General features: G+C 36.1%; 1 long non-coding RNA gene and 1 pseudogene across 1 annotated transcript; both read left to right on the forward strand.

The window, feature by feature from the left end:
* The first annotated feature begins 16585 nt into the window (after window positions 1–16585).
* LOC122910017 lies at window positions 16586–20421 on the forward strand (annotated as a pseudogene).
* An 8327-nt stretch (window positions 20422–28748) lies between these two features.
* On the forward strand, window positions 28749–53071 carry LOC122908374. The gene is made up of 4 exons (XR_006384959.1): window positions 28749–28778; window positions 30620–30714; window positions 43258–43477; window positions 53055–53071. It is a non-coding gene; the product is annotated as an uncharacterized LOC122908374 (long non-coding RNA).
* Window positions 53072–72089: the final 19018 nt, after the last annotated feature.

Here is a 72089-nt window from a genome sequence, read left to right on the forward strand (position 1 = left end):
GTTTCTCAACCTGGCTGTATATTAGATAATCTAGAGAGTTCTAAAAGACCATCTCTGGCCAGGCCCCACCCCAGACAAATTAAATTAGATACCCACAGGATGAGATCTAGACATCAGTATTTAATATCAAAGAGATTCTCATGTAACGGGAGTTGAGAACTCAAGAACCCCTTCCTGGAGCAACATGTGTCTAGGGCCCCTGCTCTCCCATGAAAATCCCAGCCATTTTGAGCCATGATTACTAACTGAAGAAAGTTCAAGCAGAAGAAAATCAGAACCATCACTCTCTCTGTTTCATTAAGGATGGAGCAAGAGCCTAACTTAGGGCCAAAACAATGATGACCAGGAAATGGAATTAAAAATATAATTTGCCTAGTTATCACTATTATTGCAAAACAACATTAATGAATAAGTATTTCTCTCACATTTGTCAGAAATAAGAGAAGTATTTGCCATTTTATTTTAATAGCTATATTTATTTTTGTGAGAAAGTAGTATCTTTATAAGTGAAAATTTTAGTTTCTTGAGGTCATCATCACTATTGACATTAAGTAATACAAGTGAAACATTGCAATGAATTTAAAGGAACAGGGAACCTAGGCTATTTTTAAATTTATACAAAATGGGAGATCCACACAGTTCAAAATTATAGTTGCATATAAAAATAAGATTATTTAAAATTTACCTCTTTATATTATGTTAAAGCACCTCATAATGGAGAGAAACTGCTTTACATAAGGAAGCAAATGTACAAACTGATGCTAATAACTGTTGATGTAGATTGCTTAGATAAGGTTCATCCCTATAAATATTTTCTTTTTTTTAAATGTTTGCTCTTTATTTATTTATTTATTTGACACACAGGGAGATATCACAAGTAGGCAGAGAGGCAAGCAGAGAGAGAGAGGGAAGCAGGCTCCCTGCTGAGCAGAGAGCCCAATGCAGGGCTCGATCCCAGGACCCTGAGATCATGACCTGAGCTGAACCACCCAGGTGCCCCATCCCTATAAATATTTTCTAAAAACATTAAATTTAAAAATATATTTCTAAAATTTAAAATAGAAAATAATCAAATAAAAATTCTGTATTCTGGATGTTACTTTATGCTTCTATTTTTTACAGCAGGATTTGGCATTCTCTCTCTTCTATAATCCCTTCTATACCAGAGATTCAAAACCGGGGACAATTTTGTGCTCTCCCCAGCAGACATTTGGCAATACCTAGGGACAGTTTTTATTGTCACACCTGAGGGAACATGGAGCTGCTGGCATTTTGTAGGTAGAAGCCACACAGGCTGCTAAATATCCCCCAGTGTGGGCAGCTTTCCAAAGAGACAGTGATCTGGCCAAAGTGATCACTGAGGCTTCGTTGTCTTTTTTTTTTTTTTTTTTAAGATTCCATTTATCTATTTGACAGAGAGAGAGAGATTACAAGTAGGCAGAGAGTCAGGCAGAGAGAGAGGGGTGACAGGCTCCCTGATGAGCAGAGAGCCCCATGCTGGGCTCCATCCCAGGACCCTGAGATCATGACCCGAGCCGAAGGCAGCGGCTTAATCCACTGAGCCACCCAGGCACCCCCTGAGGTTTCGTTGTCTTAAACTGACTTGCTGGGGACACCTGCATGGCCTAGTCGTTAAGCAGCGGCCTTCAGCTCAGGTCATGATCTCAGGGTCCTGGAATCAAGTCCTGCATTGAGTCCAGCATCGGGCTCCCTGCTCCGTGGGGACCCTGCTCATCCCTCTCCCTCTGCTGCTCCCCCTGCTTGTTCTTTCTCTCTCTCTCTGTCAAATAAATAATTGAAATCTTGCAAAAAAATAAATCAACTCATTAAAAGCTTCATATTTTCTTTAAAAGGCCAATAAATTATTGCTATTTCAATCAATAATGTAATTTAATGGCTGTTTATAAATATCAAAGTATCAAGTTGAATCTCTAAAATAAGGCCTATACTTTGTGGGAAGTAAAACAGAAATATATCAAATATCTCCTACAATGTCCATATCTTATTTGTTCTTGTCACCTATGTAATCCCTCTTCATTGGTAGGCAAGAGCAGGTGCATATACTGTATGATGACCGCTGTGAATGAGTTTGCTCAACAGGCATTCCAAACCCACCCCTTTTAGCATATGAAACAAACAAAAATAAACAACAAGCTACAGACCTAGACAGGATTTATGGTCTTGTAGTTTCAGATGTGATTTCATATGTAGATATATATATGCGCATGTGTGTGTATGTGTATATATATACACATACATATATGTATGTGTGTGTATGTGTGTGTGTATTGTATATATATTTAAAGACGTAATTTATATATGTATAGTTATATATATGCATGTATATTTCTTTATGTGATGTATAGTCCTTTGATTAGATGAACTAGCATGAAAGTTTTATTTCATAAGTCAATCAGAGAAAGACAATCATATGATCTCCCTGATATGAGGAATTTGAGAGGCAGAGTGAGGGGTTTGGGGGGTAGAGAAGGAAAAAATGAAACAAGAAGGGATTGGGAGAAAGATAAGCCCTATGAGACTCTTAATCTTACAAAACAGACTGAGGGCTACTGGGGGGAGGGGGTGATGGAGAGGGTGGTTGGGTTACGGACATTGGGGAGGGTATGTGAAATGGTGAGTGCTGTGAAGTGTGTAAGCCTGATGATTCACAGACTTGTAACCCTGCGGCAAATAATACATTACGTGTTAATAAAAATAATTAATAAAAAAGTTTTATTTCAAACTAAGTCATGTTGCTAGGGAGTCAGGGTGCCAGAAGTCCATTTTACTGGTGCAGATATTGGCAGATGCTGTGTGGTCCTGGAGCTGGCAGATACTGTAGCAACATCCTCCTGATTTCATGTGCAGTTTCCTGCTCTTACCACCTCTGGATGGTGGCAGGGACAGCAGCTCCCTTAATAACCTGATGTCACAATGTAGCTTTCTGAATGATTCCTGAAGACTCCATCCAGAGTTGGGGTCTTCAGCCCTTCTAATGAACCTGTGTGGCAGTTAATGTTCTCAAGTAAATCCCTTCTGGTTACACTGGCTAGAGTAGATTCTTTTCTCTGCAACTAAACACTGATACGGACATAACAAAAAGACAGCGTGAGGAAGAAAAACTCTCTTGATGTGCCTACAGAGAACCAATATTTGACTCTTCAACCTTGGAACCTCATTCGCAGCCTTGAAATGATGCCTGTGGGAAGAACATAGCACATTAACATTATTTATATTATCTCATGGAAATTACAAACACAAGTTGCTACTTTGCTTTCTGTTTTTACTCTCTAGGGGTTTTTTGTTTTGTTTTAATTTAATTTTATTTTTTCAGTGTTCCTGGGTTCATTGATTATGCACCACACCCAGTGCTCCATGCAATACATGCTCTCCTTAGTACCCACCACCAGGCTCACCCATCCTCCAAGACTCTCCCCTCTAAAACCCTCAGTTTGTTTCTCAGGGTCCATAGTCTCTCATGGATCATCTCCCCCTCCAATTTCCTCCAATTCACTTTTCTTTTCCTTCTCCTAATGTCCTCTATCTTATTCCTTATGTTTCACAAGTAAGTGAAACCATATGATAATTGAATTTCTCTGCTTGACTTATTTCACTCAGCATAATCTCCTCTAGTCCTGTCCATGTTGATACAAAAGTTGGGTATTCTTCCTTTCTGATGGCTGAGTAATATTCCATTATGTGTATGGACCATATCTTCTTTATCCATTCATCTGTTGAAGGGTATCTTGACTCTTTGAACAGTTTGGCAATTATGGCCATTGCTGCTATGAACATTGGCGTACAGATGGCCCTTCTTTTCACTACATCTGTGTCTTTGGGGTAAATACCCAGTAGTGCAATTACAGGGTCATAGGGTAGTTCTAATTTAATTTTTTGAGGAATGACCACACTGTTTTCCAAAGTGACTGCACAACTTGCATTCTCACCAATAGTATAAGAGGGTTCCCCTTTCTCCACATCCTCTCCAACCTTGTTGTTTACTGTCTTGTTGATTTTGGCCATTCTAACTGGTGTAAGGTGGTATCTCAATGTGGTTTTGATTTGAATATCCCTGATGCTCATGATGATGAACATTTTTTCATGTGTCTGTGAGCCATTTGTATGTCTTCTTTGGAGAATTGTCTGTTCCTGTCCTCTGTCCATTTTTTGACATGATAATGTGTTTTTTCGGTGTTGAGTTTGAGGAGTTCTTTATGGATCTTGGACAACAGCCCTTTGTCTGGAGTGTCATTTGCGAATATCTTCTCCCATTCCGTGAGTTGCCTCTTTGTTCTGTTAACTGTTTCCTTTGCTGAGCAGAAGATTTTGATCTTGATGAAGTCTCAAAAGTTTATTTTCACTTTTATTTTTGTTGTCATTGTTGTTTTTTTAAAATCTTTCTAGAAACCACTGGCCTCACCTCACATCCAAGAGAAGTGAAATTCTTTCAGTGGTTCAAGAAAGGTTTGTGGAGAATAGAAAATCCCATTTGTTATATTGTGAGAGAGTATAATGCAAATAAGGCAACCCATGTTTTTTAATTTGAATATTAATTGCATTAATATATGATATAGTAGTGACAATTATATGCTTAGTTAAAGATTCTAAAATGCTAATCTGTTCTCATAATTCTGTAAAAAGGTAATTATGGAATGATGACCTGGCATGTGTACCTACAAAATATTTTCCTTGATTTAAAAAAAATTGACAAGTATAATTTTTCCAAATGTCCCTTTATTACTTTTATTTTTTAAAATTCAACACAATTTCTCCTTCTTTCCTTCTTTCTTTATTCTTTCCTTCCTTCATAGTCATTTTTTGCTTTGGGGTCCTCTCTTATTTTCCATCCTTATTTTATTCAGTATCTAATTAGTCAATACATGTTTACTGAACACCTACTTCCTGGTGAGTACTGTGCTAAGTTCTGGAAATAAAAAAGTAACTCTCTATATCTCTATAGCTCTCAGGAGAGTGGGTACAGGTGTTAAAAGAAAAGTAAGCACCAAAACAAATGTGCAAATATATATTGTGCTATTTATGATGAAAAATGTGTGGGACAAGAACTGGATTTAAATGGAAGGATAGCAGGCTAATTTAGACGGAGTCAGTGGAGAGCAGTCTGAGGAAGTGACATTTGAGTTAAGGACTCAAGCATGAAACGGAATTATCCTGGTTAAAATTCAAGAAACTGGATTTCAGAGCAATACAAAAAAGTCAGTAGAGGAAAAGAATGGGTTAAAGATATGTGAAAGAGGCAGCTGGAGGCCAGGAGATGCAAAGAGTTGTAGATCCAGTAAAGAGTTTGGATTTTAGCTTCAGTGTAAAAGAAAACCAATGAAGGGGTTTTGGGGGATGATGGTGATGGTGGTGAGACATCATATTGACATGTTGAAAGATGATGGGTTAATATATCAGAATGGACTGGATGGCGGAATAGTGGAAGGAGGCAGCCCTGGTCAGGGGTTATTCCAGTGGCTTAAGTGGACCAGGAGAATGCAGTAGAGTTGAAGTCGGGAAGAAGGGTCAAAGAACTCTTCAAAGCCAAAATCAATAGGGTTAGGATAAAGATTAAATATAAAGGGGTGAGTATTGTGGGTTGAATTGTGTCCCGCCAAAAAAATATGTTAAAGCCCTAACTCCCACTACCTCATATTATGACCTTATTTGGAAATGCGGTGTTTGCAGATGTGACCTCATTAAAATGAATTCATTAGGGTGGACCCTGAATCCAATACAGCTGGTGTCCTTACAAGAAGAGGGAAATTTGGACAGAGCTACAAACACAGAGGAGAAGACCACATGAAGATGGAAGCAGAGATGGGTACAAGGCAAGGAACATCAAGGATGAATGGCAAACACCAGAAGCTAGAAGAAACAAGGAAGGATTCTCTCCTACAGGTTTTAAAAAGAACCAACCCTGCTGGCATCTTGATTTTAGATTTTGACCCCAGCACTGCCAAAGAATAAACTTATGTTGTTTAAGCAGCACCCCCCAACCCTACCACCAGCATGTGATTCTTTGTTATAGAAGTTTTAGGAAACTAATGCAGCAAAGAAGAAAGAAGCGTTATGAATTCTCAAAATACAACTAACTTCTGGTAGTGAATAGTTCCTGTAGGTTTCCCGTTTGTGTATAGCCTTCACAAAACATTTAAGATTATTTTAACTTTTCCCTTTCTGAATTCCACTAGTCCCTAGGATTTGTCCTGCACTTTCTGGCACTCCTTTGAATTGATGAAAAATTATTATCATCCCATCTTATGATAGAGATTGGGGAGAAAACAAAGACTAGCATTTTGTCTTCAAGTTCTTTTAATCATAAAATTTGAAGTATCAGTGTGTGTATACCATTGAAGGTAGGGCTATTAACTCTCAAAATTCATAAGTACACTCAGGACTGGGAACATACCATGTAACAAATTACTTTAAAGACAGTAATGCTGTATAGTGTTGTATAAACATTCACAAAACTAGGAGGTATCCAAATGTAATTAAAAATAAGCTTTGGATAAAAAAACCCTGAATGATTCATATCTCTATTGCTTACTAGCCATATGATTTCAGGATATTAATTTCTACCTTTATTTTTTATGAGAATTAAATGAGCATTTGAACTATTTATTACAGTGTCAAGTATATGCAAAAAAATAAAATAGATGGTGCTTTTTATTAATATTATTAATATTTTCTATTTGTTGAATGGAATTGAAATAATTAGTAGTGTAATAGTGAAGGGCTGTGATAGCACTAATAAATATGTAAAATGTCTCTAGTGTTAGTTTAAGTTAGGATGACATCTTTAATATAATCCTCCAGCTTTACAGTTGGTCCATTGTGGATTCTTCCAATTACATGTTTGTCAAGAATGTCTGGGTGGTGACTGTACCTGAATGAATTTCTGTGTACCTCAGTGAGTTGGTCTCATTTCACAACGATTCCTTTAAAAATTTTTATATCTTTTCTTTATTATATATTATATCTTACAATTTATTTATTATTTATTATTTACTACACTGTCCATTTCCTCACATTATAAGTTGCCCACAAATTTAAAATTACATTTTCCTATCCTTTGTTGCAATCCATGGTTTTTGTTATTATATTATTAGAATTACATATTTCTTGTTTATGTTTTTATTTTTCCCTTTCAAAACAACATAAAATCTTCTCTGCTGCTTACATATGAATTGATTTCTTTCTTTACTCTGTGAAACATTACAGCATTCGCTCATGAATTTATCTTATCTATTTTATCATTTCTCTACATTGTCATTTTTTTTTCTCTCCCATAGCACTTGGTCAATACATGTTAATGATTTAAAATAACATATTTCATGACAATCAGTTTTAAAGATAGCTATGGAATGTTATGTAAAGGAATCCTCCAAAGAACACAGGGAGTTAAAATATCAATAGATAGGATGGACATGTTAATTAGCTTGATTGTGATGATTATTTCAGAACATATACATATATGATAACATCTTGTTTTACACCATAAACATATACAACTTTTACTTTTCAATTGTACCTCAATGAAGTTAAAAATAAAAGAAAAAAAGAAATCCTGGGTTAGTCGCTTTGTAAGTTTACTAATTTGGCAATTGTCATTCTGAGATGGAACTGTGTTCTTACTTTTAAACAATAATAAATTGCTTATGTAAGAATTACCATCCTACCTGTGAAATCATTCTACAAGTATGATAGAGTGAATGAGTACTTAGTTTGCCAGAAACCATAAAATGGATTTTGTGCACTTTTCAATATGCCCATTTAAAATATTTGGTGGAATTACTTGCTTATCAATTTATCATTTAGGTAGAAATTTGTAGCTGAGGTATGCTCTACGATCAGGTGCTCATGTCCATTTTTAAGAGACAGACAAGCCATCAGCAAGTATCAGAATAAGGTCAAGAGTTAGAAATTCCAGTTTGCTACCTCTCTGAAGAACCTTCCTTGACCTGAGGAGGAACAGTGAACAGTATGAACAAAGTATTTAAAATATTTGTCAGTGTCCCTTTTGAATAACCACGGGTTTTCATACCTGGAAAGCTTGTTAAAAGGTACAGTTACCTAGCCATACAAATACTGCACAAGAATATTCTTCTTTTAAATAGAAAAACATTATTATAAAAATGAATTGCCCCTTGATCATTACCATCTCAAGCTTGATTTTTTCCCCTCAGTTCACATCTCCACCTGACATCACTACCTTCATGAGTTTGAAATGTATGCCACTAGTATTTTTTCTAAGTATTTATACCTACTATTTACTATAGAATAGGAGGTTTTGTTTTTATTCTCAAAGATAAAAGTGTCAATGTAATCTAACAAGTTTTACTCCATTTTCCATTAATTAGTATTTAATACATAATTAAATATTACATATTCAATATGTAACCTGTTATACATATTAAATATGTATAAATATTTCATAGTCCCCTATTAAGAACTTTTGTGGTTTTTTCCCCTTCAATTTATTGCTTTTATAAACAATCACAAAACAGGCATCTTTGTATGTCTCCTGGAGGAAATATGGAAGTTTTCCATCAAACTATAATATAAATTAATATTAAGTGTATTACTGTGATTTGGCTTGGTACTATCTGGTTAATTTTAAGAGATAGTGTCAAATAGTTCCTGATTTCAACACTTGATATTATCAAAACTTTAAAAGGTCTTATTGATTTAATTTTCAAGGTCCTGATTACAGAACTATTTGCATATTTTTATGTATACTTATGTTTTCTGTGACTTCCATGTTAATACTCTTGAATCATTTTTGAGTTGGTCTTTTTCCATTTTCATTCTAATCAGTAGGACATCACAAGGTCTGCTCAGTTTAGAGTGCCATCTCTGGACCTGTGCTATTCCACTAGTGATTTATTTCTGGTCTACGAACTGGTAGGTGGAGACATTGGGCTGAGTAATTTTATGACTACTCAATATCATTTAAGAAAAAGACTTACACTTTCTATATTTTTAAAATTTTATTTTCCTGATAATTCATTTCTATTGTACTCGATATTGTATTGTCTTTTAAAGATTAAAAATAGGAAAAAAGGCTCTTTGTTACAGATAGTTTGAGGGCTACTGTTTTTGAAATTTTAGCATGGTAAATATTACAAATATTCTTCCTTCGTCTTTACTTATTATTTAACTTTATTAATGCTATATTGATGGAATTCATGCTATTAATTCTGGTTTACTCTATGTGTCAGTATTTTTATTTATAACTTTTCCTTTTTTGTCTTATATACCCTAGCCAACACTCAAGAAAGCATTATCTTATATTTTATAATAACTTGTTTTATGTTTTCCTTGAATCCACCTAAAATTTAAATTTGTGATGCATCTGAGTTGAGAGCTAACTTATTTGCCCAAATATTCAGCTAATTTTCAAGAACATTTATGGAACAATGTTTCTTCACTGATATGAAATACCATCTTTTTAAAATATTTCATTGTGAGTCTCACTGAATGTTTTATTTAGTTTTAAGATTTTACTATCCGTGCATAAATACCACAGTTATTTTAAAAGTATATTTGACTATGGTAGGATAGATTATCCTTTTTATTCATCTTCAGGTTTCTAAAAATTAATTTTTTATATGAAATTTAGAATGAGCCTGCAAAATTCTATTAAATCATGTGGATATTAATTTTATTGATTTATATTTTGAAGACTTTTTATATTAGTAAAAAAAAAACTATGTTGAGGTTTGCCATCAATGAAGATGTTATAGCTCTTTATTTTTTCAGGAGTAATTATTCCATTCTGTATACTTTCATAATTTTCTCTTTAGAAGTCAAAATATCTTCCTTCAATTTTTCAATCTCTCTTCTATCTCTAAATATACTTCTTTTTCATTTTTTATATTTTACCTAAGCCTTTTCTTATTTTCCCTGAGTCGGTTCTTATCTAATATTTTTGTTGTTAAGTTAAATCTTTTAATTTAATCCAGTTTTACTTTTGTTGGTCATGTTTGAATTTTTAACTTCATAAATTTTAATATTTTTTAAATTTTGTTTTCTGAAAATTTGCTCTGAAATTTTTCTGCTGTCATAAGTTGAATACTAATCTTTTTAAAGAAGTATGCTCTTAAGCACTTTATACTGTTTATTATTACTGTGAACATGATTATTTTTATATCATATTGGCAGGATTTAGAAAAGCTATTGTTATTTATATGTTATATTCTAATCCTCCTTTATTACTAAACTCACTTATTGGTTCTATTATAAGGATATTAGTTTTCCCCTCTCATATATATTAATAATATATAAAACATCTTTTCAATTTCATTTCTTTTCTTATTTTATTGCATTGGCTAAGACCTTTAATATAATGGTAGATAGTAGTAGTGGTTGAAGTTATAATCCCGTTTCTGATTTTAGTAGGAAGGTGTAAAATGATTTCCATTAGCTGTTTCTGGCATGATGTGCATCTTGGACTTCCAGTAAATAATCACTATCAGAAAGAAAAAATTCTATTATCTTCCTAGTTTGCCAGAAGATTTTTGGTTTTTGGTTTCTTTTATTGAAAGCTTGTTGAATTTCAACTATTTTTTTGCTTTAGTAGTGAATATAACTTGTATGCATGAAATAATTTTCTTAATTTTTACTTTTGGAGCCTTCTTTCATGATTTTATATGTGGTCATTTTTTGGTAAATATTGTATGTGCATTTCAACTGAACATGTATTGCCTTTTGAATGAAGTAGTGTTTACTTTTTATGTTACTTAAATTCTCCCTTGTCTTATAAATTTTGGCTTATTTTATATGCTGGTTTCTGGAAAAGTGTGCTATAGTTCCCATGATGATTGTCAAAATGTTAATTTCCTCTTTTGTTAGGTTCAGGAAGTTTCACAATTCTTAAATCTTTTTCGTGGGTGGATCATTTCTCTTTTAACATGAAATATCCCACTTTGTATTTCCTAATGATCTCAACCTTAAATTTCAACTTTCCAGCATTAATGATGCTACATTATTCTTATGTAGGCTTAAAAAGCAAATCTTAATAAATCAATTCCAAGAGAAACATTACCAGTGTAGTACTCAGATCTCAGAAAATGTAGTTGGTGACTGCTTATACATGAAAGGATGTAAGAAAGAGATAAAAATGTGATAAGGAGTTGCATTAGTAAAACATAAAATGCAATTTTCAGGAACAGTTGAAGAGGGGCTAATGAGTTCAGTTTTGTACATATTGAGATTGTGGCAAAGATATTTCTATTAGGTCCTTGCAAATGGAGTTTTAGAGCCCAAGTTCAGCCAGATAAAATACACATGATAATTTCTTGAGTTCTTTTCAAGAATTCAATTATCATCTAAGAATTAAACAAACATTTCCCCCCTCACCTTTAGTTCTCTAGCATTTAAATAAAGCATCTGGGATGTGGAAAGACTTCAGTGAAGTCATGCTAACTTGGATTGGGAGGGGGACAGCTTTCCAGTTCAAACCTAGCTTTATTAGTACTACGTTTTTTCTAATATATCCCAGCTCCGCTTGGTTTAAGCAACTCAGGAAGAAGGGAAATTTACTCAAAGATTTTCATGGTCTTCAGTCAGGCTTTTCTTGTCTTTAATGCAGCAAAGAGGTCTAAGAGAGAATGTAGAGGGAGATAAAGCAGGAATAGAAACCAGATGGCGGTATGTAAAAAACTACAGAAAGAAAACATATGCTTTGGATGTAAAATTTTTCAAATAATTTTGTCAGCAAATAATTCTTGTCTTTCCAATAAATTTGTCAGCAAATAATTCTATCAGCAGGAGGAAGGTAGCTATTGGGAACCATAGGTCAAGTGACATTTGTTTTCCAGGAAAATAGAGAGGGGGAGGAAGTGTGCTGAGCATACACTACAGTGTTAGAATTGAAAACATAGGGACAGAATTTGAAAATGTATACACGGAGGGTGATTTAAATAGAGCTCAGAGAAAAGAGCAGAAAGCCAAGGATTAAATCCCAGGAAGGGGAGAAAGTTGATAGACGAAATGCAGGGAGGTGTGTGGGGAACCAAGATAACTCAGACATCCCCGAGGTCAGAAACCTCCAGTTCACGTCATCAGAGAAACCAAAATGATTTGATGTGTGTCATGAGCTGATGTAATTCCCAGGGTCAGACAAAATTCTAACAGTCTCTCACTTCCCTTTTTTTAATTCCTTTTCAACTTTGAATCACCCCCACACAACCCTTCCTCATACTCTGTGCCCTGATAGTGATTTGCTCATACAGAGTTCTGTGTTTCATCTCCTCATGCATCTGAGTCAACTTTCAGACAAGGAGGAGCCCCTCAGCACAGAGTAAGTTGTAGTGCAGTGTTTTTGGAGTCTAGGCCAAGATCAGGGAAGAGGCCAGACTATAGAGATTGAAGCCAATCAAATGAGAGGAAACTTACAGGGGAGTAATTTACAGCCAAGTCACAGACTGGCCAACTCAGTCACTGTTCAGAAGAAGCCATACAAAGAGAATTAAAAGCCAGGAGAAGAGAGGGAGAGTCTTTAAACAGGGGACTAAAGAAAGACTCTGAGTGAAAAAAGGACTAGTTGCTTTTTATAGGGCACTTCAGGCCTACAGCATGGGCATGCAAGGAGTTGCTAAAAGCTTAGACTCTGACCTGTTTCCCTACTGTGTTTTTTTGCGGCAAAATTGTCTGTTTAACCCTGTTCGTCGCCAGTTAGCTCAGCTTTGTATTAGAAAAAACAAAAACAAAAAACAACTGTACATAACAACAAAAAAGAATGTCCAATTAAAATCTATAATAGACTTAACTTCCATAAGTAATAATTCATAAATTTAAAAGGAGTTCTTTTTTTTTTTTTCCCCCAAACCTAGATGAATCTCTAATCAGTAGAATGTGTTGGAGGAAGTGAACAAAACCCTGCTCTGAATGTTGGTAAATTGGACCAGTTAACTTGTGGCTTCAATTTAACTATGTTTGAATCAGAAATCTGTATTTTATTAGACTGAGCCTTTTCTAATTTTGCACTTTCTTTAGTTTCCTTTACTTTCTCCTTAGTTCTTGGTAAGGTTATTTAAAATTTTAGCTTTTCTTTGTTAACCAAAGAGCAAAACAGAAAAGGAGTTTTTGTACATTTCTGGGTCTTGCAGCAAGGAGACAATATGGTGTCCCTGGAGGCTGACATAGAGACAAACGAGAACCAAGAGGGAGGTGTAAATCCTGGGAGGAGAAAAATCCACACAGCCATGGTTTTTGTCTGTGATGATCCCTCTCTTAATCTACTCACGCTGCTGTAACAGAACAGAAACTTATTTCTCCCAGTTCCAGAGGCTGGGAAGTCCAAGATCAAGGCACCGGCAGATTTCGCTGGTGAGGTTCTGCTTCATGGTTCATGTATGACTGTCTTTTCAATATCTGTGTCCCTGTGTGGTGGGAAGGGGGAAAGGGATCTTACTATGGTCTCTTTTATAAGGATTAATTGTGTTCACCAGGACTCTACCCTAAAGACCTAACCACCTTCCAGAAGCCTCACCTCCAAATAACTTCCACATTTGGTGTTAGCTTTAAACATACGAAGTTTGCAGGGACACAATCTGTAACAATCTTCCAAATAGTCCTTTTTTTTTTTTTTCCCACATTTTTTTTTTCTGTATTTATGTCTAACACCTAGTTTTTTTGTAATCCTATTTTAAGAACCTGGTGGCATAGTCATACTAAAGGAGTTTTCAAGATAGGGACTCAAAATCTACATATTTATCAAGCTCTTCCCACGATGCTTAAACTTCCAGCAAGGCATACTCACCGTGATTGCGAAGTGAAACTCTACCCTCGACGACTCTTATTTTGTTTTTTGTGCTTTCATTAAACTCTTTGAGAATTGAAGAAGATTCAATTTGAAGAATATGACTTCAGTTATTTCATGAGGGGCTAGGAATTTCCCAAACAAAAAACATCTCCCCAGCTGTTTGTTGTATCACTGATGGAACTATGTTCAACAGTTGATTTTTTTCTTCCATGTTAATTTTCATAATGTTCTTACAAATGATAAAGAAAATGAAGCATATTAAGTTCAAGCCATATGTAACTTAATTAACTAGCTATCTGCGAGGAGCTATCAGACATAGGAAACCTGAGAGTATGGTGTTTTGTATATAGTGGATGCTCACCAGTTATCTACTGGCTGACAAGAAGAAATGAAACATTTTATAAGGAGGAAAAGAAGACCACACTGAGTTATAGGTCATTAAAAACAACCCATTTATAATTTGGCTTTGACCTTCCCAGAAATATTCCAATGAGTTGCCTCTTAGTGGCTTCCTGACATTTAATTCTATCTCCTATTAAATTTTTATGAGGTATAATTTTTATACAAGGAAATAAACTCATCTTAAGTGTAGAGTATGTGACAAATGCATGTGCCTGTGCTACCTATGCCCCTATGAAGATAGAATATTTTCAACACTCCAGGAAGTTTCTTCCTTTCCTTCCTGAGTCAATTAAACCCTCAGAGGCAAGTATTGTCTAATTGCTATCATGACATCAGTTTTGTCTGTTACAAAAATTCACATAAATGGAGAATATTTTTTGGAATCATCCAACTTCTTAGGTGGAATCATTCAAGTTCTTCAATTGTTCTTTTTATTACTGAATAGTATTCCATTGTACAAATACACCATTTGGTTATCTATTTTACTTTTGATGAATATCTGTATTGTTTCTAGCTTTGAGCCATTATGAATAAAGGTCCCAGGAATATTTTTAAAGAAATCTTTTGTTTGACATATATTTATTTGAGCAAATACCAAGGAATGGGATTGCTAAATTAAAGGCTAGATCTATGTTTAACTTTTTAAGACATAGCCAGTTTTCCACCAGCAATGTATGAGAATGTTGGTTCTTCCAAAACACCAGTATTTCAGATTGTCAAACATTTTAATTATAACCATTCTAGTTAGTGAGGTGATAACTCACTGTGTTTTGAAATTGCATTTTTTTGATGGCTAATGATACAGAGAACTTTATAAATGCTTATTTGCCTTTTGTATATCTTCTCTATTTTCCTTTGTATGGTGTTTATTCAAGTCTTATATTCATTTAAAAATTTGTGGTTCTTTTATTGGTGTTAATTAATTGTAAGAGATCTTTATATATTCTGGATATAATTCTTTTGCCAGATACAAGTGTTCTGAATATCTTCCCTAAGCTGTGGCTCACCTTTTAGCTTTTTTTTTTTTTTTTAAACAGGTGTTTTTGGATGAGCAACTGTTTTAATTTTGATGGAATTCAATTTATCTTTTTTTTTTCTTCTTTTGTTGGTTAATACATTTTGTGTTCTAAGGAAGTTAAAGGGGTTGGGGAATTCTCCAACAATTTGTTCCTTAAGCTTTATGATTTGGGTGAGTATTTTTAGATCTACAATCCATCTCAAGTGATCTTTTTAAAAGTAGTGGTTAGGGGTCAATGTTCTCTTTTTTCCTTATGAGTATTGCCTATTTTAGCATCTTTTGGCAAGAAGATTTTTATTATCCACTGTATTGCATTTAATGTCTTTGTTGAAAATTTATTGAGTGTATGTAATAGGTCTAAGTATCTATAGTTTCATTTAATTTATTTGTTCATCCTTATACAAATCTAAATTGTCTTGATTGATGCACCTTATTCTAAGTCCTGAAGTCATATAATATAAATCTTCCAAACTCGTCTTTGTCATGATTATTTTAGACCATCTAGATACTTATTATTTACATATGTAATTTAGAATCTCTTTACCAAGTTCTATAGAAAAACTGCAAGAAAAATTTAATGGAATCACTTGATCCAAAGGATACTATGGAACACCTTAGCAATATAGACCCTCACAATCTGTCAATTTAATATATATTTTCACTTACTTATATATTCTTTATTTTCTTTTCTTCAAAACTTTTGTATTTTTCTGTATGTAGGAGTTACAGATCCAAACTCTGAGACAGATTAACTTGCAGAATGTTTATTGCAGAGCATTTTCTTGGGATAAATACCTACCTATGGTAAAAGCAGTGGAATAGGGATTAGTTAGAAGGAGCAGTTGAGTTAAAATGCAGTTACCACAAAGGTACCTGTTCATCTGATGGGAATGTCAAAGTCTGGGATAGACCTTCAAAGTTGTTCTGAACTGGAGCAAAGTGACTGAACTTTTAAGGCCCTTATCAATCAGTTGGTTTGAGGTTGTACTAGGAGGACATGTAGCCTTGAATAAGTTTGCTCTCTCTAGTTGATAGCAATTTGCTGAGATGGATCACATCTGACAGCTATCTCCTAACAATGCTAGAAGAGCAATTCCTTCAGTACCAAAGGCTGGTCTTCTGGGTTGTACAGGACTGCATCCACGTAGTTCATCCTTTGAATCCACTTAACTTCATAAAGTTTCTGGAAACAGATCCATTAGGACTCTGTTGGACCTTATTTCCCAGAGCAAATGTGTCATAGGAAGTTTATTGAGATAAGCTATTGTCTCTCCCACTGAAGCCAGTCTCTTGGCCAGAACTGATACTCATCATCTCCATCCTCTTCTAGCCATTCAAGATTCCCCTCACCTTTGGCTAGAAATTAAACTCATTTAGAAAGTTTACTTAGTGGCACGATGAAGAACCTAATATCTGAGGGTACTGAGAGCCTGATCACGATGCCATTTCTTTGGATGTGGCTGCTATGCTTATTTATTTGCACAAATGGGGCACCAAAAAATGCTGAGGTGTGCCATCTGAGTGCTAAATTTGTTCCTCCATTATGTAACAGTAGTTCTAGCTTCTTGCGATAATCAGGAACACTATCCCTCAGGTCTGTGACTCCTCCATGTTTCTGCTTCTCTTTGGGTGCTTGAGTTCAAAGTTCTCAGGCAACAGCCAGAGAATACAATCTATTGAGACTTGTTAGGGTGACAGGGATGGTAAAGAATTGCACCAAGACTCAAGCAACAAGCAGGATGGAGTTTATTCATTCTCTGAAAGAGGAGAGGGACTGGACATCAAGAGAGATGTTGGCTCTGAGTTTCTGTTATGCTGGGCCTTTTAAGGGGTTTTAAAGATATGAGAGGGTTATAGCTACACCCGTGGGGTAGGGTGTCAACTCTTGGCCAGGTAGAGAAGGAGGTGACCAGTTTTTCGAGGGGCTCTGTCAAGGGCTTGTCCTCAATGTGGTTTGTGGTCCAGCTGGAGGAAAGTACGTTCTGTAGCCGTGGTCTATTTTCTGAGAACGTGGGCACCATGACCTAGAAGAACAGAGTTAGGGTCAAGTACAAACACCTATAAGTTTTATCTATAAGTTTGGCTGGAGAGGGGGCTTTGAATAGAACCCTTTCAAGACCCTTGCTGGTACCAATTAGAAGAGTTAACTACTTGGAAAACCAGGATTTCCAAAGATCTTTACTGAGGTTAGTATTGCAAGGACTAGAAGCATGGGTTAAGAAAAGTGATGGTAAACAGGTAGACACTCTTACTTTTGCATCTTGATTTCTAGACCCATATTTTCTATTAACTGAAGACATAGCACATACATTCGTTGCCAATTAAGAGTGTATATTAGGGGCGTCTGGGTGGCTCAGTGGATTAAAGCCTCTGCCTTCAGCTCGGGTCATGATCCCAAAGTCCTGGGATGGAGTCCCACATCCGGCTCTCTGCTCAGCAGAGCCTGCTTCTCCCCTCTCACTCTGCCTGCCTCTCTGCCTACTTGTGATTGCTCTCTGTCAAATAAATAAATAAAATCGTTAAAAAAAAAAAAAGGAGTGAATATTACATCCTTGAGGGTGGTACTCATCTGCACATAGTGACATAGCTGAACTTGTGCCTCAGTTGCAACCTCAATAAGCCACTCTATTGAAAGATCAGTTTGGCAGGTTCTGGGGGTTGTGTATGCATTAAGACCAGTCGATTCCATTGTTGTGTACCCATACCATGCTATAAATTTAGTCCTTTGGTTTTGGGCATTGTTTATGTTTGAAAATGTAATGCTCTCTAAATACTTGGATATTAGAGCTGGTTAAAGTCCTATCAAGCAGAAAATAATCTAAATATATGTCAACACTAGTCATGATGAATCACTGTCAGGGTGAAAGGGGGGCAATCTAATGTGAAATTGACAGTAAGTGGCTGCTTGGTCTCTTCTTTCAATGGTGCCATTTTAGGGATTGAACATTTTTCTGTGTTCCTGGTAGATTGGATATATCTATCTATTAATTGGAATGTCTAGTCCACTAGCATTTAATATAATTATGAGGGCTAGTTTGAGTCATCCATTTTGAAGACATGAGAGAATAGGGTATGGGGGTGGGTTGTGAGGGGGCTAATCTGATTAAGGGGCCCTGAAATAAGAAGATGTGGGTTTTGAGAAGCCAGCAGGTCAAGATTCAGCAGCAACCCCACGGGCCAAAGTTGAGGAGAGTACACTGAGTGTATGGAGGTTAGAGGGTGGTGGTTTCTGGTCTTTGGTTTCTTGATTCAATCCTGTTTCAACAGTGACCGTGTCTCAGCCTGTCAGAAATAAAAAGGTCATTGACTGTTTGGAGTCAGGAATTTAATGATGCCAAGAAAATTATTGCAGATATTGAGGCCTTCCAGCTAAGAAAATTCAATCATCTCCCAGAGAAGCTAAAAATAAGAGATGATCTGGAAAAGAGTTCACAGGAAGATGGTGAGGACTCAGAATAAAAATATATAAAAACCAAGGGTGATTCTCACTCAGTAGAAGAGAGCAAAGATGAGAAAGAAGCCCACAAAAATGTGCTCCAGCAAGGCATGCAGCCTCAAAAGCAGCTTTTGAGAGATGCTCATGGAAGATGTGGGCAGTGGAGAAGAACAAGAAGAGGAGGATGAGACATCATTCCAGGGGGAAGATTCTGGCAGCAAGGATGATTTCTTAGTGGAAGATGATGATGGAAATGACTGTGGCAGCTCAAAAAAGAAAAAAAACAAAAGATGGTTAAGAAGCCCAAACCTGTGCAGAAGCTTTTTATCTTGATGAAGTTCCAAAAGTTCATTTTTGCTTTTGTTTCCTTTTCCTTTGGAGATGTGTCTTGAAAGAAGTCTTGCTGCAGCTGATGTCAAAGAGGTTACTGCCTATTTTCTCCTCTAGGATTTTAATGGATTCCTTTCTCACATTGAAGTCTTTCATCCATTTTGATATCCAAGATCTATAAAGAACTTCTCAAACTCAACACCCCAGAAATAAATAATCAAGTCAAAAAATGGGCAGAAGACATGAACAAACACTTCTTCAGTGAAGATGTACCAATGGCCAAAAGACACATGAAAAAAATGTTCATCACCATTAGCCTTCAGGGAGAATCAAATCAAAACCACATTGAGATACCAACTTATGCCATTTAAAATGGCAAAAATTAACAAGACAAGAAACAGCAAGTGTTGGAGAGGATGTGGAGAAAGGGGAATCCTCTTACAATAGTGGTAGAAATGCAAATGGTGCAACCACTTTGGAAAACTGTGTGAATGTTCCTCAAAAAATTAAAAATAGAGCTTCCCTATGATCCAGTAATTGTATTACTGGGTATTTAGCCAAAGAGACAGATGCAGTGAAAAGAAGGGCCACATGCAGCCCATTGTTCATATTAGCAATGTCCACAATCACCAAACTGTGGAAAAAACAGAGATGCCCTTCAACAGATGAATGGATAAAGAAGATGTGGTCCATATATACAATAGAACATTATTCAGCCATCAGAAAGAATGAATACCCAACTTTTGCATCAACATGGACGGGACTGGAGGAGATTATACTGAGTGAAATAAGTCAAGCAGAGAATGTCAATTGTCATATGGCTTCACTTACTTGTGGAACATAAGGAATAAGATGGATGACATTAGGAGAAGGAAGAGAAAAATGAAGGCAGGGGAGTTGGAGGGGGAGATGAACCATGAGAGGCTCTGAGAACCAAACTGCGGGTTTTAGAGGGGAGTGGATGGGGGGGATGAATTGGCCTGGTGATGGGTATTAAGGAGGGCACGTATTGCATGGAGCACTGGGTATTACACATAAACAATAAATCTTGGAACACTACATCAAAAACTAATGACGTACTGGTATGGTGACTAACATAACACACACAAAAATTTAAAAATAAAAGCAAAATAACCTATAAATGAAATAAGAAAGTCCAAACCTGAGAGAAAAGAAAATGCCCCAGAGCAGGCTAAAGGCTGCAGTGATGCCAAGCCCTATGAAAGTCAAAGAGAAAAGTAGGTCACCCCACAAATTCAGAGACATCAAAGGAAAAGACTCATCTCAAAGAAGAGGAGGAATCAGCTAGCCCCCCAGAAAAGAAAATCTCTGCAAGCCATCCACTTCAGAAATCAGAGGATGTAGTGTCTGAAGATAAAGCCCAGTCTGGGGAGGATTAAAAAAGTGATGTTGGTTTGGAAAGAAATTTTATTTTATTTATTTTTAAAGATTTGTTTATTTATTTTAGAGGGGGAGAGAGAGAGAGATCAGGGGTATCAGAATTTTGCTTCATTAAGTATTTCTCCCTGTTTATTTATTTTAGTGGGAGAAGCAGAGGGAGAGGGAGAGAAATTCTCAAGCAGCCTCGTGGGTAGAGTGTGGAGCCCACTCCAACTCATGACCCTGAGATCATTGCCTGAGCTGAAACCAAGATTGGGACATTCAAATGATTAGAGAGAGATTTTATTTAAAAAAAAAAGAAGAAAAAAAAAAAAGTGGGGGGAGAAAATCTACTTGTTAAGATATAACATGATTTTGGCTATGGCTTGACTCATGGGTTTTCGATGCTTTTTTTCTTTTCTTGGAAATAACATCTCCCTCTCTCTCTCTCTCTCTCTTTTTTAAGAAAAACTGCATGTTTAATTATCTTTTTGTCTGTGGTCTTCTCTTTGCCACTCACCCCCCCCCAATGAAAGCCATGTCAAAATAATCACTCGATTGACTGCTTCATCTTTTTAATGGAAGGTATACCACAGTCATAGAACAGTAAGATTTGAGTTGAACAGTATGGAAATTTTGCTTTTTGCTAAGTGGTAACAAGTTGAACAGCAATAAAAAAAAATAGAAGGATTTTAGTTAAAAATGATTGCTTCTTTCTCTACATGGACTAAAAAAAAATCGGTTGTCATCTAATCCAAGTTCATATATCTACTTACACAAGTGTAGATGTGTAAAAAAAAAATCATGATATTAAACTTTCACTGATGGGGTGGAGAAGAAGGTAGGAGAGATAGGTAGGAGATAAAGTAGGAGATAAAGATGAATTCCAAATTATTACTAAGAGTATTCATATTTTTTACCTTGGGGGCAGGGTAGGGGATGGTGTTATCTGACCTTGTTTTAGTGTATGTGTGTGTGTGTGTGTGTGTGTGTGTGTGTGTTTTATCTCAAAGAGTCATATCCTTTTATCCTGCTACGGACTTTAAGGAACTTTTTTTTTTTTTTATGATGTTGAATGCTTTATTTTTTATGGTAGCAAAATACACATACGATAAATTCACCATTTTAACCATTTTGAAATGCACAGTTCAATGGCATTAAGTACATTCACATTATTGTGCAGCCATCACCACTGTCTATCTTCTGAACTTGCTCATCATCCCATCTGGAAACTCTTCCCCTTGAACAGTTCCCTTCTCCCCAATCTCCCCATTCCCTTCTCCTCCAACCCTTGACCACCACCCTTGTAGTTCCTATCTCTGTGATTTTGTGAAGGTCATTGCAAGGAACTTTTAAAAAAAGAAAAAAAAAAAAAGGCCACCAAAACTTAAGTCGCTCTCTTTTTTAAAAGGATTTACTTGTTTGAGAGAGAGAGAGAGAGCACATGCATGCACATGTGACTGGGGGGGAGCAGAGGGAGAGAGAGAGAATTTCAAGTAGATCCCCCTCCCCCACAATGAGTAAGGAGCCAAAATCAGGGCTGGACCTCATAATCCTGAGATCATGACCCAGCTAAAACCACCTGTCAGAAGCTCAATTCACTAAGCCACCCAGGAGCCCCCGAAAGAATATCACTCTTGATTTCCTATTTCATTCTCTAATGGTTCATGTTTTTGACTATATATGTATCTATTCTGTTTCTTGGATTAAATTTTATCAAGGATCAAAAAACCCCCCAAACATAGAATTTAAATGGCAAGATCTATACACCAGAGTAAATCTCTTCTTAGCCAATAATGCTTAAGTTTTAAACAAATAAAGTACCAGTTAATGTGAAACTCAATCACAAAGACTTTTTCCTTTGTGAAAACAGAACATTGAAATTCTTTTATGGCATAAATATGTATTCAGATCTCACCCAATAATATAATTATGATTATGATTGGCTGTAAGTTTTCATCTTGTTGTTGATTTACTTGATACAATTTGTTCTTTCTTTTTCCCCCATTGTGTGGTATCAGGGGTATCAGAATTTTGCTTCATTAAGTAAATTAAGTAAAAAGTAAATTGCCTTCTGTAGGATTATTTAACTACCTTTAGAAATACACTTTATCTCCTATATTACATAACTATGTACACTTCCCTCATTCATCTTTATTTTAAAAATAAGGTAAATCTTTTTAATTTATCACCCTCTACCTCAAAGTACTATTCTATCCCCTCTTATTTAATGTAAAATATATTGACAATATACTTCTCCTTACCTGCTTCTATTTTTATCCTATTGTTTTATACCATTTACTTCTAAATATATTACCAACTTCAAAATACATTGTTATTACTATTTAAACAGTCAATGGTCCTTTAAAAATTAAGAAGGTATAAAAGCATATTTCATATTAACGTATATTAATCATTCCTAATCTTTATTCCTTCACATAAATTTGAGTTTCTATATGATATCTGTTCTTTCAAAAGAACTTTCTCTAACATTGATTGAATGTTAAGTCTGTTGGTGACTAATTCTCCCAGCATTTGTTTAACAAAAATGTCTCTATTTTCTCTTTATTTTCAATTTTTTTTTGCATTATATTGAATTCTAGACTGATTTTTTTTTAAATTTTAGCATTTTAAAATGTTGTTTCACTGTGTTCTGAAATGTATACTTTCTTATTTAAAAAGTCAGTGATTTCTCTTGTTAGTTTTCCTGTCATATAATGTGTCTTTTTTATTTGGCAGCTTTTAAGATTTTTTTTAAGACAAAAAATCTTTTTTTAAGATTTAAAAATCTTAAAATGTACACAATAGTGTACATAAGTGTGCTTTCTTTGTGTTTATATGAATTGTGCTTCTTTTATGTTGCTGATATGGGCTGATATTTAAAAAAAATTTTTAGACCTTTTTTCTTGAGCTTGATACTGACCTATAGATAACTGAGGCCTTTTTTGTTTTTATTCTTTTACAGTTTGTGCTTCAGTTTGCATAGTTTCTGTGGTCTGTCTTTAATTGCCTGATATTTTCTTCAGCAGTGCTCAATAGTGCTTTTTTAAAAAAATTCAGATATTGTATTTTTCAGTTTTAGAACATCTTTTTATATAGATGTCTTTTCTCCCCTAAGATTTTTCCATATGTTTATCTATTATGTTCACTTTTTCCTTTACATATCTGAACATGTTTATCATAGCTCTGTCAGTGTCTTTGACTCCATAATTGTATCATCTGTGTCATCTCTGTATCTGTGTTTATTGACTGTTCTGGTATTTTTGCTTTTATACTGGGTACAGTGGATGTTACATTGTTGAAATTCAAAAGATGTAGCTTCTTGTAAAGAATATTAAGTTTTGGCAAGTGATTAATCTGCTCACAGATCAACTTGATCAATTCAAGGCTTGGACATATCTGGAATAGCCCTATTCTTAAAACTTGGTCTTTCTGTCGTCTGAAATAAAAGTCCCTAGTTTTCAGGGAGGTTTATCTACTCTGACTACTTAGTACTCTCAGCACTCAAGAACCACTAGAATTTTCATTCAGCTCCCATTCAGAGAACTTTCAGACACCAAGATGTCACCTTGAGCAAATGCAACTTAGTATTTAATAAAAGAATCAAAAGAGACCCCCAGCAGATTTCTGATTTCTTTATCTGTGTATATATCTCCTCCCCAGTATTGTGTCTTATAACTTTCAACTTCCTCAGCAGCCCCAAATCATCACAAAATGATTTGTCTGCCCAGAAATATTGTTTGTCTTTACTTCCCTACATCCCAGCTTAGAAACTGTCCCCAGAGAGGAAGCTAAGGTAAATGTGGAGTTGACTTAACATATGTTCTTTTTTTTAGGATCATAGCTCTGCACTGTCTGTGCATGACAAAACCATTTTATAGCTGTTTATGGTTGGAGAGTCAGTCAATACCTGTTATTCCCTATTGGCTATAATCACATTTCTCTCCTTCCTCTGTAAAAACAAATAGTTACCTTGGCATTGTGGCTTATTCTTTTTTAAAGCACTTTCATGCATTATCTAATATTATTCTCAAATTATCAAATGAATTAGCACTTAGGTGATAATTAAGGAAGAAGGAAAATTTTAAATTTCATATTTCTTATAAGAATACTAGCCTCAGTGAGAATAAGTGATTTTAGCCTAAACCATCTGGATTAGTATCCATTTTTCTAATTTTTATTTCGGTACTTTGTCCACTGTGCAGTGATGTCTCAAGAAAAACTAAAATTCTTTACTTTTTAAGTATAATGACTTCTGAGTTTTTATTTGTGTTTTCTGTTTGTTTATTTGGTTGTTTAAGCATATGCTTTCTTTTTACAAGTTGTAATTTATCAGAAATCTGGAGAAGTTTTATTATTTTTTTCCTTAGGCTCTTTCTTTTGGTTTTGCTTCTTTCACACATTCTAAGAAATTCAATGTTGAATGTGTCTATCTGTATGACTGACCTTATTAGCAAATTATATGAAAAAAATGAATGACCACTGACTTTGTTTCAATTAAACTTTTTATGTGGATTCTAAAAATGCTGACATAATTTTATATTTTTGTAATATAATTATAATGTCCAAAGAAAAACATTTTATCAACCCTATTCTTAATGTAAAGTTACTACAGTTGTAATTTAATATTAATATGATTATCTTTACCACAATCCCACACCTATCTTTCTTTGACTTTAAGTCTCTAAAGGCAGGTAAAGACTATGTGTCTTCTTTAACCACTAGTCCTTGCTATAATAACTGGCTTATAATAGGTGCTCATTAAGTATTTATTGAAAGAGTGAACCATGAATACTGATTAGTTCATATGTGGAACTTTGCATTCAGTTCTAAAGATCACAGTTTAACAAGGTCATGACAAATTGGATGAAATAGAGGAAAGAATGACCTAGGTGGTGAAGGGAAATGAAAGAATGGTTGAAATTGGAGATAGTAAACTGAAAGTTTATAAATAATACTAATTTATTATATATTGCATTATATAATATATTAATGTGCATATAATGACTAATTTAAAATATTTGTGCATATAATGATTGCTTTAGATGTATAAATATATAATGCATATATATGACTGCTTTAAAATATTTGACATTATCTTTTTTTTTTTTTTAAAGATTTTATTTATTTATTTGACAGAGAGAGATCACAAGTAGGCAGAGAGGCAGGCAGAGAGAGAGAGAGGAGGAAGCAGGCTCCCTGCTGAGCAGAGAGCCCGATGCGGGACTCGATCCCAGGATCCTGAGATCATGACCTGAGCCGAAGGCAGCGGCTTAACCCACTGAGCCACCCAGGCGCCCCAATTTGACATTATCTTATACAGCTTGGATGGTATGGTAGACTTCTTCTGTGAAGCATCATAGAAAAATCATTAGGCCTAATGGGTGATGTTTTAGAGAGTCAAATTCTCAACTCAATATAAGTAAGAACTCTCCAGATAAAGATATACAATTTGAATGAAAGACCTCAAGGATATAGTGAGATCTATCACTGGATTTGTCTATTAGGGATCATAGAAACAATTTTTTTATATCATCTTGGAAAACAGATCAGTGAGCTTTACATTTAATCCTTAATTAAATGTATAAAACTGTGATTTCATCACTCAACAAATGTTTATTGAGCTCTCGGTATGTGCAAATCCTCTAAGAAATAATTTTATATGAAGTGAGGGCTTACTTTCAAACTTTCTCTTCAGAGGAGATACAGAAATTCTTTTTCCATCCCCTTATTTGTAGTTGTGGCTTCCTTTGAGAAATGTTACTACAAGAGGTGTCTCATGCATACTGTCACATGTACACATGTGCGCACACACACACACACACACACACAGAAAAGAACAAAGAAAGCTCAAGAATAACTGTTGACTTGGTTTGTTCTTTGCAGAAACTTAGAGTAATTGTATTTTCAAAGCATTGTCAAGGTTTCAGAAAATAAATTATTAGGACAAAAGATCATCGAAACAGAGTCATGGAAAGCATGACACACTTAGATGAGGAAGGATTGTTCCCTGTGACTTAATCTAAGAACATTCCACATCACATGTTTAAGAGCAGTTTTCAAAATGTACCCTTTCTGAAAGTTTTCCATCTTCTGGTTTGCTTTGGAAAAATGTATGGGGGAGCCACATTGCCTCTTGAACTGCCGTTAACAAACATGCAGTATAATTTAATACAAAATTACCTCCAAGTTTGAAAATGATGACACTAAGAAATCTGAACTTTCCCAACCTCAACAGTTTATGGGTATACATGAAGTCATATACATATCTAAATTAATAAGAAAGATGTTGCCCTCATGTACTAACGAAACAGAGACATTAGCTTCTTGCCCAGACTTTGGACTTCTACACGTTGGTCTCCAAGGATCTGTCAAATGTTTAAAAGTAAATACATGTGTAGAGATACAACTGGACAATGCCAAAACCTGCTCTGGGTGGCATAGCCATTCCTTGCTGCTATGGCCACTGTCCAAAGCTCAGGGTCCTCAGATCTGGAATGTTCTGCCACTTCTCCTTGCCTCTGTTTTAGACAAAGGAGTTTACCCTCTGACAGCAGCTCCAATTCCTCCACTGAGGGTGTACTTGCTATTCTGTGGGGGTGATGAACATCCTTATTGCTCTTTACAACTCAGATCCAGCATCTCCTTTCTGAAGGCTGCTGCCACTCTGTCAGCAAAGTGGCCACTCTCATTGCTCTCCTTGGTGTCACGGTTACTGGCATGACTTGTTTTCCACTTCAGAGTGTGGTCATCTCTCTTGTTGCTTTTCTGGGCAGAGATATTATCTTTTAGTAGTTCCTTCAGCCTTAGGGGACTCCAAAGCTGTGTGGAGACTATGGGAGGGGATTATAGGGAAAAGTTCCCTCCTGTATGTGAGGTTCAAACACAGTGTTTCTTGGACCCAGGTATGTGACAGGGTTCGGCAAATCCACCCTTTAGTGTACCTTAAGGTTTCTCCCTCCCCGACATATGGATATGCATTCAAGGGCCTGGATCAGCATCAGATTTTTACAACAGCTATCAGGCTGTACTCAGAATCTCTATTCCCTTTTAATTATTAGGGTCTTATAACTAAGTCAAACTCACAATTGCATGATCCATATTACCTTAAGAGTATATTTTTCCCCTAGAAGAATTCTTATTCTCCATGCAGCTAGATGTTTCTCAATTTTCTCCCATTCAAAATCCCCCAGTTATGTCTGGATGTGCAGGAGTAAGCACGGTATAGATATACACTGGAAGGCAGGATACAGGATATAGTAACATTTTTGGAAGAATCTCTGATATTTGGAAATCTTTACTAGAGTACTTGAATTTCTTGGTGTACGTATCAGAAATAATCTATAAAGCATACATGAAGCTCAAAGGAAAGAGATTTCTTGCCATGAAAAAATCAAATCACTGTGATTGACTGCATAAAAATAATCACAGGCTGACCTTAGTTTTTTCTTCTGTGTAGAATATCTGCAGTGCTTTCTCACTACTTTCTAAAAAAGCTAGTACTGATTGGGTGAAAGAAGGAGCTCTCTTCTACCCTTACTCCTACCCATGTAGTATGCTCACTTTTTGGGAAGATAATCTTGGAGCTACTGACTCCTTATACCATGTGTGAATCATGGCACTAGATAGGAATCTGATCTTAGATTAAGTGATTTTCCTGCTGTAAAATGTGAACATACTGCATCTTGATGACACCTTTTTTAAAGTAAGCGAAATTTGTATTCATTATTGGGGTATTTTTATGAATGGCCTTATATTTTGGATTTATCCGGCCCTTGTTCATGCAGTCTCTGTGTGTGTGTGTGTGGGTGTGTATCCTTTTATACATGCACATACACATACACACATTATATACATAATCCGTACACAGGATTTTTTTCTAAGATATACTGTTGGCCATTATGGATATAAACACATCAAGAGGTTTTAGGCTAGGCACAAAGAGGACACTTAACTTCATAAAGTTCAAAAATTTAAGTGTTCAGAGAAGAAACAAATTTAGATAATATCATACTCTTATCTCACTAAGGGACATATCAGTTAGGGCACATTGCTTCCTCATTCACTGATGGTCCCTTTCCATGTCTTATGCTGTGAAATATGAGAAACATCCAAGTGTTATGATCTGAATGTCTGTGTCTCTCCAAAATGCATCTTTTGAAACCTAATCCGCAATGTGGTGGTGTTGAGAGGTTCCATTTCCCTACACTCTTGGAATTTTGGGGTGGCCATATTGTTTTACTTTGGTGAATAATACGTGAGAGGAGAGATTCCGTATGTCATTTCTGGGTAGAAATTTGAAGAATCTATGTGTTTTACTATATTACTGTTTTCCTGGTCTCAGCCACGTGGGATCATGTGTTGAGATGGATGCTCTATCAACCTGGAACATGAATGATTATGATGAGCAGAGCCTCCATGCTACCCTGCAAGGCATAGACTAGGTGGGTAAAAAATAAGCTTTTCTTATGAAAAGCCACTGAGATTTGGGTATGCTTGTTAGTGCACAGCCTAGCTTATCCTGATTAGTATACTCATTAATGTAAATTAAAAAGCTAGTTTCTTGGCATATGATCCCATTTAATTTACAATCACTTATCGAAATCTTCTGTGCATAAGGAACAGCACTAGGTATTTATTTGAGATGCAGATACAGAAATCAGTAAAACTCAAGTCATTGCTCTCAAGATGCTCAGACTTTATTTTAAGGAGAATTTTATCCTTAATATCTGGGTACAGGTTATGTTCTGCTGGACAGTTCTATTCTGCATAATGGAGAATAAGCATAAGAATTCATAGGGTAGCATGTTGTGTGTGTGTGTGTGTGTGTGTGTGTGTGTGTGTGTGGTGGAGAGGGGGAGGTGCAACAAGCAACTACCTAAGTGCAAAGCAGAGGAAATGCAAATTCAAATGATAAAATATCCCAGGTGTTTAAACCAAAGAAACAAGGCAGACATTGGTAGAAGATATTACCATGGATTAGATATCTACCTAGGTGAAATGATGCCAACAGTGGAGGGGAAGAATTAGTTGCCTCAACCTGCAATATTAATGTTCAGGGCAAATGTAAATGTCATGAGAGATCTGAGGTTGGAACCAGAGACCCAGAAAGAAGGACAGTCAGGAGCATCTGCCACATACAAGGTGGGGGTTAGATAGGGAAGCTGTAGCCCAATGCACAGAAATACTCCAGATGACAAGAGATCATGGGCCCAAGTAGAGGTGGGCGTCCAACCAAGTTCCTACAAGATGTGACACGAATGTAAAAAATAGGTTCTATCTTGGTACTACCATTTCCTACTATTTAAATTTGAGCCTGTTACATAGTTTCTATGTGCTTTAATTCCTTAATCTGTACAATAAGAATAATTTAATTCTGTGTCTACCTCATAATTGTAATGTGAGCATTAAAGGAAGTAATCCCCATAAACTTTATATGATAATGTCTGGCAGATAATAAATGCTTAGCAAAAGTAAACTATCATTTTTATTATGGCTAGCATTATGTGATTATCCTTTCCCTAGACTTCCAAGTGGTGAGTGTATCGGTTCACAAAATTTGGGTGACTCCATTTAAATGAAACATGTAAAATAATCCTGAAGCCTGACTGATTTCGTGGATCAATGCACAATGTTAAGCATAGTTAATTAATTGTTTTTCTTTATTTGCTTAGGGTCTCATTTTATTATTTTGGTTAAATGAAAGTATATATTTGGCTTCCATAGGAGAATTTTAGCAGTTCTCTCTAAAGGGGAAAAAAAAAAAAAAGCTTTTGGTGAAGCCGTTACAGCCGTTGCTTTTTCTGATTTTATTTCATCCTCTAATCTGTCATTTTTTAAAATTCATTCAGTGTATTTGGTTAAAATCTTTCTCTTTCTTCCCACTTACTTCCAAAAATCATTTTGTGGGGTGCCTGGGTGGCTCAGTCGCTTAAGTGCTTGCCTTTGGCTCAGGTTATGATCTCAGGGTCCTGGGTTCAAGTCTCATGTGGGGCTCCTTGCTCAGCGGAGAGTCTGCTCCTCCCTCTTCCTCTCCCTCTGCCTGCTGTTCTGCCTGCTTGTGCTCTCTCTCTGTCAAATAAATAAATAAAATCTTAAAAAGAAACACTCATTTGTAGATGTGATACATTGTTATGAGTTTCCTGCACATCTTTATGATGCTGACACCAGTGAATGCTAATAGGAGGTTGAAACTGTTGGGGTTTTATGTGACTTTGATGACAGATATCACCAGACTTTCTTTTCTGCTTTATAATTTGGCATCTCTTTTTTCTACAATGTGTAGGATAATGTTCCTATAATGTTATGAAGAAGAAACTGATTTGAAAGACTAAGAAGACACCCTCGCTCTAAGAAAGGAAGACCTAAGAAAAATGAAAGGTACAGCTTAGAGTTAAGCAGGTGTGTTTCAAGGCTCAGGTCTGTTTTTGTGAATGATTATTTGGGTAATAAACGCATTACCTTCTAACAAAGCCAGACCTGCTTCTGAGGCAGACATTCTACTAAACAAGGAAGGAGCATTTTTAAATCTTCTTTGCTCTCTTAAGGGTTGTGAGCAGGAAAATGACTTTGACATCTTTGCACGTATTTGGTTTGATGTCATTCTACAGAAGACTAGTATTTGGAGGAAGAAGGGATTTTTATAAAAGGAGGCAGACGGGTAGACAATTATTGGGAAATGGGTAGAGGCTAACTAATTTGTGCAATAAGAAACACTAATATTTAACTGTATTCCTCTTACGCCTTTCTTCTTTCTAAATATTAGGCATGCACTTTTGTTTATGTGCCTATTTAAAATTCTCTCATTTATTTACATGAATCTTTATCCCCTCCACCCCCCCCCAATCCACTCAGATATGTTGTATGTCTGTGAATTATACCCCAAGTGTGACAGACGATGACTATCTGGAGGATGCCAAGTAGCAGTTGCCCTAGCAACAATAACCAGGGGATGCTTCTCAGAACTTCTGCCTCCTCTCTTCCCCGTCATTCTCCCTGTTTTGAGAGTTAGATAACGTGGTTACCAGAATTAGTGGAAGCTGGTTCTCTCCCTCAGCCCCCGCGCCCAGCATAATGAAAGAGAGAAAACTTAGAAATGTCTGCCTTTTTCTTACTATCAGGGGAAATTCAGCATACTCCTGCAGTCAAGACTGAAAGGAAGCATGCTTTTAGAAGGAAAAGAACTGTGTGCTCTCACACTCTAATAAAGGCTCGATAGTGAAAAATTTGTCAGAGCTGCTACTGCAGATCACCTGTAAGGAATGAAAAAAAAAGTGTTGAATTTCCACACGTGGGCTAAAAGAACAGTATGTAAATTGGATTGCAAGATGCTATGTTCTGCAAGTGGAAATTTCTGGTCTTTTCTGAATTCTGATATGGCAGATTTCATTTTACTTTCTTAAATGAAGAAAACCCAAAACAATTGGGAGTGTCATCTAGATAGAGAGATAGAAAACTTTTAATTACCAGTGACTTTATTGATATTTATATTCTTCCCCCCAAGTAAATATTCAGATTAAATATAAAGAATAACATTTAAGGAAAAATGCTCTTCGGTTAGAGAAGCAGAGTGGATTTCTGTGAAGCAAAAAAAAAAAAAAAAAAAGCTTAGGCCTTAGGGCCTCTCACTTGCAAGGACCCTTCCAAGACCCTGTCTCTAAATATGTGTTTGTAAAAATATCACTATTATTCCCCACCAAAAAAAACACTCCCTCAATGAATCTGGATCCATCTCTCAAAACAAGGGCAAACTGAGGTGATTTATTTGATCACATATCACTGCTATTTTATCACTGTTTATGATATTCAGGTTTATAACCTTATAGTTTTGTTTTGAATCCTCCTGTCTATTTTTACTCTCTTTTTGTTTTGGGGGATATTATAGATCATCCATTAATCTCAAGGTTGCACATTTTTAAACAAAAATAACAAAGAACATGTAGTTTGCATACTTTGTTGTACTTTCAAAACCATTTAATAGAAATTATGAGTAGAAAATGAAATGCTCCTTAACCGAAAACAGATTGAGTAATTTTTAAATAGTTAATTTATCTCCTAACCATGCTATTTAGAGTTTATTCTATGTAATTTCTGTGGGAAACATCAGACTTCTGACCAGAAACAACAGATTTCTGATTTCATCAGAAAACTGGAAGGCTTTGGGTGATCTTACAATAAATATAATTAAATAGGTGTTTAACTCAGGGTTCTTCAGAATTCCTTTTCTATATTCTTTGAGGGAATAGTTTTCATCATATATATGCCAATAATATTTGAAGGGTATGCCCTATAATACCTTGGAGGTTTATATCAAATGAACAGTGTTTTATAAATCATATGCTAGAAATTTTTATTATTTATTTGAACCCAATACTTACGGGTAACTCTGGAAGAATTTTGAAAGATTTTAATAAAACTGGAAAGCCTTTATACTCCTGCTAATTACATTTATCACCATTTACCTTTTATGGAAATATCCAGTTCCTCCCCTGAAATATATTCTCCTAAGAAAAGGGTCTGTATTTTAAGTTGATATCCTAAGAGCACAGAACCTTGAACCTAATAGGTTCTAATGTGCGTTTTCTTTACTTGGATCTTACATAATGAATTTTTCAAGAACTTTGCTCTCAGACCCTATAGCTTATCTAGCTGGTAATGCGAATCCCATAGTCAACAATACTGGGAACTTTTATCTTTACAAAAAAAATCTAAGTATTTTAAAAACAGAATATATTCACATAATTCAAAATTTAAAGGTACAAAAGAAAATATGTACCTTGGAAAAGCTTCCTCACACTCCTTTTTTCTGAGGTATTTTAGATATATAAAACAAAAATATGTACATTCTTTTTGGCTTAGTATATAAACTGTACAGTCTTAACGCTTTTTTAAAAACACTCTTGCAAATTGGCTCATATCTGTAAACAAAAACCTGTGTTCTCATTGTATGTTATGGTTATATTGAATCGAATTTATATAGATGTAGCATAGTTTTTTAAACTGGTGTTTTGTTGATGGATATTTTGATATTTTCAAAATATTGCTTATTAAAATGCATTGGAATGAATAACCTTGTACAAGACACCATATGTTGTAAAAATGAGAAAAAAAATTATAGACTTTATTTCTATTTCTGAAGTAAGGGTCAAAAGTTATGTTTTTTTATATATATTAATAGATATTGTCAGATTACTTTCCATACAGGATGAATTTATTTATATCCACAATCAAAACACCCTTTTCCTTTATTCTTACTTATAGAATGTGCTATCAAACTTCCAGTCTTTGTCAATAAGTAGGTACAAAATGCAGTCACTATAGTTTAATTTATATATTTTTCTCTTTGTGGAGGCTAGACTGTTTTCGTATGTTTAAGAACATTAGAATTTATTTTCAGTTTATCCTAACACTACCTCCTTCCTTGCACTTAGTGCAATGTGTAAATATTTTATTTTCTTATTTCTGTCCTCAGTCATCACTTGTCTTTTTGATGATTGTATAGGTTTCTTGAAGGTCAGTATTCCACTTTCTTGTTCGTTACTGACTCATCAGCAACAACACAGCACCTTCCCTAGCAGACATTCTGGAAATATTTGGTAGGTGAATATTTAATAGAGAATGTGAGCCCACCAAAAGATCTCTAGTAAGTTGCTACTGATCTCTGTCCTTGATGTTGTGTCAATTTACCTCTGTGTCTCAGAGAACAATTGGTGCCCTTTATGATTAGTTTGGAAGTATGCTGAACCATTTGAAATAGACAAGAAACACAATACTTAAAGAGACTCCTACTTAATATCTTAAAATATGAATTCCTTATGGCTTCTTCAAAAATAATTAAGTTGAAATCACAGTTTAGTTTTCCATAAGGGAAAAGGTTCTCTCAGGAGAATTCTAGCTTACTTAATTTTTCTTACTATTATGGAAAGAGAAACAAAGATGAATCTGGGAAATAAGGAAAGAATAAATGTGTTTATTTATAGACCTCAATATTACATATTGGGAACTGCAAAACTTTCCTGTTAAATAGTACACAAAATTTGCTACATTGACCTTTGTAATTGAATAAGAAGGTAGAGTTTTCCTGAATGTGTAATTTTAAAAATTGTCAGTTAAAATACTGGGTTCCAAAACTTACTTGGTAAGAAGAGTTTATTTGTTTTTAAATATTTTATTTATTTATTTGAGAGAAGGGGAGAGAAAGCATAAACGGGGGAGGGGCAAAGACAGAGGGAAAAGCAGACTCCCCGCTGAGCACAGAGCCTGATGCAAGGCTCAGCTCCAAGACCCCAGGATGATGATCTGAGCCTAGTGCTGACTTAGCTACCAAGTCTGACTTGGTTAGCTTAACTGACTGAGCCACCAAGGCGCCCCCTCATTAGAAACGGTTTAAAGGGCTTTGTCAATTATATAGAAGTCTGACCGCATTCTGGTTTTGGCCTGTTGTCATGTTAACTGATTTTGGGATTTGTGGTGAGGAAATCAGAAGAGGGAGTTTGGAGATCTAGGAAGTTGGGAGAGAAGTGTCTCTGATTTTACGGGAAGACAGAAGGGCACAGTACTAAGGCGTCAGCAAAAAAAGTGGGTATGGGTAGTACAGTCCAAGAGACATGATATTTCGTAACAAATTTTGAGTGTTTTTTTTTTCCCTGCCTTACAGTTCCTTGATGCAGTCTTTAAAATTTGAGTTCTATTCATTAAACCAATATAGTGTCAGGTAAACTGCTCTAGGGAAGCCAAATTATGGGTATATTTGTATTCATGGCTTGGAGTGAGCTTGAAAAGACAGAACAGGATCAGCAAAGAGATACAATGATGGACAGAGCCAATTGTTGAGGAATCCCAGCTCTATGGTCAGAATCGAGAGGGGACAAGTGACAGTCCAGATGTATAAGTGCAGCCCACATTGTGGGGTCCTCAGAAAAAACGGAGGTGGAATCTGAACTTCCTGTATTCTTTTTTTTTTTTTTTTTTTAGATTATTTATTTATTTATTTGACAGAGATCACAAGTAGGCAGAGAGGCAAGCAGAGCGAAAGGAAGGGAAGCAGGTTCCCTGCTGAGCAGAGCGCCCGATGTGGGGCTCGATCCCAGGACCCTGAGATCATGACCTGAGCCGAAGGCAGAGACTTAACCCACTGAGCCACCCAGGCACCCCTGAACTTCCTATATTCTTGAGGATGGGTCTTAGATTATAGTTAAATGGTGACAAGTAAGCTTCGAAGACTGGGAAGATTGGGATGTATACAAATGTGGCTTAAAGAAATTACTTAAGGATAATTGTTACAAGTCCTCAGCGTAGTTCACAAGTGGTTCTTGTCTCATATTCAGGGCTTCTATTACATACTTTGAATTACTGCCACGTGTTCATGTGCACTGGCATCTTTTCTCTAACCAGATTACAAACTCCTTGAAAAAAACAGGGATTCCTGCTTATACATCATGCTTATTTCATAATATCTAATGTGATACTGAGCCAATATTATGGCGCTCATCATAGATTTATTAAATGACACTTTAGTGAACAGATTTTTAGGGCTATACAGGCCTATGATCTTAGATGACTGTCGTCACCTGAAATAGGATCTTAAATATGTTTTGCATCTCCTTTCTTTTTACAATGTTGTCTTTTCACTAACGATGCATTTGCTTTCTTCTTTTCATTCCCAACTTCACTTAGCTTTGAACGTCTTGCCCCTTCAGTAACACCTGATTTTCAGTGTTCCTTACGAAGAACAAGATAACTGAACTAAACTCTTCTCTTACGCTAAAATAAAATAAAACATTAGTTCACATCTCAATCCTATGCTCATCTTTTGGGCATGATTCATGAATGCCTAAGTCCACATGTCCTGTGGCTGTGCCGCTATTTATATACACATGAAGTACAAACATGTCTTGAAGTTCTGAGGAGAACTGTGACCAGCTGACACGTCTCAAAAAATCTTTTTTGCTCCCAAAGGATTTTGTCCCCAAATCTTGATAAGTTAAACTTATAGAAGTATTCTCAAAGTTGTACATACTACACTTATTTCTTAGGACTGCAAAAGCTATCAATCGACAAGTGTCAGGAACAGTGTTGAATAAAATAATACATATGTCACTTCCTCTGGGGGGTAGAAAGGGTTGAACAGGGGAAGAGAGGGAAAGAAAGCAATTGGTGCCTCAATCCCACATGCACACAGTCCCCTCCCTAATGGCATTACTCAGTTTGATCAGAAATCCAGCCTGCAGCTCACGAGTTAAGAAAACACACCACCCCAAGGATGGGAGTGTTATTTGCTTTTCCAGACATTTGCAGGAATTATACAACCAGTACTTCCAATCTGGTCGGGCCTTCTAGGTGGCTCCATCATGGTTTTGAATAGTGAGTGCGTTTCCAGGACTGGTAGCAGAGAAAGTTCTTCTTAATAGAAAATTAAAAATGGAGGAGAAGGGGGGAGATGAGGGGTCGGTTTTTCCCTCTGCTTATGCACAGCACGTTCCCAGAGACCATGCAGCTGACGTGCAGCAGACTCTTAGTTTTTGTTCAGGTCTGGTTTTGATCTGCAGTGTTCAGGGATAAGCAATTCCTTTCAAGTTATTTGCAAACCTTGTCAAAGCCTGATTGCAGCATGACATTGATGACAGACTGATTATTACTTGTCTCAGAACGCAGTGTAAGAACATATTGGCTTTCATGCCAACATCCAGCTTGTCATTAACGTACAGTGCAAATGGCAGCGGTTTTCTACCGGAATCCTGGAAGCCTAGGCAAAAGGAGAAGTCTCTGTTTCTATTGGTTTTGGTAAGATTTCAATAAAATTTTAGGGACAATTTTGTCCAGTGAAATTCTTACAAACACCAGGACAAATGGTCTTGCTTTGAAAAATCATTTGTTCACTTAAGAGGCATTGACTCTAATAGGCTAGACAGAAAAAAAATAAAGAAGACATAGAAAATAATTAAAAAATATAAACAATTTTTTCCAGCAAAACAAATCTACTAAAACTTAGAAGTGAATTCATTTGCAAAGTTCTGCTTGTTTGGAAGCACTAAGTACTAAAATTTGGTAATTTCTCAATAACTAAAGCCAGATCCAACCAGATGAATAAATTATCTATTTGGGATGTGACTTAGACCTTGCAATAGGTACTTTCCCTTTTTTAAACCACAAAAACTCAGTTGCATTAAATAAGCATATATGTTTTGAATCTTTTTCAAAGGAATTAAAAACTCTATAATTTCAATTTCATTCAGGAGTCATGAAAATTACATGACTATTTCGTACTTAGTAAAAAGTTACCAGCTGGAAATCAGTGGTATCTAAAGTCAGGATATTCTTGCTTTTCTTGGTAGAAACGTAAGGGGATAATCTCCTTAGGCCACAGCTGTTCATTCATAGAAGGAACAACCACCTCAGTTTCTTTAAAAAAAAAAAAAAAAATTAACTCTATAATGAGATGACTTGCTAAAGTTCATTGGAACTTTTAATTGAAAAACATAATACAGGTACATGACAAAATTTAAGTCAAATGTGTAAAGAGGTATTTCGTGAGACAAAAATGTTTCCTTTATCTCAAGAGGGAATCATTGATATGCATATGCATGTATTTTTATATAAATTTTACATAAATTTTTTTTACATAAATTTAAGCAGAACTCAACATAGTATTTTTTTTTTAAGATTATATTTATTTAGGGGCACCTGGGTGGCTCAGTGGGTTAAGCCTCTGCCTTCGGCTCAGGTCATGATCCCAGGATCCTGGGATCGAGCCCCGCATCGGACTCTCTGCTCAGCAGGAAGCCTGCTTCCTCCCTCCCTCTCTCTCTGCCTGCTTCTCTGCCTACTTGTGATCTCTGTCAAAAAAATAAATAAAATCTTTAAAAAAAAAAAAAGATTATATTTATTTATTTGATAGGGAGAGCACAAGCACGGGAACAGGAGAGAGAGAGTACAAGCAGGCTCCCCACTGAGCAGGGCACCTGATGTGGGACTTGATCCCAGTGTGCTGGGTTCATGATTTGAGCTGAAGTCAGACACTTAGCTGACTGAGACACCCATTTGCCCTCAACATAGTTTTCTTATCTGTGCTTATTCTCTTAGCAATATCAAAAGCTATAGAGATAGGACTTTAGGTAGTCCTGAATTCCTATCTTACTTGGGATGGTGAGATTCCAGAGATGATTGGAATTGACATTTGATTCATATAAATCTTATACTTTGCTCATGAGTATGCTTGAACTGGTCCATGTTAGCCCGCAATTTGCTAAAAGAGATAAAGGCAATTGTTATAAGAATAAGAAAAACTAGAACCCTGATAGAGAGTTATAGTTTGTGGCATTTAATTCTATACACAGGAAATAAAGAACACTCCACTGTCATCCTGAGCAGGACCTCAGGTGGCCGTTCAGTGACCTAAAAAGATCATCAGTTTTCTCATCTTGCTCAATTAGCCATCATCCACAGAAAGATACCTTGTAGGAGAGGGGAGCTTGCATTTCCAACATGGAGACTGCAGCTGGACTTACGTGCCACTGGCTTCACACAGTTAAGACCTCATTTCCTTTACCTAAATAAACTATATCCAATAAACTTTGCCCTTTGTCATCAATCAATCGTTCTCACCTTTGTAATAATCATTTAGGTGATATACTTTCAATTTTTTCCTTCCCTAATCAAGGTTATACAACAGAAGCTTCCAGTTCAAAATGGTGGACTCAGTATACAAATCTAACTCCCTTACACTTCTAAATCCCCCCAAATGAGAAATAAATATTAAAAAATCACAAGTATATTTTCTGAAAATAAAAAAAATCAGAACTCAGTACCAGATTCTTTCTGAAATCAGAACTGTGTGGTCTTAAAATATGAATATGAAAGTGAATTTTGTGTGTCAACTTGACTGGACCACAGAGTGCCCAGATACTTGGTAAACATTATTCTGAGTGTTTGTGGTTTTGGATGAGATTAGTGCTTAAGTTGGTAGATTCTGAATAATGCAGATTGCCCTCCATAATATGGGTGGGCTTCATCCCATCAGTCAAAAGCCTAAATAGAACCAAAAGACCAGCCTCCCCCACACAAGAGAGAATTCACAGTAAAAGATCTTTTGACTTAGATTGGAACACTGGCTTTCCTGGATCTCTACCTATAGGCCCAATGGGCAGATTTTGGATTTGCCAGCTTCCACACTTGGTCATTACGAACTCCTTATAATAAATCTCTTTCTCTATATATACACATACTATTAGTTCTATCAAATCAGAGAAACTTGGCTAATACAATGGACAAATCAAGGCAGTGTTAACAGCTATCTTAAACACACACAGTGTCAAGTACATTGAAAGTGAGAGTTGTTTTTTTCCATTAAAGTTTGGAAAGTGTTGAAGTATTGGGTTGGCAGGTAGAGAATAAGAATGGGCAGTGACACTAAAGTCCAGATTTGGTGATCAAAATGATAGATTAAAAATATGCTTACAGTCCAACTAATACAGTTAACTGTGTATGTGTCTGTGTCTGGGTTATCTCTTATCATCTACCTGTCTATCATCTACACACAGCTAGTTTTTGAGTGCTTTCTATGGCAGACACCACATTGAGTATATTACATAGTTCATCCCATTTAATTCTCACATCTGCCCTATAAAGTAAGTACTGTTATTATGTTTATTTAACATATAAATATAAATTTTAACATAGTGAATTAAAATTTTAATATAATGAATAATTTTTCTAGACTTACAGAGCTAATGTGATCTGAGCCTTCTGATACCATTTCCTAGAATTCTTTGGTCAGAATTATACAACTAGTAAATCATGGAGCTGAAATTAGAACCCAGCCATCTGACTTCAGAGACTGTGCTATTAATCACCGTGCTCTTTGAAGAATGTTTCAAAAATTACTTGAATCCAACATATCTTTAATAGCAAACCCTGATTAGGACATTACCAGGAAAGAAAATTAAAGCCAGATTCTCCCATGAACACCTTTGCAAAAAATTCTAAGCAAAATATTAACAAATTGAATCTGGTAGGTCTATTTAAAAATATAGTAAATAATAATGTAGTGTGGCTAACCAGAAGATTGCATATTGAATATTATTTTTAATTTTCAAAAAGCAATAGTGTAATTCACAACATTAACCCTATAAAGGAGAAAAACAATGTGATCACCTTAATATGTATACAAAAAAACATTTGATAAAATTCAATACCGTTATGACAAAAACTAAGAAAATAAGAAGTAGAAGTAGAATGCCTGGGTGGCTCAGTAGATTAAGGGTTCAACTCTTGGTTTTGGCTCAGGTCATGATCTCAGGGTCGTAGATGGAGCCCTGCTCTGGGTGCCATGCTGGGCATGGAGCCTACCTAAGATTTTCTTTCTCCCTCTCTCTGCCCCTCCACACTCTCTAAAACAAGCACTGAAAAACGGAAGAAGTTTAAACTGTCATTATTTGCAAATGATGTGGGTATATGCTTAGAAAATTCAAAAGAATCTATAAAATATGATTAGAATAATGTCAATTTAGTAATTCATTGGATGTAAAATCAATACACAACAAATGATTACACTTCTATAAATTAGCAGCAAATATTAAGAAAGAAATTAGTAAATATTATTTATAATAGCACATATTACCCTCAGATATTTAGAAATAGTTCACATGAAAAATATCTTATTTGTCTGCACTTGACCAAAAACAAAAAGAGGGCCAAGAAAAAAATTTTTTTAACCCAGATAAATAGATGGATAGAACATGTTCCTGCACTGTAGAGCTCAATATTATTAAAGTTTAAGTTCTTCCAAAACTGATATATTCAGTAGGCTCTCAATCAAAATAACCGAAGGATATTTTCTTTTTCTTGTATTTGTTTGTTTGCTTGTTTGTTTTTTATGGAGGAGGGGTAATTGGCCTGCTAATTCTAAATGTGTATGGAAGGGGCGCCTGGGTGGCTCAGTGGGTTAAGCCTCTGCCTTTGGCTCAGGTCATGATCCCAGGGTCCTGGGATCAAGCCCCCCGCATCTGGCTCTCTGCTCAGCAGGGAGCCTGCTTGTTATCTCTGTCTGTCAAATAAATAAATAAAACAAACAAACAAAAACAAATGTGTATTGGAAATGTGGAAGACCTAGAATAGCAAGACAATCTTTAAAGGAGAACAAACCTGGCAGAATGGTGCTGACAGAGGTCAGGTCTCATTACAAAGGTGCAGTAAGCAAAACAGTGTGGAATTGAATGACACTGATGTAAAGATAATAAACAGATCGGCCAATAGAAGAGGATCGGATATCCAGAACCTGACTCACACGTACCGTCATCTGATTTATCACAAAGATGCCACAGCAGTTTAATGCAGAAATGATGGTGGTTTTAAGAAATTACCGAATCAGTTGAAAACCCATCTGAAAAATAAGTTAGTCTGTACCTCACACCATTCACAAAATTGAATTGGCAATGAAATTTAGACATAAATGTGATAGACCAAAGAAGAACACATGTAGAAAAAAATCATATGCCTTCATGATGTTGTGGTAGGAGGATTTTGTAACTGGGACAAAAATAATTACCTATAAAAGAAAAGATTAAATAAGTTGGAATTCACTTAAATAAGTTAACTCTGTCCAACAAAGGAGAGTAGTAGCAAGAGTATAAAAAGTCAAATGATCAAATCATAGAGAATGACTATATCTGTTTTATATATGTCACTTATAGAAATTTTGTAACTATACATAAGTTTATAGTTTATAAGTTATAATGTATGACTACATATAAATAATTATATCAGCATATATGTTAAATCAAAGGACTTCTATGCAAGATATTTAAAGAATGCCAACAAGTGAGAAAAATTCTTTTAATGAGCCTCAACTAAATACCAGTTATAACCACAATGACATAACACTGTATCCCAAGGAGAATGACTAAAATTTTCAAAGACTAGACATATCAAGTGTTAGAGAAGATATAAATCAAGTAGAATCCTCAAACATTATACATATTAATGCCAGAGTCGATAATCATTTTGTTGGAAAGTTGTTTGGTAGTATTTACCAGAGCTAAATATGCACGTTACCACTTCTTCTCTGAATTTATACACAATAGACACTAATGTACGAATGGACAAAAAGCATGTACAGTAACATTCCCTAACTTCATTTATAGTTGTCCCAAACAGGGAACAACCATTTATGCATAAACAGAAAAATAAGTACATTAAAATATATTTATGTAATGATATATTTAGCAGCAATGACTAATAATTACTTACAGAGAATGCTGATACTAGAGAAGAAAGAAATTGCCTGAGGGAAGTGGGAGGGTCAGTAATAAGTATGTGTGTATTGTTTCATAATGAACACTTAAAATTATAAAACATATTTCATATTTGAGCTTCCTGAATATGAATTAAAAGCTGCAGGACTCCCATTTTGTTAATGTTGGTGTGTGTACAGCAGGACAGCCACTAGAAATATAGTAGAAGCCAAAACCTGTCCAAGTAGAGAAGTTCCAATAGGCCTTTGCTGAACGTATTCTCACCTACCAGGCTTAATAAAGACCATTCCCTGGAACCTTAAACAAACAAGCATATGCATTAGTCAGTGCGTGAGATTCAGTGGAGAAGACTTGGCAGAAAGACAAAAAAGAGTCTCCAAACTTCTTTGGAAAGTGTTTTGCCACTTATCCTAAAGCTATAACTCTGCCAACTGGAGTCAGTGGGCTATTATAAATTTATATATGCATTTAATCTGCCTGGAGAATTTTTTTACTTGTATGTATATCAACATTTCAAAACAACCTTTTAAGATACAGAATCTTCCAAGACGAAGGTTCTTTATAAGTGAGAGGCAGCTTTCCTTCTGAGGGACAGCAATGACTAGTTTGTTTGAGTACAAAACTGACAGTTGGAAAAGTCTGAAATATAATTCTGGCTTTTCTACTTCCTTAGGTTCGCCATACAGAATAAACACGAACCTGTTAAGCAAGCAGAATTTTGGAAGAAGTACATACACAGTTTAAAGAAGAGCTGGAAACTCTGCTGTAATGAGGGTTAGGGAAATGTCTTGACCATTATTTGAGTGACCCTGTCTAACTAGATCTGGATGGAAACCATTGGTAAAATAAGCACACAGACTTCATGAGGCTTTGCAACATGAAATGGGAATGAGGTAAGAGGATTCTGCAGACAAAGTACACAATTATGTGAACTTGTCTTACCTTTACAATCTGAAAAGAAGTAAGTTTAAAGTATTGCAAATGAGTGATTTTTTTAAATGAATGAAAATTAATGGAAAAAATAATAAATTATGAAATAATGTTATAACCTGAAAGAAAAGTTCTTACAGAAGTTCATTTTGTTACATTCTGGAGGGGGAATCTTAGCTTTTGCTAGGTCTCCTATGTAGATACTATTGTCTATCAGGATATAGCTGTTAGCCTGAGGCATCTCAGAGAGGTGGTAATCACTAATTGCGAGCTGATGTCCACTACTCAAATAGTATGTATAGTTACTTATGGGGTATATTTGAAGTCTTTTTGGTTTAACTTGCTGTTAAATACCATAGAGTCTGATGTCCCTCAAATTTTATCTGATGGAAAATGTCCCTCAAATTGTATCTGGTGGAAAATGGAAATAAAAAAAGGGACCCATTTTCTCAACAAGAACCAGTTAGAGGGTGTGGGGGTTAAAAAGAGGATATAGTGGGCACCTGGGTGGCTCAGTGAGTTAAGCCGCTGCCTTCGGTTCAGGTCATGATCCCAGGGTCCTGGGATCGAGTCCCACATTGGGCTCTCTGCTCAGCGGGGAGCCTGCTTCCCCTTCTCTCTATCTGCCTGCCTCTCTGCCTGCTTGTGATCTCTCTCTCTGTCAAATAAATAAATAAAAATATTTAAAAAAAAAGAGGATATAGTGAGTAGGTAGAGCTGTCATTATAAGGAATCCAATATTAAAGAGACCTTTTCTTTCAAATGGGTCATCTAAATCCTGGCTTAAGAATTGGTGGAATTATGAAATAGTTCATTGGATTATTTGTGGGAGGTTCAAGCTTCTCTAAAATGGAAGCCTTAGTCTCTGAAGAGATGACTCACAAATTCGATATTTAGCTAAATCCTTGGAGTGGGCTAAGATATTAGAAAAGAAAATAAAAAATAATTGATATGATCATGTGTGATTTTGGTGGCTCTAGGTCCATAACCTATGAAAGGTATAGCTTAGTAATTCGGAAGTAATTTGTGGTGATGTTCTTTGAGATGCTGGACATGTCTTTTTCATCAAAGCAAAAGATTCATCCATTGAATTGAAAGATTCACCTATTGATTATTAACCCATCATCATATATTTATTTGTTTTCTACTATAAGGAAGATCTTTCCTTCCTACTTCTTCTCTTCTCACCTTCCCTCCCTCTTTTTCTTTTTCTTCCTTTCTTTGCTTTGCTTTCCTTTTCCTTTTTCTTTTCCTTTCCCTTTCCTTTTCTTTTCTTTTCCCCTTCCTTCCTTCCTTCTTTCCTTCTCAGGAAAAATAAGGATTATTTTATTCAGCATGTTGATTATCATGTATTTTGAGCTCAGAATGGCCATATTTGGCCAGTGGGAGCTCCTTAAATCCTTTGTATTTCTAATATTTTTGATCATTTTTGAGCATTTACTTATATTTCTGGCCACAGAGATGTTCTAGAAAACTTTGTCTTTTGCTAAGATGTCCTGGAAGCCAGCCTGTCCTTACCACTTTGAGTTAAAGGATTTTAGTTTTGTCGGGTCTTCCTTATTGCCTTCCTTCTTTATTTGATGCTGCGTCCCAGCCAAGAGAATCATGAGTCAACCCCTTTTGTGATATGAAATAATTTACACTCAGTCTAACATATTCCTTGAATAATCTAGAATGTTTGATAGCCTTTTCAATTTCCTTAGAAGGTACAGAATTTAGTTGCTTTATGTTCTATCAGTTTTTGCTATGAATGTCAAAGGTGGAGGCAGTTAGATGACTTTGTTTATAGCGTCCTTCCTACTGGAAGCCACTTAATCAGTCCATGGCTATTCAGTGGGTTATTTTATTCGAGTGACTATTTAACTTAAAAAAGAATGATTGCATTCTTTGTCACTTAGGGTCTTAACAGTACACTGAATTCACTTCAGATGGCTCATATGAAGAGTTTTAAATAAATAAATAACACACAGAGTTGTAGCAAGAATAAGAGAGCAAGAAAGAATTGGTGAGGTACCCAAATACCAGCAATAGTTGGGAGCCTTGGCCATTCCAAGGCCAGAGCGACACTGGAAGGACACAGTTATGGTGGACCAGTGAGGTGAAGACCATGGAGGAAGACTCTGATGAAAACATTAGTTGTAGAGGGATACAGCCACTGTCACCCTTTGGGCAGGCATCAGAGCAAGGAGGAGAGGGAAAGTAAATGCAGTTTTTTCACTTCTCCTACCCTCTTCTATTGCACGTGCTCTCAGTGGCCAAACCTAACTGAAGGTCATCCTGCAGGAGAGCCGAGGACATACAGTTCATAGTTATCATCTGTAGGAGCACTATATTAGTAAGGGTCCTCCAGAAAACAGAACCAACAGGATATATATATATATATATATATAGAGAGAGAGAGAGAGAGAGAGATTTATTATAGGAATTTACACTAATGTCTCTGGAGGCTAAGAAGTCTTATGACCTATCATCTACAAGCCAGAGACCCAGGAAAGCTGGTGGAATAATAATTTAGTCCCCATCTGAAGGCTTGAGTTTGGAATGGGGTGGGAGGCCTAACAGTATATGACCTAGTCTGAGCCCAAATACCCAGGGACCAGGAGCACAGCTGCCCAAGGGCAAGAGGTGATAGATGTCCCAGCTCAAGTAGAGAGAGAGTAAATTCACCATTCCTCTGCCTTTTTGTTCTATTTGGGCATGCAGTGGATGGATGATGTCCTCCTGCACTGGGGAGGGCCATTTGTCTGCTTTACTCAGTCTACTGAACCAAAGGCCAATTTCTTCTGGAAACACCATCACCAATAAATACACCCAGAAATAATGTTTTACCAGCTATCTGGACATCCCTTAACCCAGTCAAGTGGACACATACAATTAACCAACATAAGCACAATGAGGTCAGAGAGGGGAGGGAAATGTGTTCTGTGGGCAAAAGAAGAATCTGTGTGTGTGCTCAGACGCGGTCTTCCTCACCACCGCCTGGGAGTTCAACGCCATTTATTCTGTAGCAAGTTTGTAGGTGCCGAGTTTCCTATGCTTGATGCCTCAGAAATGCACTTTCAACTCAGTTCAAAAGATTCTGCCACACACAAGTGGTATCATATTTACTTTATTAGAAGGAGCTTGTACCTTTCTCCTGCTCTTGAAAAATCCAATTTGTTGTTCCACTGAGAGAAAGTATGTCAGGTGCATATGTGGATAAGGCCGTCATAAACAAGTCTACATTCAGCTCACACAATCTAACCTTGTTAGAAGCTATCAGTTAAGGTATTTTCAGGGGGACTGAAGTTGATTATGAGAGAACAAAGAAGCAAAAGTCATACTACATAATAAAAATGGAAATTAGTTTAAATTCTCAGCTCCATTTCCTGAGCCAATGAACATGAAGTTCATGTTCGGCACATCTGTTTGCTGAGATGGATCTACAGTTATGTTAGGGTAAACGAAAATAAACCCCAAATAGGTTTCTAGGGTCATCCTCAAAACTGAAAACATGTATCTTGGTCCCTCTGTGGGCAGATTTAGGGACATACTATTTGGGGTTTTTGTGTGGGTGGTGATTTCCTCATTTTTACAAGAACTATAAAATTACGGCATTTTCCCATTGTATTTTTTTCTGTTAAGCTTGGCAAGTGAGCTGTACTGATCCCGTGCCAATATTATAGCCAGGAGATACCTAAGACCAACCATCTACATTTTAGAAAATTTAATTATAAGGAAAAGAAGAATTTATAAAAAGCCTGCTACCAATAGAAATGTTTTCATTAACTGCATTTCCATCCAATTATGCACCAAAGCAAGCTTTCCTTTTTCTTTTCCTTTTCCTTTCCTTGAACCGTTTTGCTGCTGTGTTTACAGCGTGATACTGCGGCGCTGTGCTAGCAAGGGAGACTAGCAAGCAGACGTGACCAGACACAAAGGTGATAAAGGCTCGTCTCATTTCAATGTTCAACCAGAGGGGAATGCAAATGGCAAGCAGTGCATGACAAAAAGTAAATTAAATCTTTAAAATCCTTCTTTTACTAATCTTAGATGGTATTGGTGGCTCAGGTAAGGCTTTTCTACAAATAGAGGATTTTTTGCTCAGCAAAATCCCCTTAAAAGCCAGATACGATGGAATAAAACTCTCTCCCTGCAACCTAAATGGCATTTCTTCCTTTTCCACACTGCTTTTTTAAACACACAAACACATACACACCTGTATTTCTTCTAATGCCTTACACTCTAATATCACTTGATTACACACTGTTAGCACACGTTTTTGAACACAGACCTGATAGGACACTGACCAGGATAGTGGAAGCTTAAAGGTCAGCAAGGATAGGGAACGGATCCTCCGGAAGATCCCGAGTTGCCTAGAGGAGCCATAGACACAGAGACAGATGACAATCCAGTGTGACCTGACAAAATGCTCGAATACAGGTGCAGATGCAGTTCTTCTTGGAGCACCAGCAAGGCAGCAACGAGTTCTCCCTTTCGGAATTAGAGTGTGTCCAAAAACATACATCAGAACTAGATTAGGAGAGCTCAAATGGAAGGAAATTGTCAGATGGAGTAGAGAGAAATGCATTCCTGGCAGAGGGAACAAAATACTCGCACTTCCATGGTGTTAAAATCCATTCCAATTTGCACCCATTTTGTTAATTTCAAGATGACAATGACGCCTTCAGGGAAGGTGGAACAAACCCTTTACACTTACTTGTGTTCAGGTCAATGGAGCTTTCAGACTAGCATTGATGTATGTATATTGAGGTAGACCTACGTTTGAATTTTGACCCAGCCTTAGGCCAGCTGGCTGTTTTAGTGTTCTAATATCTAAAATAGGATATTACTCTATTAAAAGACTCATCTGGGGGCACCTGGGTGGTTCAGTGGGTTAGGCCTCTGCCTTCGGCTCAGGTCATTATCTCAGGGTCCTGGGATCGAGCACCACATCGGGCTCTCTCCTTGGTGTGGAGCCTGCTTTCCCCTCTCTCTCTGCCTGCCTCTCTGCTTACTCGTGATCTCTTTGTCAAATAAATAAATAAAAATCTAAAAAAAAAAAAAGGACTCATCTGGACTTGATTAAATTACACAGACTGTAGAAGACAGGGCATCTGGGAGACCTTTGCAAAACTGACTTTTTTATGTAGCTGTTGGTTGGTGTAGTGTGATTAATACAGGTTTTAGAATCACATAAGCTTGGGCACCTGGGTGGCTCAGTTGGTTAAGTGTCCAGCTCGATTTCAGCTCAGGTCATGATCTGAGGATCATGACACGGATCCTTTTGTTGGGCTCAGCGCTGAGCATGGAGCCTGCTTAAGATTGTTTCTCCCTTACCCTTGGCCCTTCCCACCCCCTGCTTTCTCATGCGCACACACCCTCTCTCTCTCTCTCAAAAAAAAAAAGAATCAGATAAGCTTTGATCTAAATCACTATCACACTAAGTAGCTGAGTGAGCTTGGGCACATCAACCAACTGCTCTGAATGTCACTATTCGTATTTGTAAGGTGAATCTAACAGAGCACAGTTAGTAGCTACAGTTAGAAGACGGGAAATACTGAACCAAAAGTTAGGCTTCGAGCCTACCGCCTAGCCCATAGCAGGTGCTCAAGAAATGAGTAATAGGAAAATGAAGCAGTCAAGACATTTTATTTATCTTAAAACATGATGCAGGGGATGAGGGCAATATAGTGTTTATATGAGAAATTACCCGTTCCGACCTTTAGGGAACCCACGCCATCCTACCTCTTTTCTAAAGTAATATTCTGTAGCCCCCTACACTTCTGAAATGGCATTAGCATCTGCCCACTCTGTTCCTCAGATTGTGGGGAAGACAGTTGTCAGCAGTATGGTAATTAACAAGAAGAGGGTAGAATTAAAGAGGAAAGACGGGGACAGGAAGTTCTTGGTTTTGCCATTCTAGAACCTTCTCCCATTCCTACCTTCAACAGAACAGGCTTCTGCCATGAAAATACAATGATTATGATATAATGGGTTCCTAAAACCTGCACTGGAGATAGATTCAAATGAGTGTGAGGGTCTCTTCTCCCCTTTTCCTCTTGAAGCAAGTTTCTTTGTCTCCTGCAGCCATGCTCAAGCCGAGCTTGTCAGCAGCAGCAGAGAAAGATTTGTGATCTGAATCTCAGGCTTGAAGTTGTTTACTGTTGAGCATATTCGGGCATCACTGTATTTTCTTCTCTCTTTAATACATTACTGGCAGTCGGATGGCTTAAAGTATCTCTGTCCAAATGGGAGCTTTTTTTTGCTTTGTTCTCTATTCCCTCTGCCTCAGACACATGGCCACCTGGCATATGCTGTGTGTTCTCTGTCAGAGACTGCCAGCTCGCAGACAAAGCCCGGGTGGACATGCGCGGCCAGAGCAGGCACGCTGGCTGCTAACTCAGTCAAGCCGCTGGTCATTCAGTCAAAAATTCGGATCAAATGGTTTCTTTGACCGAATTAACCATACGAACAGTAGATCTGTCATGTGCAGACAGAGAAAAGAACAGCACTAATTCCCAAGTTTCTTTTCAATGTCTACATCGCTGAAAGACGATCGCCTAACAATTTTGATTTTTTAAAAATTCAAGCTAGATCCTTATTGGCCGAATGCTCTCCAGTTGCTTTATAATTTGCAGAGGAAAGAGAGGGAGAAAAGCCCAAAAACTTGGTGTAAAAGACGAGCCCCCATATCTCCATTACAAGGATTTTTAGAAATTCTTACAAGGATTTTTAGAAAGCTTTGTAATAGCTATTCTAGGTATAACAGGCAGTATTCAGGACTGGAATAGTCGGGGAGGTAATTCTCTATATGTCTAAATTATAATATAAATCGTTTGGAAAGAAAAGGGAGCGAACTTGCATTTTATAAAGTGGTAGCCACACATATTTTTGGCATCCCTTTTTTCTCGAGGTGATACTTCATACCGCACAGCTTGTTTTCCACAAAGAGAAAACATAATAAAGGGGGCATCAAGGATTCAGTGTCTTAATCCCCTTGGTTTTCTAAATTTACATTTCACTATTTGGAAGATAAATTCAGTACTTTCTTGGAGCTTTAGATGGATGCACAAGTGTTACTATTTTTGCTAAGAATAATTTGTTGGCAAACATGGTACCTCTCGCTAAGTTTAGCATAAACCAGTGTATTTACTGTGACAATAAGACAGTGCTTCCTCAAGCTGGCACAGTTTGTTTTTTTTTTTTTTTTTTCATGTTCAGTAAGATTAAGCAGCAGGGGCCATTGAACTGTGTAAGAACATTGAAGCTAAGGGCTACGGTCTTGGGTCTTCAGAAGGCACAGTGTAGATTTTGGATATATGACCAGCACTCCCAAGAAAACCACAGACAGGTAACTCTAACAGAGCCATGCCCCTTCCATGGCCCAGCTGAGCAAATTTCAAAGAACACAGTCAAATGTCATAGATGGCAGCAGCTGTAGGGAAGAGGTTGCATTAAGTTTCCATCTGTGGTCAGATCAATTCAATTTTGTTGATTACCCAAAATTGACCACACTCTCTGTTGAGTGGTGGGTTTCAAAAGAGATAATGAATGACACTACCTCCAGTAAGCTTGTCTGGCTGATGCAAAGAAAGGAAATTAATTGTACCAGATAAGAAATAAACAATGCCTACTCAGTAGGAATTTTGACTGATCTCTGAATTTTCCCTTTCCCTTACCTCCATTTTCTCCAAATACTAAATTATGCAGATAGCTTCCCCTAGAATTTTATATACTCTGAATTATAGTCACCCAAATTCAGGTTGTCAAAACCCTTCTACGTTTCGTCAACATCCTACTATTTCTTTTCTTGGCTTTAAATTTGTCCATCTATGTGAATGTCTGTATCTGCATCTATATCTAGAGCTTTGGCTATGGCAGTGCCCTTTAAAATATATATGTATTTATTTTCAAGAGAAAAACAATTGTATCTGAAGTTCCATAATATCTTCCCTAAACTAACTTTTCTACTTAATTTATTAAAATTCCTTTTCCTGATAGAATATATGAGTGTTTGTGTATGGATGTGAGGACATCAATCCTTAAATATATCTATATTTTATTTCCTAGGGAAAAAATCTGAATTTATACTCATTAGCCAGATATTCATGATGTTTACCAATGTATTCTCCAAGCTGACTTTTCTAGCTTATTATAGTTCTTTACCCCGTACCCGTTTTCTCTGCAGATCAGATCCTCACACAAAGGAGATGGATTTTCAGCTTCTTGTTATTGATCACAAAGTTCACTAACCTAAGCATTTCCTCCCTTCCATTTCCATGTTTATAAATTCTATGCATTCTTTAATCTTTGTGTCAACTACATCCTATACCATGAAGTTTTTCCTGATTTTCTCAGCTCGATCTACCCTCTGCCAAACTAAGGTATAACTATTATAGTATTTTCCATCTGCTATTTTGAGTTACTACTTTATAATTGTGTTTTTAACTCAATATTTATCAAGAATTTATTGTGTTGCAGCAAGAGCTTGGGATATGAAGGTGGAAAAAGCCCTCATAATGCCTCTCGCCTCAAGATATTTGCAATCTAGTAGTGAGACAGACAGGAGAAAAAATACAATATCATGTTGATAAGACTCTGAAGCTATAGAACAACAGATGCTATTGTATAAATAAATGGCCATATTATTATCTGAAGCATTATGAAATATATGACAAATGAAAAAAATCATTGGCCTGAGAATGAAGGATGAGCAGAAGTTCACAGTGATCCACATCAGGCATAGAATGGGGTGGCATAGGGCAGTCCAGACAGATGAACACATGCAAAGGCACGTGTTTAATCACATATTTGAGGACAATGAAATAATTCAGAATGACCTGCATGGAGGGAAGAGGTGAAAAGATGGGACAGAAAGTGAGGTGTGAGAGGAAAAAAGCTTACCTTCTATTCATGAGAGTTTGGAGCTCAGTTTGTTGATGAATGAGGAGGAATATGGTCAGATATGCCTATAAGAAATGTCATTTTGAAGAAGCTATGGGATTAGGGGAACCATTTAAACAGTTATTTAGAGGGGAAAATGCGGTCAGTTTTTGAACTAAAACATAGGTTGTAGGGATAGAGAGGTAAAGATAGAAGAAAGGATTAGGAAGGTTGCTATGAATCTGTATTGAGATGTTTCATTTCTAAAACAGGAAATGCACAAGAAGTCACAGATGTGGCCCAAGTTAGAAGATGATGGCTCCAGATTGAGTGAGTTTAGTTTTCACTATTTATCCAGATATTGATGTAGAATTATTACCTCTGTTCATAGACTATTAGGTCCTTCAGTGTAGGATCTATAGCTTTTCCTTCTATACCTTTCCTGTACGTTATCAAGAGTCTTGTATTTAACAGTTGAATTGGAAATGCGTTGACCTGAGAAGGTTCTGTAGGTCTCAGAAGCAGTTGTGGTTTTGCCCGTCAGGGCCCCTTGGTTCCACAGGAGATCACTTCTGCAACTTCAAAGGCAAAGAAATTTCGAGCATTTATTCCCTTCTGCCCTAGGAACTTAGTGATGAGCACAAAGTTCTTTAAGCAAAATGTACTCTCTTTCAGACAGTGTGGAACCCCGGAAGACTTTTGCTAATTCATGCATCCTGTGAAGTAAGAACTGTTGGTTGAGGATCAGCCATGATTTTGCTAAGCCAGCTCATCAATTTCTGAATCCCAGATCCCAGGAAGTACTGAGTGGTTTTAAGTGATAAAAAATATTGATGTACTAATGTATCAAAGGTTATATCACTTCTGGTTATACTGGAGTATCCAACTTTAATTTAAATATTCCTTGAAAACATAAATTATGATTTCCTGCATAAATATATTTTGATCAATGAAACCAGGAAAATTTTTTATTGAGATGGAAAATAAGGAAGCATTAAGGGCATATCCAAGACAATACGTTTTTCAGTTTGTGTTTATCTTAGACTAACATCATGATTCATTTATGAATCTAATATAATGTGTAATATTTAAAACACAAATCAACTTTTCTTGTGTTTGCTTCTGGTCTTTTTTTGGGAAAATGACTGATTTTGTTTCTTATAGCAACTTCTGTCTAGTTTTACCAACACTGTAAAATAACATATTAGTTTTACTTATTTCTCAGGAATGAAAACACTAGTGTTTTTGAAGTGGTGGGATTTCTATTTCCCAAGAACAACTAATTCAAGTTAAGATCTTTAAAACATTTTTTTTCCTACAAAGCTATTAATCCAAATAAAGATATTTTCTAGTTCAATTTTTTGACCTCTCTGAATACCGGGAACAGGAAAAAGAAAAATGTAATTGAACAAATTGAGGCTTTTTTTTTTCTTTTTTGTTTTCCTGAAAATCTTATACAAACTTGAAAGGACAAATAATTTGCCAAATAATTGTTGCAGTATTTAATTTTTAGACTTGTTTGTAATAACATGATACATTATTCTATTGGGATACAGTTGTCATAGATTTTTACACATGAACAATATGGTAATTTATGGTAATTCAACGTAATAAAAAAGAACGGGGGGGGATATAAAGAGAATATTTAGATACATTTTATGTATCTCTTACATGATACATACACAAGTAAGTTTTATAATAGAAAGCTAGTCAAGGAATAAGACTAGAAAATTCAAAACAGGTGATATCCATGATAATTGTGGATAATTAGGACAGAATTCCTCCACAGAGCATAGCCCAAATTTCTGTTGGCTCACCTATTAAAGCAGCTGAGTCAGATCTACAAAGAAGTGAGATGCAGTTTTATTGCCCTTGTTTTTAATCTTGTTTTGATTAAGACTGATCCCTCCCAGGCTAAAAAATGTTCAATTCTGCCGCTCAGATTTTAGGAAGTTATGCAGTCCTATAAGAGATACTGATGAAAAAAATTCACCAAAAACATATTTTCCTGTATGGGGATAAAACTAGCATACCAACTAGTAATTGTAATATTGTAATTGTAATTGAATATGAAAATCAGTACATTTTTCTCTTTAGGAAATGCTGATATTAACTTCAGAGCAAGATTTGAAACTAGTTTTTTCATTTCCTAGTCAAGAAACCCACAGTTTCAGGAGGGTCCCCATGGAAAACAAAGCATTTAGTTTAATGGATAAAAGAAACACAGTAAGGCATTACCAAAATGGCACAGTATAGCCATAGTCCATGTTTCCAGAGGACATACAGAGATTGTATTTGAGGTTGTAGTCTTTTTTTTTTTTTTTTAAAGATTTTATTTATTTATTTGACAGAGAGAGATCACAAGTAGGCAGAGAGGCAGGCAGAGAGAGAAAGGAGGAAGCAGGCTCTCTGCCGAGCAGAGAGCCCGATGTGGGACTCGATCCCAGGACCCTGAGATCATGACCTGAGCCGAAGGCAGCGGCTTAACCCACTGAGCCACCCAGGCGCCCTTGAGGTTGTAGTCTAATTCTCAAGAAACTTCATTCAATGTACATTTTGAGACAAAAGCTATCTATAAAAGTCACAGTCATCCTTCTCTTGCTATTAAGGGAAATACCCAGGTATCAAATCTTGCTTAGACAGAAAACAAAAATGCTATTATTATATTTTTTGGCCATGCAAATATTTTCTTGTATAAGTGGTATGATCTTATGCATAGGGCATTTATTCTCTTTGGGAAGAGCTATTGACCTTTTAGATAGAGATTTTGTACCTTTGCCTGTTTTTCTCAATTGCTCACTTATATCAAGGCAGGAGAATTTAGAAGGGATCACTCGCTGAGATGGCTGCCCCTGACCTTCCACCTCATATCTTTTCTCATATCATGGGGAGTCAAGATAGAACAATATCTGAGCTCATTTTTGTATAGAGTGCTGTAGTATGTGTTCTGGAAATCATCAAGGAAGTAAGATCTTACTCTAAGGAGTTAATTCCATAGACTGCAGAGACAGGAGACAGAACTTAGGTACATAGCTATAAGACTAACATAAATCATGCTACATCATGAATTGCCAAACCACTTAAAGGAAGAAATACTTCACTTACAGTTTTAATTGCGCTAAACTTTACAATGAACAGAACATTTCCTGGGGCTTACCAAAGACCACATCACAATCTACAGAAGAGTAAAAGGTACTTTTTATAAATTTAAATATATATATATTAAAATATAGTCATGATTTTGTTATCATCATGAGGCCTAAAAGGATAGTCCCGTGTGTGTGTGTGTCTGTGTGTGTCTATGTTTAGGGGGCCATCCTGTTGTCATCGAGTTTTGAATCCCTTTGAAAAAGTGGTATTTCTTGAGTTTTCTAATATTTATTCTTTACATGCCTTGAATTACGTAATTCGAGAATTGGAGAAACAGCTATTCGTTATTTGTGTGTTGCAGGGAAGCTGAGGACAGGGTACTGATAAACAGGTTGACTAATGGCTGGACTCCAAAACTATTTTCCCAAGCCACAGTTTGATAAATACTGTATTAAATCATAGACCCACAGAATATTAGAGGAGGGAGGAATTTGAAGATCACCTAATCTAGGGCCACCTTTTTTTCCACATGTGGAAAGAAAGCCCAGAGGATTAAGTGGCTCATCCATAGCCACAGACAAGTTAGGAACTGACCCTGAACGAAAACCCGTATCTTCTATCCCCTGGTTTGTTTTGTTTTTCCAGATTATTCTAGTTCTCTGTTATGTCTTAGTTTTTTGAAAAGGTACTATACCTGCATTGTTCAAAACTTATAAAAGGCAGAATGAGAAATATATTTTTCACTCCTTGACTATTTTACCAGCTTCCCATCAACCCCTCTCTGAACACTACCTTAACCAGGTGACCTCCTTCAAAACAATGCTCAAAATCACCTTCTCATTGAGGTTTCTCTTACCTCCTCTGCTTACAGGAGGCCATACCCCAGCACTCTTCTCAAATATCTCCATAGCCAATCATTTTCTACCATATTATATATTTTCCTCCTTCCACTTTCTGTTTATCTCTCTATGCTAGAAAATGAGACACACAGAAGAAGGAGTCTTTGTCTATTTCTTTAACTACTATATCCTCAGTGCTTGGTGGGGGTTCAATCAAAATTTGCTGGATTGAATTAAATTGTGAATAACTGTGTGCCTAACTGCTAGTGTGTTTAGTACATTTATGCTTGAATATTCTATGATTTCTGCCCTCTGAATAATGACGTTATGCTAGTTAGGACATGGATATTCATATCTATTACACCTTCATTGTGAACTGTACCTTACATGATTGTAAAGTTCCCCCTTTTGTATCACTTCATGTTTTCACTACGAGTTCCATCGTAGTTGATAATAAAGTCATGCCTCTGCTTCTTTTTTTTTTTTTTAAAGAATTTGAGGTCTTTTTTTTTTTTTTTAAATTTATTTATTTATTTATTTGACAGAGAGAGATGACAAGCAGGCAGAGAGGCAGGCAGAGAGAGAGGAGGAAGCAGACTCCCTGCTGAGCAGAGAGCCCGATGCAGGGCTCGATCCCAGGACCCTGAGATCATGACCTGAGCCAAAGGCAGCGGTTTAACCCACTGAGCCACCCAGGTGCCCCATGCCTCTGCTTCTTTTGATTGGCATTTGCATGCTACAATCTTGGCCATCTTGAAATTTTCTTATTATCTTGCTGTGATTCTATTCTTTTCTATTCTATTCTGAAAGTATATTTTCACCACGTGGTCTCTTTCATTTTGGTATATTGATGGGATGTATGTGTATATGGTGTGTGCTTGCACATATATTTAATGTTTAGGAATATTTAGAGTTTATTCCTATTGCTATATTTGTAATTTTGACACCCTTTTTATTGATTTAGACAGTGTCCAGTAGCTTCCTATAGTAATAAAATTATTATTGTGTTTTTAAATTTTTAAGGGTTTTATTTATGTATTTAGGAGAGAGAAAGAGAGACAGAGCATGAGCTGAGGGGGAGGGGCAGAGAGAGAGCAGGGAGCCTGACGTGGTGCCAGATCCCAGGACTCTGGGATCATGACCTGAGCTGAGGGCAGATGCTAAACCAACTGAGCCATCCAGGCATCCCCATGATAATAAATCAGTACATTTTTCTCTCTCTTCCAACGTTTGATTATCTTTTCTACTCTTTATCTTCATACTTTAAATATACATAAACTTATATTACTTGACTTGCCAAATTTATATGATATATTTAGCTTTCTGGTATTTTAGATGAGACAATCAGAAAAACTTTTTATATGGTCAGTTCAGTTTTTACATTCCCCAGTGAATGTTTGTGTCATATGTATTACAAGAGGTTGAAAAAATGGTAAGAAATGGTTATACAAATTAGGGGAATGGATAATCCTTGTGTATTGATTTCCTATTGTTGCTGTGACAAATTACCACAAACTTAGTGACTTAACCCAAATTTATGATCTAACATTCTAGAGGTCTCTGATTGTGGAATCAGTCTCACTAGTCTACAGTCAAGATTTTGGTACGGTTGGGTTCCTAAGTGCAGCTTTAGGGGAGAATCTGTGCTCTTGCCTTGTCCAGCTTCTCGAGCTTGCCTTCATTTCTGGACCATGGCCCCCTTCTCCATTTTCAGAGCCTGAAGAGTAGTATCTTCAAATATCTCTTTGCTTTGTATCACACTACCTTCTCTAACTCTGATCTTCCTGCCTCCATATTATAAGGACCCTTGTGGCTATTTCTGGGCATACCTAGATGACCTGGAATAATCTCCCCATCTCAAGACCCCTAATTCAGTCACATTAACAAAGACGTTTTGGTGCTGCAAGGTAGAATATTCACAAGTCCCAGGATTAGGATATGGACATCTTCGAGGGGGCATTTTTTCAACCTAACAATGAATAATATCAGACAGTGGCAAAATATTTGGTAAAACCATCCCTTACTATACATTGAAAATTTTTTTTTTTAAAGATTTTATTTATTTATTTGACAGAGAGAGATCACAAGTAGGCAGAGAGGCAGGCAGAGAGAGAGAGGAGGAAGCAGGCTCCCCACTGAGCAGAGAGCCCGACGCGGGACTCGATCCCAGGACCCTGAGATCATGACCTGAGCCGAAGGCAGCGGCCCAACCCACTGAGCCACCCAGGCGCCCTACATTGAAAATTTTTAAGTGGACCTAATTATCTTGTGATCTCAGGCAGAATGGAAGGTTGGGCAACATGATTTCAGGCAGAATGTCAGAAACATATTTTGGTTACTTTTAGCTACAAATGATAAAAATACAAGAAAGTGATGAGGTCAAAAAAGTGAGGGCTTTTTAAAAATATTAATCTTTAAAAAAATTGAGGTATAATTTGACATATCACATTACATTATTTCTGTGTACAACATATTGATTCAATATTTGTATATATTGCAAAATGATCACCATAATAAGTCTAGTTAACAGGTATCACCATGCATAATTACAATTTTTTTCTTGTGATGAGAATTTTATCCTCTTAGCAACTTCCAAATATGCAATATGATATTTCCTATAGTCACTGTGCTGTACATTACATGTCTAGGACACTTATTTTATACCTGAACTTTCTATCTTTTGAGCCTATTCTTCCATTTCAGGAAGGCTTTTTTCAAAGCTAAGATTCAAGAGAACTCACATATTTCTTAAGCCTCTGCCACAAGCATAAAATCATGCCTGACCAGCTAGTCCACTGTCCCCATCCATATGATAACCATTTGGAGAAGATCTGGACCCAGACCTTCTTCCTGAAGCAACTCTGCCCCAGCCAAACCGCAGATTCTTGCAAATTAAAGATTGTTGGCTTAACCACTGATTTTTTGCATGTTTGCAACAATGGGCAAATATGTGTATATTTTTAAAAATTTATTATTTATAATATTTTATTATATGTAATGGTTTTACAAATACTATATTTTACATAGTTATAATTTATTTTTCATCTATAAATGATATTCATTGGCTCCCAGATATATCAGAAGAGACGATCGAGCAATTCTCCTTCCAGTCTTTCCTTACCTTCGCTTTCCTATTTATTATCATTTTTTTCTTGTCAGGTAATATACCTTGGCCTGCTCTGACATTAACTGTAATCTTTGCATTTGTTTTGTAGTTAAATATATTCTGTGTTTCTTCTAGTTATCTTGCCATGTTTTCACCAGTCTTAATTAGCCAGTCTCTTTCTCTGGCAGTTTTCTTAAAAAGGTCTCTTGGGAATAAAATTCCATGTTTCTTGCATGTTTAAAATAATTATCTGCAACTTTCATACTTCAGTATGGCTTGTCTGAATGCAAAATCCATGGTCCATGCCTTCTCTCTGAAAATGTATTTTAGGTAACTTCCAGTATGGAAAGTTACTGTGGAGAAATTTGATACCAGTTTGAATTGTTTTTCCCTTTACAAGTGTGAGAATTTGCTGGTCTCTGTCTCTTCAGTGTCCAGTCTTCTTAATGGACTATGTCTTGGCCTGTTCTAGGTCAGTTTTTTTATGACACACAGTGTTCTTTTTTGTTATGAAATGACAAATCCTCTTTCATGATTTTTTTTTATTGTGGTTAAATATACATAACATGAATTTTATCATTTTGACTATTTTTTAAGTGTACAGTTCAGTAGAAATAAGTAATTTTACATTGTGCAACCATTACCACCATCCAGTTCCAGAATTTTTTTCATCTTCCCAAACTGGAACTCTGTATCCATTAAACAAAAATTTCCATATTCCCTCCTCCTCTACCCCTGTCAACCAGCATCCGCAGACTTACTTTCTGTCTATGAATTTGGCTACCTTAGACATTTCACCTAAGTAGAATCAGACAGTATTTTCCTTTTATGATCTTTCATGTGTTTTATGAAATTATGCCTTTGAGTATGTTTTTCCATTTTTTATTTTGTTTTGTTTTGCTTTCCTCAAAGGGACTTCATCAGGGACTCTAGGCATATATTGGAGAGACATCTACCTAATTTAAATAGCTAGTATTTTAGGTTATTTTTAATACTTCATGTTTCATTTTTCATTTCTCTATTCTCTCTCTTACTTTTTACTAAATTTTTCTTCTTTTTTAACAACAGTCCTTCTTTGTGACCCTCATATTTCCCCTTATTTTACAATGATCTTTTTCTACTTCTTTTCTGAAGATAGTTCCTTTCATATCCAAATTTTCTTGACACGTTTTACCTGATTTCTTTATTTGTGTTTCTAGTCAAATTTTATAAAGGCTCTTATTTCATTAGTTTTGGGGTTTTGTTTTTGGTTTCTTTTCTCAATTCATGCAGAAATATTTATTCACATTTTTATAGGCACCATGGCATTGTGTTTACTCTGTGGTATGATTTATGCTTCATTTTCTTTTTTTAAAGATTTTATTTATTTGACAGACAGAGATCATAAGTAGGCAAAGAAGCAAGCAGAGAGAGAGGAGGAAGCCAGCTCCCTGCCGAGCAGAGAGCCCGATGAGGGGCTCCATCCCAGGACCCTGGGATCATGACCTGAGCCAAAGGCAGAGGCTTAACCCACCGAACCACCCAGGTGCCCCCATTTTCCATATTATTTTCAGATAGATGGTCTTCCAGTTCCTTTTGTATTACTCATCATTGAATGAGTTGAAGTTTTTCTAGACCAAGATATTATCAGAAAGTTTCTGTAGGGTTAGATATTCTAAAGTGTTCTTTAAAATTTCAAAATCCAGATTCCCTCTCTTCTGACAAATATCTTTTTTTTTCTTTTCTTTTTAAGATACTATTTATTTATTTATTTATTTGAGAGAGAGACAGAGATAGCAAGAACTGGGAGAAGAAGGAGAAGATTCTGTGAGCAGAGAGCCCCAACGCAGGCCTCGATCCCAGGACCCTGAGATCATGACCTGGGCCCAAGGCAGGCACCCCCTGACAAACATCTTTCTAGACTACTTTTTGCAAAATTTCTCTCCTGGGAAGCTTTTGTTATTTCTCCCTCCTCTGCTTTTTTCATCCAAACCATGGCAGGTTGGGGCTGGTGGCAGGTTGGCCATAAATGTTGCTCAGACCTGTTCCACTCCTGTTACTGCAAAGAGTGGGTACACTTTTTACAATCTATAATGAGCCACTCACCTCAGGAAATAAACTTTTGCTGACGCTTTCTGATATATGCTACCACTAAGCAATTCTATAACTCCCATATCATTCTCTGTAATTTCTTCTGTGTAGCTTCTCCTCAATACATACATTTCAATTTCCCTTCCTAGTTTTTCTGAAAATGCAGTTAGAGGGGTCTTTATTGTCATCGTGGCATTTGCATGATTTTTAGGAGAAAGGGAACTCATGCTAACTTACAAAGGGAGATTCCCTTATTCATTCCTTAACTGAGCTCCAAAAAGTAGTGTGTTTCAACTTAGGAAATAAATAGCCTTCATATTTTATACAGTACATAAGGTTAGGTTCTATGACATTATCTTTAGTGAACTTCATGGATCGCTTCTACTATTATCTTTGTATTTATCTTTTTATTTATTTCTATCTTCCTGAGAGTGCTTATTACAGTATCTGTTGCATTAAGTGCTTGACCTATATTTGTTGGAATCTAATAGATGACTGAATAGTGGATATTACATATCAAAATAATGATGAATTTTTTATGCTCATCTTACATAAAATATGAGAAATTCTCTCCTTATCCAAGAAAATTTTGCCTCCTCAATTAGTAGACAAATTTACCTAACCAGTCAACACTGTATCTACCCAACCATTTCTTAATTGATTTTTGTTAAATATATTTTTAAATATAGTCATTGATAGACCACAAACTGAGTCAACAGTAGTACTGACATATAAGGATAAGTCCTATGTGCTATGAGAAATGCATTTACCTCACCATAAAAATTTAATTTGAAGTGCAGAATAAACCAAACCATGGTATAATCAATGTTTTATAATTGTATCTGAATCTGAGAATTAGCATAATCATTTATTTGCAACATTTGAATTTATCTGTTCCTTTCATCTAGTTCAACATTTTACATGGTTTCACACTATGGAAATGATCTGATCAATAAAGAATTGAAACTGATATTTTCTTAGTAGAGGACACAACATGCCCTTTATATGGACTTTCCCCAGCAGTTCAATGATTGTTTGTTATAACTTTTTTAGTTTTCTTGTTCTATCTTTATGTAACATTTAAAATGACATGACATTAGAGATACAATTTGTGTAATTACAAAGACTTTTCTAATCTCCGGATTTATACTGATATGTAATCTTCTCAAAATGAAATAAAAGCCCTTGGTTAGTATGCTGGGTAAGAAGATATCAATTTTCAATTAAAATGCCATATAAAGTAACCCCACTGAGCATGAACACTGTATTTTGTGTTAATTATCTTAATTTAATCACTTTTTATTAATCTTAATACTTAACAAATGATATATCTGCAATGAATTTTTTAAGAAGCTTTGCAGAGGTTTATCATCACTCCCCTCATCTTGAATTTGATTATAATAAACATGAAATGTAACAGTATTTTACATTCTTCATCTCTGCATATTTTAGAAAAATTTCCATTTCCATTTCTTAAGAATAAAAATATTTTGTTGATGAAAGCTAAGAATATCAATTTTTAAACATGATATTATTATTAATATTTATTATTTCTAGGACATTTACAATGTTAAATACAGAGGCTTCATTTTCTTTATTTCCATGTAAGAAAGAATACAGTATTTCTTTATAACCCATTTGCCGTACAAGGAATATATGTACACATATCTACTTAGCTGAAGTCCAAAAGTAATACAGGTTTCCAATTGAGGTGTAAATAACACACATGTTGTATTAGAAACTGTTAAGAGTTCAGGCGTAACAAATAGCATGGAGGACAAGGGGTGTTAGAGAGGAGAAGGGAGTTGGGGTAAATTGGAAGGGGAGGTGAACCACGAGAGACTATGGACTCTGAAAAACAATCTGAGGGGTTGGAAGTGGTGGGGGGGTGGGAGATTGGGGTACCAGGTGGTGGGTATTATAGAGGGCACGGATTACATGGAGCACTGGGTGTGGTGAAAAAATAATGAATACTGTTTTTCTGAAAATAAATAAATTGAAAAAAAAAAGAGTTCAGGCTCCATAATTTATCTATTTCCATATTCTATAGACTACTTTCCATAATGTCTATGTGTATGTGTGTGTGTGTGTAAATTTATCTTTAAATTTAATGTTAATTTAATATGTTCAAAAAACTTCGAACTGAGAAAACTTAAGTACCCTACCAAAATCTACATTAATGTCATTAGGATTACTCTTGGTTACTGTGCAAGACAGTGTCTAAAATGGCCCCAATTATCACTGTCCCCTAGTACTCACCCCTCTGTAATTCCCTTCCCCCAAGTAGTTTGGGCTAATCAATTTACTTTTGTCTATTCCTTTTTTTCCTCCATCTTTATTGAGGTACAACTGACAAATAAAAATTATATATGTTTAAGGTGTATAACTTCCTACGTTGATACACATATGGTGTAATAATCACCACAGTCAAGCTAATTAAAATAGCCACCATCTCAATAGTTACTTTTTGTGTGTGTATATGTGGTGAGGGCATTGAAGATCTATCCTCTCAGCGAATTTTAAGAATGTGATGCAGTATTTAATTCTAGTCATATTATTATACATGAGATTTCCAGAAATTACTCATCTTAAGTAATGAACTTTTGACCCCTCAATCAACATCTCCACATTTTCCCCATTCCCCAGCCCCTTCGTCACCCCCTTCCACTCTGCTTCCATGGGTTGGACTGTTTTAGCAGTAACAGGATAACACTTCCAAGATTAGGTTTTGAAAAGACAGTGCCTTCCACCTGCCATTTCTATCTTTCTCTCTTTGCCAGCAGTTCTACCAGGCTGTCAGCAGTCCTGTGGGGAGGGCTTGGTAGCCTGGTAAGGAAATGAGACCCTCCATTTCAGCAAACTGCAAGATCTTGAAGCTTTCTGAGAACCACTGGAACGAGTTTCGAAGCTAATGTGTTGAGTCCCATTTGAGTTCTGAGATATAGCCTTGACCTCCAGCTTGACAGCAACCTCATGAGAAACCTTGGAGCCAGAGGCACACAGTTAAGTTGTGTCCAGATTCCTGACCTATAGAAGCTATAATGTAGTAAATGTTTGGTTGTTTTAAGGTGCTGGGTTTAGGAGTAATTTGTTATGTAGCAGTAGACAACTAATAGAATCACCAATAACTTCAACCTCCCTAAAGCAGGAAATTTTTCTGATACAAGATTACTAAGCTAACTTTCCAGAGGCTATAGACAAGTGTTGTTTCACAAATATAAGATTCAATGAATCATCTATTCCCAACGTTCACATTTAAAAGTATATTTTCCAACATAAATTTTGGAAGTTAGTAAAATGGAAGGAAAAAACCTCTTTTATAACACTTGAGATTATCATGAACTATATATGTGTGTGTGTGCATATATATATATATATATATATATATATATATACTTTCTTTTCACTGATGTGCAGCTGGTTTCAGAGTGGTATCAATGTTTATTTTCATCTCACTTTTTTCAAAGCTCTGGATCCATGCATATAACTACCTACTCAACATCTCTACTTGAATGCTTTGAAGTTATCTCAAATTTAACATGTTTATAGCGAATATGATTATAATGAGGTCTTTTCCTTTTCCAGACCTGCTTGTTTCCTCCCTTAGTGAATAGTCTCATCATTCCTCCATGTCTGCACTCCAGAAAGTGGGGAGTTATCTATGACAGTTTTTACATTAAGAAGGAAACAGGTTAATTTGCTTCAACAAATAATAACTAATTTAGCATATGTTAGGTAACATAAGAACACATTTCTCTTTCACATGGTTTCTAAATAAGTGGTCCTGGGTTGTGGGGCAGTTTTGCTGTCATTGGTATATTACCTCTATTTCTGGGTTCAAGGCAGTTTTTTTCAGTGCTGACCATCTCTAGAGAGAAAGGCAGGGTAATAAAACACATGTAGCGTTTGTCACTATTGCTCACATGCTCCTGGCTGGAGCTTGGTCACAAGAACACATCAAACTACAAGGGAATTGTAATCTGAGGAACATAATCTCTAGTTGATTGGACATGAGCCTAACAACAATTGGAATGGGTTAGCAAGGTTTGGAATTAAAATTGTAGATTCTTAGGGCAGACTGACTGGGTTCAAATCCTACTCACCAACTGTGTGATCTTTCATGAGTTCTTCTCTCTGTATCAGAGTCCTCATCTGGGAAAGGTGAATGATCTCATCTACTTCAGAGAAAGATATGTATGAAGTATTTAAAACTGTGCCTGGTACCTTTAAGTGTTTCTCAGTGAAAAGATACGATATTAAGCAAGAGATAATGGATATTGGTGAATAGCAAGTACTTCAACTTCAATTCCCCTCATTTATTCTATGTATTTAATCTACCGCCAAATTTTGTTGATTTTTCTTCTTAAACTGTCTCCATGTCTATCTACGGCAACCTCCTTGAATCTACATTTCCTTCCCTCTACTCTGAACTCTGCTCTTCACACTGTAAGAAGACTCTTTTCAGACAGAAAGCATGATCATTTCAGTCCATCAGTCATTCTCCATGATTTCTCAAAGCTTCTTCCTTTTTAGAATAAAGGAAGGAAAGAAGGAAGGGAGAGAAGGAGGGAAAAAGAAGGATAGAAGGGAGAGAGGGAAAGGTGAAAAGGAGGGAGGAGGGAGCTTCACTTTACTAATATAGAGATTTTAAATAGACACATTTACTTGATTTTAGTAACTACAGGCATGGCATAAAAAAAATCATGAATTTTTGAAATACTTCCCACTAAGAAGTAGTACCTGTGTCATCTCCCCTTGAATCTTTGACAAATTCAATATGGCAGAAATGATGGTGTGCCAATTTAGGAGAACCTTAAGAAATGGGAATCTTTTTGTCTCATAGAACACTCTTTTTTCAAACTCTGAGCTACTATGGAGGAAATCTGACTCCCCTGAGACTATGATTAGGTGGTGTAATTCCAGCTGAACCCAACATTCCAGTCACCCCAATCAAGAAACCAGATATCTTGGACTATTGGGGCTCCTAATACAGAATATCATAGAGAAGGTGGCTTAGAAACAAAGGAAATTTATTTCTCACAGTTTTGGAAGTTAGAAATTCCAAGATCAAGTTCCAAGCAGATTCAGTGTCTGGTAAGGATCCTTTTCCTGGCTTATAGATGGTCATTTTCTCTTTGTGTCATCACATGGCAGAAGGGGCAAGGGAACTCTCTGGGGTCTCTTTTATGAGAGTGCTGATCTCATTCATGAGGGTCTCATCCTTGTAACCTAACTGCCTCCCAAATACCTCACCTCCAAATACCATGATACTGAGGGCTAGAATTTCAACATGTGAATTTTGAAGGGACACACACATGCAGTTTATGGCACTAGATATGTGAATGAATTTGTCTTGTACCCTCCAGACAAGCCCATAAGCTCGCTGAACTCCCTGGAGACATTCATCAACACCATAGATAACAGAAGATCACTCAGTTGAGCATTGACTAAATGCTTGGCTCACAAATTGTGAGATATTATAAAATGATTATTGTTTTAAGTTGCAAAGTTTCAGAGTTCTTTGTTAAGTAGCAGTAGCTGATAGGAACTTAACAGAAAACAGGTTTTTCCCAGAATTATCGTGAAACCTCTAATTATTTTATAGTAACTGTAGGTCAAAATTCACCTAAATTTACTAAAGATGTATAGTAGAACCCACTAAGGTAATACAAGTATATAATCATTTAGGTCTCCCATTTTTTTTCCCCTTCTGGAGAAATCTCTCCCAAACCCTTATTTGGGATTCATCAATGGCAAGTTTGGTTAACTGCATCTTTTGCCAATAGCTTTGCCTACAGGTTTTCCTCTTTATTTCCAAATTCAATATAGATGAATTTTAAATACACATCTGAGTGAGCACCTTATAAAAATGTCCATCTAGAAGAGGGTCAGAGAAAGATGGAGGAAATGAAATAAAAGCTAGAGATACAAAAATGTCTAGCGGTTAACTTATAAGCTGCTATATGCTACTTTAAGCCCTAAAGTGGATTTCTATTTGTCTCAACTTCCAAAGTGTAACCAATTTCATCTTATATATTTTTTTAATCTTTGAGGAAAAGTTATCCCAACACTTGCTGTTTTAATATTTTTCCAATGAAGAACTAAGGATACCAAAGTGTTAAAGGTTGAATACTAATTAGGTTGACTTTTTTCCTTGAAGTTTTATTCAGGAAGTGAGATTTCAAATCAACTAGATTCTTTGCAGTATCTAAATCTGTGTATTGTACTCCACTGACAAGATGCTCTGGTGCCCTTAAGAATCCACTGATGTTCATCCAAACAGACAGAGTTCACTTCAATATCTCTGCAAATACAAGTATTTATAAAAATTTCCTTCCTAATTGTCCCTCATAAGTTTAGGTTTTTTTTTTTTTTTCACATAATCACCAAAATTATCCCCTGAATAATCGTGGACAGTGGCTTTCTCAGTGGCATAAAAGAACCTAACATTTAATATTTCTGAGGGCAAACTAATTTTTTGACTCACAAATATATTTTAAATTTAATTATCTTACAGTACTCATCCATAAGGTATTCTTCCTTCTTCCTCTTCTTTTTAAAAATCTCTTCTTCAGTTATTTTCTACTATTTCTTGAATTTCCAGCAGCTTTTCTTTTTTGTGATTTCTTTGCATTTTAAAGAACTTCATTTATAAATCTAGTGACCAAGCATAAGGCCTGTAACCAAAGTACACAGTATCTGGTTCTCTTTTCAAACAAATAAGAAAGTATTTCTCTTTGGAATGATCAAAGGGCCAGGACAGTTGGCAACTTTCAAAGCATGATTATGGGTTAAACATTATCCCATTCTTTCTAAGGCCAACTGCTGAAAGAATTCTTTGGCTAAGAAAGAGTCTCACTCTTTTTGGATGAGGTTTATGTTTTAATTTTATTTATCTGGACAGTTATAAAATGCACTTCTTTCTTGTGGTTCACAAATAATAAATTTCCAATATATATGTCAATGGTAGAATGAAAACATTAAAATTCATAGTACATTTTCCAGGAACCAAATAGCTGGCAATCTGCTAAGGTATCCACAGTTAGAAACCACAACTGAAAGGTTGGTGGTGATCCCCAACCAACAGCAAGTGCTAGCAGGTTTTCTCTCCAATGTCTTTCATGAAAGATAGATCTAGCCACTCCATAATTGTAAATCCTCGCTTCCCTTCTAACAAAAGTATCTGAAAAGCACCAGGATAGCACCTATAGCAAAAATAGTCACCCATCTAATTTATATGAAAACAAAACAAAACAAAACCTTCTTGTAACCTTCTAAATGAGTCAGCCACATCATCTTCTATAGATGACTTCTTTCTTCTCTTAGCTTTCTGGTAATATTTTACCTCCTTTCAGAAATCAGGGACACATTCATGCACTAGGAGGAAGAAAAAAAAGAACCCCTTATTTAATTCTAATTAGCTGAGGTTTTTGCTAAAGAATTTTTGAAAAAAAAATAGAGAATAAAAGTAGGTAGGCCTCGAATTATTGTGCTACTGAAATTCATTTACAGTGGTTAGGTAGCATTTAACTCACTTGTGTCTGCTAAGAAAAATTAGTATTGCTTGCTTAAGAAGGCATTTTGGTCAAGTAGCAAAACTAATCTTTTTCCTACTAGGTGCAGAGCCTTGGCTTTGAAGCTATGGGAGGAACTTCTAGTTATAAAATAAATAACGTATGGGGATAAAAAGTATAGCATAGGGAGTATAGTTAATGGTGTCATAATAACATTGTATAGATATGATAACCAGACTACCATGGTGAGCACTGTGTAAGGTATAGAATTATTGACTATATTATACACCTGAAACTAACTTAACATGGTATGTCAACAATATTTCAATTAAAACCATGAAACAATCTGTGGTCTTGATGTATTTTAGAAGAGAAAAATCTCTACACATGATAGTACATAAGAGAGGTCTTTCATGTTGACCAGTTCTTTCAAAGATAGAGAAGAGTAGAAGAAAGAAAAGACATCAATTGCATTTAACTTGGATTTATGTCTTGGAGTCAGAATGGCTTGAAATCAAATCCTGGGTAAGCCCATGGCAGCTGGCATTGCCTTGGGGCCTGTTACTTAATTTCTCTAAGCCGCTCTTTACCTTTTTAATGGGGATCAAAGAACACATTTCTCCAGGTGACCATGAATATTATATTAACGGAGTAAAACAAATTCTGAACAGCATGTTTTACATTACTTAACTAGGAGTTTAAGTTTTATAAAAACTTATTTTACTGAACTGGAACTGACAACACCTTAGTAAAAATTTAATAGCTAACATCAGAATGGGAGTGTTCTTAAAGTGACATTTCCCCAAACAGAACTTTTGCTAAGCTTAAATTGCCAAGTTATTAAAAAAAGATACAGTTGGTTAACATACTAAAATTTAAAACCAAAACTTGAAAAAATGTTTCAAGATGATTGAGTTTTATCTGATTGTTTAGTGGGGCAATTTACAGCTACCACTGAGTGCAAAATTGGAGATACAGGTAAGCAGTGCCTTAGTGCATGCCAATGACAGATGTTTGTAATCAAACTAAGCTAAGTACAACTTTCTGAATTTCCTGGATTTATGTTATTTGAAAAAAAAAATCAGTGTGAGACCTTGTTAAATGTGGATTTATTTGGAGTGATATGAAAGGGCCAACAAAATGTAATGTAACTATAACATTGTAATTTGAAAAAATTAGAGCTCAGTTGTGTCTGGATCATGTGTATATTGGTACTTGAAACTGCCAAGTAATATTGTAAGCTTTTCATAGAATATATAAAACATGGTTCGACATAATTTTCAGGGGTGAGTGTTTCCAATTGTCTGATATGTTTCTTCTTGATTATTCTTAAACTAAACTTGTTGCACTTCAACTTCAGTTATAAGATTAGTAAAAGCGGAAGGTATTAAATATCTGTGTCTCAATGTCCAAGCTCCTTTAAAGGATTACAACTCAATACTGAAACACCCTGTGATAAAATAGTATTAATAAGGAGAACAGCAACAAGTGAAGCAAACTATAAAAGAAATAGTGGACCTGATTTATAAAAATAAGTTTCTTTGTATTCAGTATTCAATATACTAAAATAATGATAGCTAGCAAACTTATCTGCTCTTTCACCTAGAAATCACTCGTTGCTCCTTTAGCCATTGGTCAAAAAGAAATAATATGTAAGAATTATTCAGTAATATCATATTCTACCCATGTATCCTTATCTAATTATAATCTTTATTATCATACCACTTTCCCCCAAAGCTAGAGGGGGATTAGAAACAGGGGAAAGGGAGGAAGATGACTAATGAAACATAGAAGTTTCTTCATGGCTTAGTTAAATAAAATCCAATCTTATATCCCCAAAATTAAAATTTCTAGATCTTTGGGGAACACTGTCATTGACATACATGGCTTAGAGTGACAATATAAGCATGGGAGACAGGAAGAAAAATCACTGAGATCAAGAAGATGAAAATAGGAGCGCCTGGGTGGCTCAGTGGGTTAAAGCCTCTGCCTTCAGCTCAAGTCATGATCTCAGGGTCCTGGGATAGAGTCCCACCTCAGGCTCTCTGCTCCACAGGGAGCCTGCTTGGTCAAGACGTTGGTCTGTTGCATAGCAGTCTCCTGAAAGGTGTATATATATATTTTAATGATATTTGCTAAAAACAGAAAAAAATCTTGTTCTAAAGTAGATTTCCAAACATTGTAGGGCTCTAATGGTGCAAAGTTGAATGTCAAAAGTTTGATTTTGGCCAAAAGGAAATAAATTTTTAAAGCTTTGATTTGATAGTTAAATTCAAACCACAGTTGGGTCAACATTAAGCACATAAAATGTAGTTATAATATAAGGGAAAAAATGACTAATGAATTGTGTACATATTTTACTAATTTCAAAATAAGTGGTAATGTTGAACTACAAAGGTGGCCTTCTATGAATTATATTCAAATCTGCCTATAAGACAGTTATATACTTATCTGCATCTGTGTAAGGAGAAATGCTGGGAAAAGTGAAGGAGAAAACTAGTTCCAGAAAACGTAGAAATTCAAGTCAGGAAATCATTACCACTAGTGGTCACACATAATAATCAGTTGGGAAAAGTGTCCAGTCATGTGTAGCAGGGTGATGAATGGGCAGTTTCACTAAGATGGCGGCTCTCTCTCCACTATCTGCTCTCCTCAAAGATAAAGATCCTGAATGAACACAGTTGTTGCAGGGAGGTGTTAAGGGAGTTAAATAATGAACTGAAGTGGGCATCATTTGAGCAGCTGTTGATAAGTGTGGCAGTGACAAAAAGAGGCAGTGGAGGAAGAACCAGGGGGTGGCAATGGAAAGAGGAAGAGACTACTAGATCTCTGGAATGGACAGAAGGAGAATTCCTTCCTAGCTCCGGGACCTCTGAAAGGCTTTAGGCTCCCTGGTGAGTCATAGAAGGAAGTCAAAGTAGAAGCTGCTTCCATGCTTTTGTCTGGTTAGTAGGGAATGTCGCTCACTATGTGAGCTATGAGTGTGAAACCATCTTTAAGGTAGAACTGATTTGGTAACACAGGCTTGGAATTTTTTGAAGGTTTAATGCTTGGAAAAACATGGAGGAGGTATTATTTATAAAACATTTAC

Source organism: Neovison vison, chromosome 6, assembly GCF_020171115.1.
Source record: "Neovison vison isolate M4711 chromosome 6, ASM_NN_V1, whole genome shotgun sequence".
NCBI lineage: Eukaryota > Metazoa > Chordata > Mammalia > Carnivora > Mustelidae > Neogale > Neogale vison.